A 72,089-nucleotide genomic window follows, 5' to 3' on the forward strand; every position below is an offset into this window, starting at 1 on the left:
GTACCTGACACACAAAAACACCTTTCGATATATCGACATCCTTTCAGATCTTATTTACGCTTATAACCATAGTTACCACAAGACTATTAAACGAACCCCGGCTTCTGTTACGTCCGACAACTCCCTTGAGGTGTGGAGAACGGTCAATGACGAGCACTTTAAGAGAAAACCGTCAAAGTTTTCATTTAATGTGGGTGATCGCGTGCGGGTGTCCAAAATAAAGGGAGTGTTTGAGAAGGGATATGAACAGACCTTCACAGATGAAATTTTCACTGTCAAAGAGCGGACCGCGGCTCTGAGACCCTATTACAAACTGCAGGACTACGCAGGCAACAACATTAAGGGTTCCTTCTATGCCGAAGAGCTACAGAAGATAAACCCAGATGTTGAGAACGTCTACCGCATCCAAACGATTTTAGCAGCCAGGGGTCGTGGCAAAAACAGCTTTTGGTAAAGTGGCGTGGCTGGAGCGATAAATTCAATAGTTGAGTGAAGGCTTCTGAGGTCCGAGACATATAGAGGTGGTGAAAAATGAACCCCAATGGTTTCTATGTGATGCTGGCTAGTAATTCATCCTCAAAGATGTTTCCAAAGAACACTAACGCGTGCTTCACAGAGCATCTGGCAAAGGCGATTGACCTGGACGGGGGCTGGGAAGTGGGCCTGGTCGAACTACACTATCCGAATACACTAAACACTTTTGATGAAGACGAAGTTTTTCTGTTCGTCAGCGAGGAGCTCAAGACTATCTGGACCTGTACCTTACCGAGAGGGTACTACGGCAACATCGAGCAGCTCTTGCATGAAATGAAACGGGCTGCTGAAAAATCCAAGTTAACGGCTGTAAGTCTTAAATACAACCCCATTAGCCGGTCGGTAAGGATTGTTAGTGATAAACGGTTTGTTATGCAAGTGCGTGACCACCTAGCGCGGATGTTGGGTTTTAATTCGGGTGTCGCCGGTGTAAAATCACCGCACCCCGTCGATATGACTGGCGGATTTAACACCATGTATATATACACCGATATCATAGAACACCAGTTAATAGGCGACGTCTACGTACCGCTTTTGTGTTGTGTGCCCTTCAGAGGCGTGGATGGTGAATTCGTCACAGTATTGTACGACAAACCCCATTACGTGCTGGTGAGCATCGACCATTTTAACAACATCACTATTGAAATAAAGACGGATCAAAACGAACACGTGTCATTTGCATTTGGATAGGTCATCGTCAAGCTGCATTTCAGACCTGTGAAAGCGACAAACATCTAAAAGGATGACGGTCATCAAGAGCTACGGGGATCCTTCTTTGTATACACACTACTACAAACAACAGGCTGGTTATGGATTACCAGGATTTTCAGGGCTACCGGTTCAGTACGGCGCTGGTATCGGGGGGTATTTTCAGAGCGCTATTTAGAAAAGCCGTGCCTTTTCTGAAACGCGGGTTTGAAATAGCTAAGCCGCACATGGCATCGGCAGCTAAAAACATCACCAAAGACGTGGTCAGCAACGTTACAAGCGCGGTCATGTCTAAGGTGGCTGCACATCAGCAGGAAGGTTCAGGTCTAGCATACATCCGCAGGGGTGTCAGGAGAAAAAGACAGACGTCATCATCACACCGTCGGGGGCCGCCGAAACCTGATAAAAGAATGGCTAAGCGCAGACAGGCAACTCATAAAAGCTTCAGGTCGACCAAGAAGAGCGTGACACACCGCAATCAACGAGACACGAAACGAGACATATTTTAAACATGGCTTTTGTTCATGTCTGCAGAATGAGCCAAGTCGGAGCTGGACATATTTAAATTAGCACCTACCCAAACAAGCATCGAGAAAAGCTTGTACATAGAAGTTCCACCCCTCACAGCCCTAACAGAAAACGCACCTCTGGAGTTCTACGTCGCAGGCAACGGAGAAGATTATTTAGATTTAAACAACACCCTGCTCTATTTGACCTGTAAAATAATGGAAGAAGACGGTCGGGACATTGATGCGGCAGCCCTTGTGAGCCTGGTGAAGTACCCCATCGCAGCCATCTTCAGCCAGGTTGACATCACCGTAGGAGACCGATTGATCAGCCAGAGCAACAACTGCTATCCTTACAGAGCCTTTATAGAGTCGGTCCTGAACTACAGTGAAGAGACGCTGAAGACGCAGTATTCAACAGGGCTCTTTGACAAAGACACAGCCGGGGAACACGAGTCCACAATTTTGGATGGTCCCAATCAGGGGTTCAGAAAAAGAGCATCATACACGACGCAAAGCCGAAAACTAGAGCTCCTGGATCACATTCACGCCGACCTGTTTTTTCAGGACAAACTACTACTGAATGGCGTAGACCTGAAAATAAAACTCACACGAAACAGAGATGCTTTCTGCTTAATGAACAACGCCGGAGAATACAAACTGAGCGTACTCTCTGCATCTTTGTTTGTGAAAAGAGTCAGAGTGTCACCCGGGGTCAGACTGGGACACGCCGAAGCACTCCTGACGGCCAACGCTAAATACCCCATAGACCGCGTACAGATGAAAGTCTTCAGCCTGCCTGCCGGGAGCCGTGTGTGTAACCAAGAAAACCTCTTTCTCGGACAGTTACCCAAAGTGGTCATTTTGGGGTTTGTGGACAACGCGGCATTCAGCGGCAGTTTTACCCAAAACCCCTTCAATTTTAAACACTACAACGTTAACTTTCTGGCTCTCTACGTGGACGGTGAACAAATCCCCACTAAACCGCTTCAACCAGACTTCCAGAATGGACATTGCGTCCGTTAATATTTGAATCTGGTGAAAACAGCCGGGAAGCGTCTGAAAGACAAACCACTTCTGGTGGACCGCGAGGAGTACGCGCGAGGTTACACATTGTTCGCTTTCAACCTCAGCCCCGACGACGAGTGCACAGGACATTATTCACTTATCAAAACGGGTAATCTGAGAGCTGAAATACGCTTCGCGCTACCGCTACCCACTACAGTTAACATGGTTGTGTACACGCTGTTCGACAACGTGATAGAGCTAGATATGAGACGTCAAGTCATTTACGACTTCAGCTAAAAAGCACTGGAGGCCACACAACCTGCACATAAAGATGAACACCAAACAGCTGGAAGACATTCTAACCCAGGACCGCTACACCCGAGACAGTTTTCTAGGCGTGTTCCCCAGTGATGCCCTACCACGTGAGAGACTGGCGTGGCCTCCTCTGAGTTTAATAGTTAATACTCACCCACACGACCGCCCCGGTGAACACTGGCTGGCTATTTACTTACCCGACGACGAGGGCGCAGAATTTTTCGACTCCTACGGATTTTCACCCGAAGCCTTTTTTTTTCCCAAGAATATTATTGATTTCTTAAACAGAAATGCTAATTCCATATTTTACAACAACAGACAATTGCAAGATTCTTTTGCGGTGACCTGCGGTCTACATCGTGTCTTTTTTCTATACCATTGTAGCGGCAATGCTTGTTAATAAGACAGAATTAAGCGTTGGTATGCTCCTAAAAGAGGCCCCATCTCACCCTCCATCTCTGTGGTGCAGCCACAGAGAAAGAATTCATGCAAGCTGATTTAAGAGTGTTTTCTTGTGATAAGAAACAAGCTCCCAGACGGGGATGCAATTAGCTGAGCCTGGCTATCATGATCAATGGTCATCTATTAGCGCCTATCAGTCTAGGGAGTGCCGAATGGACATCTGGACTGCATTCCTAAGTGTCAAGAGTAAGTGACCTATATCTCACCTTGACCAACCAATCAGGGACTGGCAGGGCGTGGTAATACCACGTGGGTCTCCAATGCCCGCCAAACTCTCAACCAATCAGCACACATCTGGGTCTTGATCAAAAAGGGAGCGCAAGCTCAGTTCTGGGCTCTCCTTGGCCATTTTCGCGCATCCTCAGAGACAATCACGTGACAACTGCTGTTGTCTGCAAAAGGACTTGGACTTTGTTCAAAGTGCGAGGCCGAGGAACCCGTACGTACTCAGAATTCTACCAACGTGAATGCTCCGCTTGATCAACGGCAGCCTACAGTTGGACCCTCGTCGACAACCTGAATAGCTTATTCAGAAGCAGCGCTGGACCGGGAACGAACCAGTTTCTTCCCAGGCAAAAGAGTGACTTGTGAGGACTCGCGGTCACACTCTGTGCATAGAGACTTTCTACTAGCCAGCCGGACTGCTGGTAGATCCCCTCGGAGCAACGACTGCCCTGCGCGCCGCAGTCAGATTCCTCCGCCCGTCCTACTCCGAGCTGCACCTCGACTGGTTGGCCGGTAGCCAGAGGACGCCGTCACAACGCCCATTGGACAACCGCTGCAACAGAGGCTGCAACAGAGCCTGTCAGCTGGTTTGGTGTTCGTGCCGGGAAATTCCAAATCCAAACACAGTGGATAAGTAAACCCCATGTTCTACATTGCGTCTCGAGAATTCAATTGTACCTCAAGTTGTTATCAATTTAATTCATGAGTAATGTATTTACTTCCGAGTTTAGATTAACAGTGGGTAATAACACTGATTAGCGATTTGGTAACCGAACGATATATATTGACATATATTCTCTGTTGTGTATCTCTTTGTGATTGCATCTCTTCGAGATTATATACCTTGTATATTGATAACCCTCACCGTAAGGTCTGCCGCTCGTATCCAGGCAGACTAGTATATGTTTGTTGCACAGTTATATTAATAAATGTATCCCGTGTATTGAACCCGTGTGTGCGTTGTTAGTTGTTCTGACGATTGATTTTCTAAAAGCCCCAACGAACAACCTCGTGATTACTGCTACAATTAATAATTGTCTCAGTAAACCCATCAAAACCACTACACCATAGATGTAAAGGTTTATCTTTTAGAAACATTTTAGAACTTTATTCTACGAATGCAATCCAGAATGACCCCATGGTGGAAATGTTTCTGAAAAACCGACGCCGTGTGAGACGGAGACCCTGATACCCTTTTAAGCCATTTGAAAATACGAATGTTCAATTACGCGGGTGTTTACGACAATTTAAAACATGTCATAAATGTTAATCGACCGTCTAAAATAAAAATGAAATCAAACCATTTCGATGTCTGTGTGGTTATTATTTAGAAAGAACACAAAACATGAATTAAAATCAATACAATATTTTTATTATACATTCGCTGTTATAGCGCTCAAGCTTTTTTTAATGTTATGTTTAATGTTACATCCAAGCCATTTTCTTACAAAAATTTTTAACTATATTGCTCACGCTTTTTAATATACATTTCAAGTCATTTATCACAAACACACATACCCAGAGAAAAAATGTTACAAAGACAACCATGTGGGTCTAGGTATTAATGATCGTCTCCTTTCAGCGGTTATCTAAGAGACCGGGTCGACCATCGACAACTCTACTGGTTGTTTTAAAGTTTTGACCGACGCTGCACACCCCAGCGGGGCAGCCTTGAGTTTTTCAAGTAGCTCTCGGTTACCAGCGTTGGCTAGCAAGGTGCCCGGCACGTTGGTTTCTGCCATAGCCTCCATGAACACATCCCAACCTTTTGGCTTCTTACCGACCGCAACTGCTTGCTGCTGCGTGAGAGCCCTGACAAGACCAATCATGTGAGAGCCCTCAACGGGTGCCCCCTTGTACACAAATTCCCCTTTTTCATTCCAGGCTATTAATGGTTCATTGCGGGCCATGGTCTTTAACAATATCTTGGCATTTCTCCGGAACCGCTGAGACACACTGTCCAAAATATACCCAAAGTCAGTGTCGCTCAATGTCGGCGGTTGTGCTAACGTGAGTGATAGCTCGGCGGGTGCATTTTCATGTAGTACAACAGTTAAAGTCCCCTTTTCGGAAGTCTCCTGGCGTATTAATGTCAAATACCGTTGTAACACCTAACTGTACAATTTCACTTTTTCATATTCGGCCAGATGCGAGTTCTGAAGAATGTCTCGCATTTCATCATCCAACCGACGGGTTGTTATTTTTTCGAACCCAGACCGCTCTCGGAGTCGATCGAGCTGTTTCTGAGGTACCAGGTACATTTTTTCAGCGTGCTCCAATATTGACGTTGTAGAAGCCCCGTAATCAATGGTACTGCAATACTCAACAGGGTCCCGATAAAACCGCCGGACTGGTTCACCAAGAGTCTCTTTCTTTTAAGAGAAAGACCCTTTCGACTCAAAGTCTTTATAATCTTACGCTTTCTCTTCAGGGTCCCAAACTGCTTAGCAGATAACGGTATGTTCCCTTTCAAGGTATTCAAGGCAATTTCAGCTATGGCCTGTATAAGATCATTTGTAGCCCTGCAGAGAATAGTTTTCTGCTGCTTGGGGGCGGCTTTCACCAGAAAATTTAAGAGAGTCAGGTTTCTCAGAACGCGTGAAGACATGATGACGCCCCGAACTTGTTTTTTCGACTGAGTCTGTGGTTGCGAGATCACCAACTTTTAGATTTTTTAAATACATAAGCCATGGGTTCATCTGGGGGGAAAAGACCTGTTCACAAACGATAGTCATCTGGGGTGTCGGCATTTAAATCCACCAACAAGTAACCGAAAGGTTTTTTAGTAGCGTCATCGAACGCTTCCAAAAAAAAAATGGCTTTACCGGGGTACATCTGCCGGGACATGGTTGTAATCTGTAGTTTATCTCTAGGGTTTTTAAACAGCACCATGTAGTTTGTATTTAACGCGATGGTTCTACTTTTCCGGCCTTGACAAAACACATTTTGGACGATATACATGATGCTGAGGTTTCGGTGGTGTACGTATTTGGTAAAAGCTTTTTCTATCTCATTATTTTCACACGCAGACTCCATCAAATCATCAACTACAATCAAATTTACTCTACCCTGCGGCAGTAGCTGGTCGTCGGAAAACGACGTTGGTAGTCCTTCTATAAACTGAATGTATGGAAATTTCACAAGCAACTCAGCGTATAGAGGTCGCCAGCAGCTGTAACACCAGACTGTGTTTTCGGGTTTAAGAGTCATAACGGTATCACCGTTCTCCAAGAGCTGTTTTATAAAATAACTTTTACCGCAATTCGAGGGTCCGGACAACATGCATGAAAAAGGGTGTTTTAACCTGACATCCATCGTGTTAATATCCGTAGGGCAACGATGTCAAATTTTCTTGCAGCACCCGCTTGTCGTACACCACCTTCTGGGTTTTCTTTAAGGTCCGGGTCTCACTGCGCCAATCCTTTTTAACACGCACGATCATCGGCTGTTGAATAGAAATGTGTTTAAATTCCCGGCACTCTGCATAAGGGTTAACGCCATAGTCAAAAACCAAGTCCCGCAGACTCTTAAAGTTAACTTTTTCACAATTGTTCACATTGAGCGTAATGCCTTTTACCTTTAAACAGGCTTTCCCTCCAGACAGTTTGTACCCGTACGACTTGGGTCCTGTTGATACAAACTCGGTGATGTGTTGTCCAGCAGCTATTTCGCTGGTCAGCTCACCCAAGTAGTCACCCAGTTCCGGATTCCACTCACCCTCCCGGCTCACAAAGATAACCGAATCTGTCTCGTGGTACAGACAGTGGCCTTGCAAAGCATTTAGCAGATTGTATAACTCCAAGCGGGCATAGGCGGTTGTAAAGCTAGCGATGAAAATGTTAGTGTTTGAATGGCCTGTATAGTGGTGTTTAGTGTTTCCACGTAACACAGGCTGTGTTTTCATTGATAAACTCGCAGGCTGACACCTCATGATATGGCGTAAATAAGTACCTGAACAATTCATCGGGGTTTCTCACAATGGTGGTCTGTGGTAAATTGTCTCTTTGTCCATACTTCCCCCACAAACTGTTCAAGGCAATTTTTGAAAGCTGTCTTTTGGCCGGATTCTTTTTAATGTTGCCGGGGTCCAGCCGTCACCCGCTTTTTCATAATATTCGCTGATATATCTTTGTTGTTTCGCGACATCTGTACACCCCTCTGGAAACCCCGAAGCTTCCTGTTTCCCTTTCAGATGCAGTTTGATGTAGTCGGTAAAAATATCGTGTGAGGCCTTTTCGAAATGCCAAATTTCGTAAATTTTACACACTCAATACCCCAGATCTAAGGCCATCTGTAATTCAGGGGTGCACCAGACACCAGTCAAGGCGCGATCTTCATCACCGTGCTCACAGGGGGTGGTCTGTTTTGTTTCAGCACACGTACGACACAGTGTGAAAAACAGTTTTTTGTCAATTTTGGTTGGAAGAACTGGAAAGTATAAACGTCTGCGTGGGTAAACTTTCACCTTCGCTAAACCGAAATACCGTTTTAAATCTCCAAAGTTGTTATAAATGATTCGGGGGTGCCCCAGTGGGTATTTTTTAGTTTTGTTCACAAACGGATACAGACTGGTGAAATCATAGCTGTGTAATGCAAACAAATAGCATTTGTTCTCCCCCGAAAAAGTGACTCCCGCGGTTGCAGAGGCTCTGGTAACTGCGCAGCTGTTAAAAATTTACCCAAGTCTCCATTTTCAACAAGCATGTCTCTGAACTCGTGCTCCCACAAAACACGCACGTTAAAACCTCTCATTTTGAGAAAATTAATTTTAACCATCGTACAACCAGCCAAAAGTAGTGTTTGTCAGCGGATTAAAATCGTTTTCACAATAACAAACGCTACAACCATGAAAAAAGCAACCGTTGAGCTCAAAGGCTGTCGGCACTCCGTCAATTACAGCATAACCATCCAGAAAATATGGGCCAACCTTGAACTCACTGGCCGTGGTTAACGGGTGTTGGATTTTAACGGGCTCTGTGTGTTCGATGTACATAAGCCACTTTAACTAACCCCGCCACACACACCGCACGTCTCCAAAACATCACAAATTATCTCTAATACGTGATTTTAAAACGTTAAGACCAATCCGTTAAAGTATGAAGAACAACACCCCATCATTTGTTGCCTATTAATACCTTAAAGACTTTTACGCTTGCGATGTGTGGAAATTTATCTCAAACTTTCGAAAAAGCTGTCGCGAATGTGTTATTAAAAATAAACTGTGTCTTATTACATTATTTTAAAAACTTTAAGACCAAACCCGTGTGTTTAAAATTTCTTTTCTGGGCAAACACATCATTTGTGTTTGCGTTGTGTGTTAATACTTTTAAAGTTTAAAACTTATAAACTGATATGTGAATACTTTTCGCTCTCGATAAAACAAGGGGGGGGGGGGTCATCACAACATTGGTTGTGATGCGTTTTAAAGCATCACAACCAATTGAAAAATGTCTTGTGTTATGTAGGCGTGGTTACACCATTGGCGCATATTCTTAAACGCTCCGGACTGACAGGGTCGCAGCGCGTCCTTGGCGCTGTCAGACACCGCCCCTTGTTAGGAGCTGCGGAGATGGCTTCTTTGTGTGGAGAAACAACGGGGTCTGCTACTCTACAAAGTGAAGAGGTAGGCGGCTAAAATATTTTTTCTGATCGTGGAATTGTTGTATCGGTGCTTAGCGTATGTCATTTTAATACTTGGTCTTCTTTTTAGCAAAACCCGACCCCACCCTCTGCACCCTGTGACAGCGGCGGGGGTGTGAGTTCAGCTGGGGTACCAGATGTTGAAGAACTGCCGGGTGCTAGCGATGATACCACGCTACAAATGGTAAATATTAACAAAAAACCTTAGCTCAAAAGTTTTTTAAGCCTTTCTTTTCTTTTTCCTTTAATAGAATAAAGAGGATGTGGACGGGTCAATCTTCAGCCTACCAGCACAACTGAATGTTTCGTGTCTATGCTTGTGTGTTCGGCCAAATGTTAATAAAGCTGATGCCCAACAAGGTTTAGCTAACGATGTCCCTAATGAGCCCAATGTTATGCCCCAGATTGTGAAAGCATTAGTTTATTGCATCTTCAAACACTGTTTAAAGGGGGTCCTGGTTGATGACTGCCCGGCCTGTTTGATTGACCATCCTGGGCAGCGGGGTCACACATGCCTGTCTGTCGGCTACACAGATGGGTTTGAAGATGTGATGTTTGCCGCTTTAGAAATTTATAAGTCTCTCAGTTTAGCCAGAATTTTATCGACTGTTCTGTACACTGCCAGGTGTCTGGGTTCGTACACCATTAGAAATGACACTGAGCGGTGCATAAAACAGTTGCTGAAAAATATAATTGAGGACCGCACCCCATACGAGCATGTACACACCATACTTGAACGGCTGGATGAAAAATTAGTAGATGTGACTTTTGATGCGTTGCAAAAGAAACACTATTCTTATTTTTACAGACGCAAAAAAAAAGATCTATGTAAAATGTGAATACAGATTTCACTCTGTTTTACAGACCCGGGTGTGCCATCGTCCGAAGAATGAAGAATTTCGAATGTATACGTCTGAATTCTTACTAAGAGTGCTTTACACACTTCTCTCTACAAAGCTTGATATGCAAAACAAAGAGTCGAATGCTAATATCCTTAAATTTGTTAAAGAGATAGATGTGTATGTCAAGAACTTGAGTGAAATTATTGCAGATCTGATGTTTTCAGATCAGAAATTGAAGCCTGGGGTGTAGGGGAAGCCTACAGTGTGTATTCCAAAATACAGTGTGTTTTGCACAGAACCTGTGGTAACACCATCCCGCTGATTACGCAGGCAAATGTTTTTGCTCTGGTAGATCGGATCGCCTAGTGTGGTTCGCATGGCTTTAGACATGGGGAGCGGAAGGGGGTTATGAATGCTTTTTCAGATGCCTCAAAGTTTCTCAGCAATGTTGGGGTGGTGGTTACATGTACCGAACTAATTGTCCGCACCAACATTTAATTGTTGAATGCAAATTGGAGCCGGTAACGCGTGTGTGCTGCGTTGTTTTAGTGTTTGAAACACCTACTGTTGAAATAAAGCGGTTCACATTTCACATGGTGTTTGTCCTGCGAGTTCTTTCCGTGAGACTTTATGCAGTCAGTGTGTGTGTGCTTACAACCCTGCTGCTTTTGAGACACGGCTTGTGCAGCGTATAAGCAGCCTGGCCGGACAACCACTCGGCCACCCGGCCGTGGCTGGCGCCGCTCACAACACGGGATCTCGCAGCTCACACCAGACTCTCCGTGCCGCTGTAACTACCCGATTCCCTAGGTTTATAATAGAGTGCACTCAACCCCGCTGCAGACATGGTCCCCTTCCAAACCAATACACACTTTCACATACCTAAAGCGAGGGATGCACCGCCTTTGGGCTTTGGGACCCTGAGGCTCCGGACCGACTGGCCGGGGGGGAAGGCGGGAGTTCCGACCCTTAACAACACACCATTGGCTCCTGAGGGGGCGGGACATGCACAAATAACAACACGCCATTGGCTGACAAGGGGGCGGGACAGCCAACCACCGCTGACTGCCATTGGCTGGAAAAGGGGGCGTGGTACCTGCCAAAAGTTTGACGAAAGGTGTCGCTTTATACTACTCAGAACACATGTAAGACTTACACACAACTTTTAATATGCTGTAGTGAATTTGCAGGTATCCTGGGGAGGGAAGAGAACTGATATTAAGGAAATACATATTTAAAGGGGATGTAAGTATTAAATGTGTTTTGTCACATCTGGGTGTTAACTGCATAACATTTTAGCATTATTTTTTGTGTTTTGACTCTATACTTGTGTTTATCAGGAGACAGCAGAAATATTGATGTTTACATTTATATTCACATTCCCAGTGATATTGACTTAGGTACTCCACTATTTACTTGTAGTTTGACTGGTGTCAAAAGTTGAAAATCTCTGCAAACATCAAGATGGCTAAGGACGTGGAAAGAAACTCAATCACATTTAGAGAAGGTAATGTTTAGATCGGATTAATTCAAAGTGTGTCTCTGGGTGCGTTTGATCTACCAACGTTGTGTTTAACTGAAGGACACCCTGACTGAGTGTGCCATAGAAACTGACATTTTTTGTATTTTTTCTACATTCACAGATTTTTGGCTAAAGTTAAAAAAAAGATCGTTGTCATTTTCTTGCCAGCTGGCAGTAATTCTTTTGCACTGATAAGAAAGATGAGCATTTTATCTTTCGCAATGTGTGGATTTCTTGAAAAACAAGTTGTGCCAAAAGCGAAATTAAAAGTTCATTTAAACATAATGCAGAAGCATATTGTCTGTAACAATAAACAGTGGGCGAAGACAGGAAGTAAGGCACTGCTGGGATTTGAACCCAGGATCTCCTGTTTACTAGACAGGCGTTTTAACCAACTAAGCCATAGCGCCAGCAAAGCACTGCCCTTTTTCAGCCAGTTGGACACACTGCTCTGTTATATCTTCGTTCGGTGTGCGGTGAGCCTGCTCACTGAGCAAGTTGAGAAAGGATGTGAAATGGCTTTTATCTGCCAATTTCATTACCAAGGAGCTCAATATGCTTTTGATTATCTACAGGGTGTGTAGTGCAACACAGGCGATGGACTGCTGGGATTTGGAGCCAGGATTTCCCGTTAACTAGACAGGTGCTTTAACCAACTAAGCCACGGCGCCGGCAGAATTCTCCTCTTTTACTGCCCCTTGGACACACCGCTCAGAGACACCTGCATTCAGTAAGCTGAGTCGGCTGTCTGAGCATGTTGCCTCCTTTACATTCTGGCCCCGACACTAAGAGAAACGTACAGAAATGGCTTTTATCGGGCACTTTTCATGTCCAATGCACTTGACATCTCCCACGGGCGACAGAGTTCATTTACGACACTTCCTTTCTTTCTTTCTTCTTTCTGTACTCTTTGATGAAAAAAAAACGAGTAATCATGTAAGGGAAAATGTATTTTTTCATGGAGAAAACGTGCACCAGGAAATGTTGTGTTTAGAAGAAGTGAGTTAACATGAAAAGTGACCTAATTTACCAGAGCAAATGCTCACCTAGCAAGGTCTGCTTTACTACTAGAGAGACGTAGAGTGAAAGATGTGATAATTTCAAGCCGTTGTGGAACAAAACGCTATTTTCTTTTAATTATAAATGAATTAGAAATTCAGAGCGACACATAAAGGCTTTGTCTGCTTAAAAGTGATGATTTTTAAAAACTGATAAAAATTTGGAAAACACGTTTCTCACGTAGAAATTTAAGATGGGGGTGGGGTATTACTAGTAGTGGCGCTGAACTCACCATGGTGCAATTCATTTACGTGACGGACTAGTGGTTTAATGGATAACGCATCTGATTTCGGTTTATTAGATTGTCGATTCGACTTCTACCGGGGTTGTGTGATTTAAATCAGGCTCCTCAGAAATAGAAGTCCGTTATGTAAATAGACCGCACCTGAAAGCAAACGTTGGGTCTGGTTTCCTTTCTTTCCTGCATGAAATAGCAAATCGTTACAAAAAACACCAGCTAATGTCCAATAGCGTTAGTCATTTAAGCAAACATGACTATACTGTAGGTCTTGGTACATGGGAGTGGATTTCAACCACAATTAAAAAAGGACAAATTGTAATTACAGGCTTCAGACACTTTTTCATACAAAAGTGACCAAACACTCCCTTACTTTCAGGTTTGCTTGAACCTGTAACAGAAACGAGGTCTGAAACTTCCATTCTCTGATATCACTGTCTCTAAAGCCAGTGATGTTTCACGGATGTGCAGTGTGCCTTTTCTCTTGTCATGTTCATGATGATTCGCTGAATAAGCTCCTGACTGGGTGTTCTGTACTGCGCTGTTACTTTGTTCAATTACCTATGTGGTGTACAGATAAAACCAGACTGCATGGTGTAATTTCCGGGTTCAGCACCAGCAGCACCTGCAGCACCTGCAAACTCATCAGCTGACCTCAACGTGATTTGAACATGCAACCTTCTGATCTGGAGTCAGATGCGCTTCTGTTGCGCCACAAGGTCCACTGATGTCATTTTACAAAGCCTGAACCTGGAAAGAGATTGGAAGCCGAGAAGTTATGGTGTTTTTTTAATACTTGCCTACTCTTTCAATTTTTCCGTCAAGTCTTTTATTTGGTAGTACTTTCAATTGATGTTAATCCTTGTCCCGATGCACGTTCTGGGCCATGGTGCATCTTGAATAATGTTCTTATAGGCTTCAGTTTGGAAAAGTGCGCTCTTCAGAAGCTACCAAAACCGCTAATGGTTACATAACACTTAATGCAAAAGCAACGTTCGGGTTTGAAAAAAAATATTACTTGCTATGAATACAAACACTGTTACAGGAGGCGTGTTAGGGATATTTTAGCTTAGATCATCAATTCATCTTACATTTCTTCTCCATCTATATCAACAGCGTAATCGCTACTGAGTGCTAAAGGCAGGTCCTGGCAATACAATCTTCTTTAGAAAACATTTTTAAAACTATTTCCACTACCATACGTAAAGTAAAAGATAGTGATTGCACGCAACGAATAAAATCTCTTTTCCAGGGACGTTGTAGTTAGATGCAAATTACAATCGAAAATGTATCAGCTTTAACATTTTCTTTTGGATTCACAGGACAGTCAGCATGAGTCATCAAAGAGCCTGTAGTGGCAAGAAGTTTAAAAGCGCACTAGTGATCTGTCTTTGGTCAAAGGAATTGCTGGAGCAGTAGGACGCAGAGCAATATCTAGCAGCTGTAGACGATGTTTGGGGAAGAGATAATTCTGTTTTCAGCACAGGGAGTGAGAATGAGCTCAGTCCGGCTCCCAGCAGAATCCATTCTGGTTTGGTTACTGTTAGACTGTGCGTCTGAGGCTCTTTGGATCACAAAAAATAAGTTCACAATACGATAAAAAACACAGAAAGCACAAACGTAATAATATAATGATACAAAATCAATACCAAATCATAAAGCCAATTAAGTACCTATCCTTTGAAAACAGTGACATTTGTATCTACTTTTGAATTACAAATCAGACAGCGTAGTCCCTTAATTCAAAGATCAGATCTTGGCCAAAACAAGACAACCAGATGTTAGCTGAATTCGGAACAAGAGCCTCTGCTTCATCGTTTATTGAGCTTTTGATCAACGTCTGAGTGAAAAAGAGTCGCTATTTTAACTATTTGATTAAAGTTCACAAAAGCACCTTTCTTCGAGCTGGGGTCGAAACAGCGACTTAAGGATTCCTAACTGTTTCTAATACAGTCAGCCGCACTACCAACTGAGCTATCGAAGGGGTTTAAAGCACTCCTCTCTGGCACATATTGCCCAATGTAGTGAAACATTCCGGGTACTTAAATTCCAGTTCGACATCAAGTTTCCAACTCGTTTCCTTAGACTTGTTTACCTTGAATTTAAGCCACAAACCAGGATTCTACTGTATAATCTTCCAGGGATGTTACAAAATGTTTGATGGGGCATCAATCATTACAGGCGGAAATTCACTCCTTTTTTTTTCTCGAGGCATCATATTAAATGATCCATTTCATTTGGATCAAGAAGAGGATCACCATGAGAAATAGAACAAACTGTTTGATTCCGTCTTTATTGGGAGCTGTATCACAGCTAATGCATGTAAAGCCTTCAGTATGCGATAGTGAGAGCTCAGTTATGCCAGGGAGTGGGAGTGAAGAGAACTGAACTGAAATTTAGCAAATTCATATTTAAATAGAGAGTAAATCATCAAAGTGTTCTGTCACTTAAAACTTATTATAACACTACCAGGAGTGGGGATTGAACCCACGTGGACATTTGTCCATTGGATCTTAAGTCCAACGCCTTAACCACTCGACCATCCTGGTCTACAACGATATGCTCTTCAGTTGTTTAGCATTTAAATATGATTCAACAATTAAAAAATATTAAACCACAAAACCTCTTAGAGTTGCGAGAATACTTCCTTTGTGTATAAAATACATTGTGAATGCTTTCTTTACTTTTGGTACATAATGTTTTTATGACATTTTTTTGACCGAGCACGAATATTCTTTTGTCCATATCTTCCCAATGGAAGCACAGAACGCCGTCAAACCAAATGCATTTTAAAGACCAAGACTTGTGGATATTTCCACAGCCTCTACATCAAACTATCAGTGGGCTAATTATCTTTTTTTAAACCTCCGGTTTTTCATCAATGCATAATTACGCACTTACTGGAACCCGGAGGACCGCTGTGTACAGACGTTCACAACGTGAGAAACACTGTTCAATATGGCTTCGTGCGAAAAACCTGTATATGACCACAGGAAGCAGAACAGTGCAGTCTCCAATTACCCAGACTGTAAGCACAGAAATAAAGCTTTGTTTGATTTCTGAAACCCTTCCTTTACGCCCTGTTTTAATTCAGTTAAGGGTCAACTATATTGACAATACTACTGACAGCAGGAAGATTAAAATATTCTTTACTCAGCAGCTTATTAAAAACAGCTCCCATGATGTTCAAACCGATTTTTTACACAGAACACTGACACAGCTTTTCGTTCTGAATCTCTTTTTCTTGTGCTTTTATTTAATATGGCACAATGCACTGGGATAGGGGTATTCTGTTCACAAACCAATAGCATTTAAATCACAGCACCTACAATGCTGCAAGTAAGTGTTTTGCACACTAAGCAGGTCTTCTGACTTTTCCCAGCTTTGTGTTGGGTTGTGGAACCTTTATTTTTTATGATTTTCTGTAGATAACACTACAGGTATACACTGGGATAGGTGGGTCTTTTTCATGGCTCAATAGTAATTCAAATACAACAGCCACACTGCTGAAACCATATATTTTACACACCAGACAGGCCCCCTAACCTCATACAACCTTGCTGTGGCTGTGACCCCTTTCTTTATTTTTTTATGATTTTCTGAAGGTAACACTACAGGTAAGACATTGAGATAGGTGGGTCTGCTTCATGGCTCAATAGCAATTCAAATACAACAGCCACACTGCTGAAACCATATGTTTTACACACCAGACAGGCCCCCTAACCTCATACAACCTTGCTGTGGCTGCGGCCCCTTTATTTATTTTGTAATTATTTTTTCAATATGGCACCATTAGACAGCCGGTACATGGGGATAGGGGGGTGGTATTCACGAGTCAATAGCTCTTCAAGCACAACAGCCACAGTGCTGCAACCAAGTGTTTTACACACCAGACAAGCCCCCTAACCTTATACAATCTTGCTGTGGCTGTGTCCCTTTTCTTTATTTTTTTATGATGTTTTCAATATGGCACCATTAGACAGGCGGTACATGGTGATAGGAGGGTGCTATTCACGAGTCAATAGCTCTTCAAGCACAACAGCCACAGTGCTGCAACCAGGTGTTTTACACATCAGACAGCATCCCTAACCTTATACAAGCTTGCTTTGAGTTGTGGAACATTTCTTTATTTTTTAATGATTTTTTTTACTGTAATCAAGTGTTGTGCTCATTAATAATAATAATAATAATAATTGCTTACACTTATATAGTGCTTTTCTGGACACTCCACTCAAAGCGCTTTACAGGTAATGGGGACTCCCCTCCACCACCACCAATGTGCAGCATCCACCTGGATGATGCGACAGCAGCCATAGTGCACCAGAATACTCACCACTATCAGTGAGGAAGAGAGAAGAGAAATGTAGCCAATTCAAAGATGGGGATTATTAGGAGGCCATGATTGGTAAGGGCCAATGGGGAAATTTGGCCAGGACACCGGGGTTACACCCCTACTCTTTTCAAGAAACGCCATGGGATTTTTAATGACCACAGAGAGTCAGGACCTCAGTTTTACATCTCATTCGAAGGAAGGCGCCTGTTTACAGTATAGTGTCCCCATCACTATACTGGGGCATTAGGACGCACATGGACCGCAGGGTGAGTGCCCCCTGCTGGCCCCACTAGCACCTCTTCCCGCAGGAACCTTAGTTTTTCCCAGGAGGTATACCATCCAGGTACTGACCAGGCGCACACCTGCTTAGCTTCAGTGGGTTGCCAGTTGTGAGTTGCAGGGTGATATGGCTGCTGGCCATAATCAGCAGCCTTCAGTACTGAAGCAGGTGTGAGCCTGGTCAGTACCTGGATGGGAGACCTCCTGGGAAAAACTAAGGTTGCTGCTGGAAGAGGTGCTAGTGGGGCCAGCACCACCATTAGGCAGGCCTCCTGACCTTTCACAGTCATGCTTTGTTGTGTGAAACTTTAATTATCTTTTTAGGATTTTTTGAACATGGCAACTTCCACCGAGATGGGTGGGGGGTGTCGGGGTGCTCTTCAATAGCTTTTTCATCTATACACACAAACGAATGTAACCACTCAGAACAAGAAACTCAGGGGCTGACTGCTGAGGATAGGGATCCAATGCGGTGCCCTTGGTAGGGTTGGCGCGAGACACAGGCGTAGTCGGAGTAAACAGGCATGGGTCCGAGTCCGGGAAGGCGTATTTCAAAGAAAACTCAGTCTTCACTCAGGTTGGGAGATTGTCAACAGAGATCTTTAATACAATCAGCTGAAGGGGAGCATATCACAGAGAAAGGGTTTCCCCTAGCACTCAAGACATGCTCACTAGACTGAAGTTATACTTTCCTTTTTTATACATTAAAAGTAGGCAATACTTTAACATATCAAAGGAACATACAGGGAAAGGGGCAGTGTCAGAAGTCAAACAAACAGGACAGGGGGGTGCCATTTGGCATCCTAAAATCTGTTTCAATTTTCTCTGGTTGAATGGGTGTGAGGAATCACAGGCTTTAGTTTGCACCTAAGACAGTGGTCTTTCCCACGCATAGTCACTGTCCTGACCTTTTGACTCGGTCTTCCACACGTAGCACAGGCGTAGGCACAGAATCGACAGGCGAAGGCGAAGGCGTAGTCGAGGGACTGGCAGGGGTCGGAGTCCGGGAAGGCGTAGAAGTTGCGTCGGTGTGGATTCAGAAGGCAGAGGTGTAAACGAAGAGACAGGCTGGGGTCAGGATCCGAGAAAGCGTAAAACAGGCGAAGGTACAAAATCGAGTGGCTAAAGCGGTAGTCGGAAAAGCGGGGTCGAGGTCCAGGGGAGAAGTCATTGTAAGGCAAAGGTGTAGTTAGTACGTAAGCTCCGGGAGAGAATCTCAATCGTGAGCAATGACCGGGGGGCAGATGAGGGTTTAAGCAGAGGACTGATTGACACGTGCACGTTTGGTACGGGGAGAGCTCGTAGGAATGCGGGAGCGCTTGCCTGCGTGAGGGAGATTCGTGACAAAACCAACAGAATCAACCTGAACTCACAGAAAAACAAGAATGCCCCCGAGACACCTGCACCCCCCCGGACCACTCTGGTATCAACACCCCCAAACCCATCCATACCAGCTAACAAGACTCAGAATCGGTGCAACCCTCCAACCTGGACCAAGAGCAGGATGGGACAAGAACCTGCACCACACTACGCACCCCTCATCCAGACCAGCAGGACAGCCAGACCACAGACAGCACCATCATGTAACCCCCCTGTTCATTCCAACAGAAAAGCCGAACTGACCCCCACCAGCATGGCGACGCTGCAGCTCTGGTCACACCAGCAGGCCCAATGGGCTCAGAGCTGGGGGACATACAGATGCAGCCATTCAAAATGCGTGGGCGATACCGCATTATTTTCCGGTACGCTGTACGCAGTCTACCGCAAGTTACGGGTAAATACTGCGAGTTACCGGTAAATACCACTAGTTACCGTAAATTCTCCTATAATATGACAAGCAAAATAATAGTATCCGGAATTTCGGCAAGCTGGAGCTAATAAAGCTCAACCTCTCATGTTTGAGCTGTGGCCATCAAAGTCTTTAACGAAGATATTACTAATAGTATTAATAATGAATGACCTTGGACAAGCTGTAAGTGTAAACTCAAAGTATTGCCCTGGTCAACATTCTTTTTTTCATTGACCGTCTTTGCAATCACGCATTTGTTTCCAATCATGTAAAGTACAGTAATTTTTGAGAATCGATTCACCATGCCTTTCACATGCTCATAAAAGAGATTGATTTAGGAACATAAACATATTACTGTATGAAAACTGTACTGTATACAGTATGTATATGCATATTTAATGTCTTAACTGTGCCCGTTTAAGTATTGAATATTCAAATCTAATTTTACCACTGAAGGGAAATCTTAGTAGCTGAGCATAAAAAGAATAGGAGCATACTGCAACGCGTGTGAAGGCCATAAACAATATTAATTTTGGAAGATAAACATACAGTATATGGCTGGTCTCGGTACTTTAAAGAAAACATACACGAAACATGGTTTCATTATGACCAGAATCGGTCTTGAGATATTTTTAACTTGATTTACAGTATTTGAGAGGTATGTCTTAACACCGATACTACAGTACGTAAATACTGCTCACGTATATGTTTCTAGGTTTATATTACGCATTTCATACGGTCAAATTACTTTTGAGCAACTAATAAGAAGTGCGAAACGGTATGCCCAGGGCGTTTTAGTTTCGTTTTACTGGGACTCTGCTTTAACAATGTCGCCGTGGATTAATTAGAGATATCAAGTACATACAAGTCATTTTTTAAATGTTGTAGTTCGTCTTGTAAAAATGTTACGAGTACATCATCTATCAACAATTACACAGGTTCTGTTTCCATATTGCGGATTTTGGTTACGTAATATTATTTTCTAAATTTCACGTTGTGAATATATGATTTGGGCAAACAGAGCCGCAAAGAAGTACACTATGGGTTGTTTTTTTTTTGCAGTTTTATCTAGAACAAGCGATGCTTAAACCTTTGTCTGATTCTTGTGAAACTATCCACATGACAGTTGCAGTACCTAGGAGTTGACTTCAGTGATGTCACTGATGGGATGTTTCTAAAAATCCATCCTCTGTAAAACGTCTTCTCTAGTTGTCCTGCATATGTATTCGTTAATGAAGCTGTGTGTTCTGAGCCTGGATCTCTACATTTCTGTATGAACCAGCTTAGAGGGCTAAAGACAGCTTGTGTTTAAATTGAGTGTAAGGCAATTTATGCTTCTAAAGTCATGGTCAGCATTTATTATTGTACTGTGCTGTAAACTTGTTCTGTGCCTAGTCACATTATTTTATAGCGTTTTTATAGCGTTATCAAATCCGGTGGCGCTGTGTGTTAGTTTCCTGACTCCCATGTCACATGGTCTGTGATTGAAACCTGTGAAACCGGTTTAATTCGTCACAGCCAGCACTCAGGCAGAGAGGGGGTTGTACTCTTAAAGTAGAAGAAGGCGAGATTTCCAGCGAAAGACACCTCCCCCTAATAATACACCCTCATACGATTCAAATTGTATTGCAGCATTGTAATTACACATTGTAATTGTATTACACATTGTACACATGCTTAAAAGAGAAGAGAGAAAACGCAAGCCTTCTTCAGGTGTGAGGGTCTTCTGCTCAGAATGAAACGCTAAAATGTAATGTAGGCTCTGAATGGGTTCAATTATGATTTGGGCTTGATTAAGGTCGCTGCCTTTCATCTAAAACCCTACTTGAATCCTTCTAAACTAAAAATCAGTGTTAGTGAGTTCTAAATAAAGAGGTATCCAGGTAACAGTGAAACGGGCGGACAGTCTGGGGAGATCGCCCGTTTTCCATGTAAATAGTTCCCTGGTTCCGCACCCCTTGGTGTTTCTCTCGCTCTCTCTCGGGTCACCTGATCATTAGCTCGAAAGATTTCAGTGCTTTGTGTATATTCTAATGGTAGTGGGGGCAGGGTGTGTGGGAACAGGTTTGGTTGAAATTGCATTGGAGATCTATGTTCTTCACACCTGAAACATTTTCTCTGAAAGCATTTTCTTCGCAGTTTAACCGATCTTGTTACAGCATGTTACAGTTTACTATTATTAACCATATTAATTTTAAGTGCTTAATGCCATTTTTTGACCAGGCACGAATATTCTTAAGTCCATATCTTCGCAAGGGAATCAGTGCGAATTGCAATACTAATTAAATTAAAACGACTAACTACTAACTAATACTAGCTAATTAAAACAAACCAGAAACGTGTTGTTCTGTCTAATGACATTACAAGTGGAAAGATTACAGATTTTAATCGTCTTTAATTTTGTTACGTTATACATTTTAGAAACGTTTCATCCATACAAACACCACAAAACTATTTTCGATTGTATTTCTGAATATTATGTTACACTTAGTTCACTGTTTTAAATACATCTAATTAAGAAAGTTAGGTGTTAGCATAAACTATTAGCAATCAATAATATTAAATTTAGCACTGTAATAAGCTGTTGCACTTTCCCCCGCATCTTGTAAAAATATATTTTCATTGTTCAAATATACATTAAGTCTGACTATCATGTAATAAGTTAAATACAAAACTAAAGAAAAAATAGGGTTAAATATAATTCAAAATATTTTGCTAACAATGTTTACTGTTAATGAATAATAAAATGTATTAACTAAGGAGTAGGATGGCACAGTTGTTAGTATGTTTTTTGTTTTGTTTCTTTTTCATAAATACAACAGTAGTACCTGATGTCTCAGTGGCTTTCAAAATTAAATTATGCATGCAAACCTGTGAACTAGAAAGATAACTAAGATATCCATCCATTTATAATGGTGGCAAAGTGGTTAGCATTGCTATCTTGCAGCACTGGGGTCCTAGGTTCAATTCCTGCCATCCTGTGTGTGTGGGGTTTACATGTTCTCTCTGGGTTACATGTTTTTTCTCCATATGTGTGATATGACTCCCTCTCGCACTCCAAAACATACTGGTAAGTTAATTGGTTTATGGGAAAACTGGCCCTGGTGTGTGTGTTTGTGTCTGTCTGTCCTGTGATGGACTGGCGCTATGTCCAGGGTGTATTCTGCCTTGTGTCCGTTGCTTACTGGGATAGGCTCCAAATCCTCTGTACTGGATAAAGAGATTAGAAATGGATGGAAGTAAAGGCACTGTGTGGATGGAACTATACACAGTGTTAGAAACCCACTATGAAATGGCAGAATCTCACTGAGAATAAAATATCTTATAGTGCTGGGTTAAGGAAACAGCCTTTCCACCTCTCTTGCACATCAGTATCCATACCTAGTTATTTAAACAAATTGCCTCTAATTATAAACATCTTAATATGCTGGCTCTGTGGATCCGCATCAGCTATGTTTGCCCATTCCTTCAATTCATGTGCATCCAACACACAGTTCAATGCCAGCAAGTACACATAATCTAAAATACAATCCTTATTTCAGTATCTATGTAAACATATAGTCTGTTAACTTCATCTTCATCAAAAGTATGCCTAACCCCATTAGGAAGTGTTCCTGTTATAAGTGTATTCCTCAGCTTTCCCCAAATTATCTTCCTCTTGCCAACATCTCTAGTCTTTTATCCTGCAATAACTCAGCCAACACTTAAATCTCCATAAGCTGCTTGTGTTAATTTCTTTAACTCACAAATATCATGTGTAGATACTGGCCATGTAATACTCTGCATTGTGGAATAATAGTTTATTTTAAAGGGAACTAGAGAAACTAAGAACTAGAGAAATCAAGAAAGGCTTTTTTTCTAGAATTAATAAATGCACATCCTGTTCACTGGGGAAATTAAATCCACACTGAGCAATCTTCGATATGTTCAGAATATGACAGCAAGAATCCTATCAGGAATGCATTATACCTGTTTTCAAGTCCTTGCACTGGTTACCTATCAGATTTCGAGTCAACTTCAAAATCCTTATCCTCCTTATATACTGTCCTACAACTGTTATTATTGATGACCGAATTATTGTACTTGACATGACTTCATTCAGCCTTTCCTGAACGTCTATGACAGGCAGAGAGAGTGCTGTTTCTGGTGCGATCTTTTGCAGCTGACATTTCACTGTTTTAAACGAACAACAAATTAGATTGCTCATAAATCAGTTATTCTATATAAACACAGTGTAATTGCCCTCCGAAAATCCTCTTTTCTTGTTCGTTTTAGAGACCTTGATCGAAACTGATTTTAGATGTCAGAAAGGATTTATTTTCTCTGTATTTCCTACATTGCTTTGTCGAGATTTTAACTTTATATCTAACTTTATATCTAGGCTCAGATTTCAACTATAAATCGTACAGTAATTAATAGCAGTAAATACTGATGTTTTGCGCCCTCTTACCACAAAAATATATGTTTTGTAGTTGGGATTAACTTTATTTCGTACGCGTAGCTACTCCGATTCGGATATCGAACAGTTAAAGATGGCGGCAAATCAGACACCCAGAGAGAGGGGGGGGCGTCTTCTCGCCTCCATAACTAAAATGCCAAATAGGAGTGGCTTAAGCGACATACACAGTCGTGTAACTGACAGTTTGAGGTAGCCTATCGTGTAAATTTCGCTTTGTTGTTGATAGGTTAAGCTTTCGAAACTCTGCCCCAAAGTCATGTGACTGATTTTTCGCCCTGTTTCGTTGGTTAAACGCAATGATCACAAGCACCACCATGGTAACTGGGATGTGTAGTTTTTAATTCCATTTGAATTATAACTGTACGTACTGTCTTCATATTTGGCCAGGGCTTTAAAGAGAAGGCGCGCAAAAAAATTTCGGTGCCGTCGTCTCCATTTTAAAGGTACCCCCGTGCTGGAAGAATTTGACCTCGGAACGTTTGCCCAGCGTAGTTATAGTGGACATAAAAACAAGAGTTCGCTGGCATTATATCCTAGAAGACACAGACCGGCGCCAGACCGGTAAATGCTTGATGAACTAGGGATTGGACAGTTTCCAAGTGCTTGTACAATCGATGGAAATGTTCAAATAAACGTGCAAAAGAAATAAACAAAATAATCATTTATTTCTTTATCATATTGGCTAGCTAATGTCCTCTCTTTGCTAGTTAGTGGCTGTGTTTCTGCGTTGGGTAGCAATGGGTGACTGTTCTCAGGCGGAAGATGTAAACAGCTTAATTTTTGTGTTAAATAATTTTAAAAAATTAAAATTCATTCTATACAGCAATCACATATTTGGGTACCGTTTCATAAAACTTTAATGCTTAAAATGTTTAGGGAGAAATGGAAGACTGGTGTGTATTTTTTCTTTAAACTATCAAGAGCAGCCATACACAGTACAGTTTATGTACATACAGTAATGTTTATGTTCCTAAATTAATATCGTTTATGACCTTCAGATGCGTTATGCTCCTCTTCTTTTTATGCTCAGCTACTAAAATTTCCCTTTAGTGGTAAAATTCCATATAAATATTCAAAACTAAGCGGATTGAAACGTGCACAGTAAAGACATTAAATGATTAAATCTTTTCACTACCAACCAATGCACCACGAGTGCCCCTGTCGGTCATTTTGGCCAGCCAATCACTTACCGCGGTGCCCTGCGGGTTGGTTACTGTACCGTGGGTTTTTAACGCTCATTTTTAACCGGGGTAAAGTTAGCTTGAAGTTCGAAAACGATTTTGGCACGCCTGTAGCGCTTTCACGAAATCTCTTAGAGTTACAAAAACACTTGCTTTGTGTATAAAATACATTGTGGATGATTTCTCAGCCTTTACTTTCTCGGTTTTATGACATTTTTTTGACCAAGCACGAATATTCTTTTGTCCATATCTCCGCAATGGAAGCACAGAACGCCTTCAAACCAAAAGCATTTTAAAGACCACGACTTGTGGATATTTCCACAGCCTTTACATCAAACTATCGGTGAGCTAATTATCTTTTTTTAAACCTCCGGTTTTTCATCGATGCGTAATTACGCACGAACTGGAACCCGGGGGACCGCTGTGTGCACACGTTCACAAAGCGAGAAATACTGTTCAATACGGCTTCATGCGAAAAACCCGTATATGACCATAGGAAGCAGAACAGCGCGGTCTCCAATTACCCAGACTGTAAGCACGGGAATGTTTGATTTCTGAAACTCTTCCTTTACGTCCTGTTTTCATTCAGGTAAGGGTCAACTATATTCACAATACTACTGACAGCAGGAAGATTAAAATATTCTTTACTCAGCAGCTTATTAAAAACAGCTCCCATGATGTTCATACCGACTTTTTACACAGAACACTGACACAGCTTTGCATTCTGAATCTCTTTTTCTCATGCTTTTATTTAATATGGCACAATGCACTGGGATAGGGGTATTCTGTTCACAAACCAATAGCATTTAAACCACAGCACCCACAATGCTGCAAGTGTTTTGCACACTAAGCAGGTCCTCTGACTATTCCCAGCTTTGTTTTGGGTTATGGAACCTTTCTTTTTTTATGATTTTCTGAAGATAACACTACAGGTGACACACTGGGGTAGGTGGGTCTTCTTCATGGCTCAATAGCATTTCAAATACAGCACCCACACTGCTGAAACCAAGTGTTTTACACACCAGACAGGCCCCCGAACCTCATACAACCTTGCTGTGGCTGTGGCCCCTTTCTCTATTTTGTAATGATTTTCTGAAGATAACACTACAGGTAATATAGTGCCATAGGTGGGTAGTCTTCATGGCTCAATAGCATTTCAAATACAACAACCACACTGCTGAAACCAAGTGTTTTACACACCACACAGGTCCCCTAAACTTATACAACCTTTCTGTGGTTGTGGCCCCTTTATTTATTTTTTTAATAAGAATTTTAGTTTTTCAATATGGCACCATTAGACAGGCGGTACATGGGGATTGGGGGATGCTATTCATGAGTCAATAGCTCTTCAAGCACAACAGCCACAGTGCTGCAACCAGGTGTTTTACACCAGACATTTCCCCTAACCTTATACAACCTCGCTTTGAGTTGTGGAACATTTCTTTATTTTTTAATGTTTTTTTTTACTGTAATCAAGTGTTGTGCTCACTAGGCAGGCCTCCTGACCTTTCACAGTCATGCTTTGTTGTGTGCAACTTTAATTATCTTTTTAGGATTTTTTGAATATGGCAACTTCCACCGAGACGGGTGGGGGGTGTGGGGGTGCTCTTCAATAGCTTTTTCATCTATACACACAAACGGATGTAGCCAAGACACTCAGAACCTGTCACGCAGGGGCTGACTGCTGAGGATAGGGATCCAATGCGGTGCCCTTGGTAGGGTTGGCGCGAGACGCAGGCGTAGTCGGAGTAAACAGGCAGGGGCCTGAGTCCAGGAAGGCGTAGTACAGGCGTAGGCACAGAATCGACAGGCGAAGGCGTAGTCGAGGGACTGGCAGGGGTCGGAGTCCGGGAAGGCGTAGAAGTTGCGTCGGTAGGCAGGATCCGAGAAAGCATAAAACAGGTGAAGGTACAAAATCGAGTGGCTAAAGCGGTTGTCGGAAAAGCGGGGTCGAGGTCCAGGGGAGAAGTCATAGTAAGGCAAAGGCGTAGTTAGTAGGTAAGCTCCGGGAGAAAATCTCAATCATGAGCAATGACCGGGGGACAAATGAGGGTTTAAGTAGAGGACTGATTGACATGTGCACGTTTGGTATGGGGAGAGCTCGAGGGAATGCGGGAGCGCTTGCCTGCGTGAGGGAGATTCATGACAGAACCAACAGAATCAACCTGAACTCATAGAAAAACAAGAATGCCCCCGAGACACCTGAATCCCCCTCCTGGACCACTCTGGTATCAACACCCCCAAACCCATCCATACCAGCTAACAAGACTCAGAATCGGTGCAACCCTCCAACCTGGACCAAGAGCAGAATGGGACAAGAACCTGCACCACACTACGTACACAGGTTTGTATTTTTGGCTGAAGATGAAAATATCTAACATAGATTGTTTTGGTTCTAGCAAACAATAAAAATAGTTGTTAAAATCCAAACACACATAATGAGATCACTCTCTGTCAGTATGTGTAACATTCTGGGTCTGGGCTCCTCTGTATTTGGGCTAAAGAGAGTTCAACAACATTATTAAATGCACTGACATCATAATCTGACAAGATCCATTGTTTAGGGGAGACTTGACCACCCACTGTCCCCCTGGTATCGTGAAGCTCATTGTCCTTTAGCTTTCCAAAACCAGAATCACTTGGGACTCCGGGGGGATCGGTGTATGCAAAATATGAATTCCTTATGCAAGAAATTGTATATGGTCAATATAGCGATCATATCTTATCAGCAGATGGTAATCTCCAAGGAACAAGTAATAGGTTTATTCCACGCTGAAAAATGATCAAATGATTGATGAACCCAAGTGATTTGAAAGAAATGTTAAACAACTCAAAGCGAGGTTGTATAAGGTTAGGGGAGCTGTCTGGTGTGTAAAACACCTGGTTGCAGCACTGTGGCTGTTGTGCTTGAAGAGCTATTGACTCGTGAAGAGCACGATGTACTATCCCCATGTACCGCCTGTCTAATGGTGCCATATTGAAAAACTCATAAAAAAAATAAAGAAAGGGGCCACAACCACAGCAAGGTTGTATAAGGTTCTGGGGGCTGTCTGGTGTGTAAAACACTTGGTTTCAGCAGTGTGGCTGTTGTATTTGAAATGCTATTGAGCCATGAAGTCGACCCACCTGTCCCAGTGTATTACCTGTAGTGTAATCTTCAGAAAATCATAAAAAATTAAAGAAAGGGGCCACAGCCACAGCAAGGTTGTACGAGGTTCGGGGGCCTGTCTGGTGTGTAAAACACTTGGTTTCAGCAGAGTGGGTGCTGTATTTGAAATGCTATTGAGCCATGAAGACGACCCACCTGTCCCAGTGTATTACCTGTAGTGTAATCTTCAGAAAATCATAAAAAATTAAAGAAAGGGGCCACAGCCACAGCAAGGTTGTATGAGGTTTGGGGGCCTGTCTGGTGTGAAAAACACTTGGTTTCAGCAGTGTGGGTGCTGTATTTGAAATGCTATTGAGCCATGAAGACGACCCACCTGTCCCAGTGTATTACCTGTAGTGTTATCTTCAGAAACTCATTACAAAATAAAGAAAGGGGCCACAGCCACAGCAAGGTTGTACGAGGTCCGGGGGCCTGTCTGCTGTGTAAAACACTTGGTTTCAGCAGAGTGGGTGCTGTATTTGAAATGCTATTGAGCCATGAAGACGACCCACCCGTCCCAGTGTATTACCTGTAGTGTTATCTTCAGAAACTCATTACAAAATAAAGAAAGGGGCCACAGCCACAGCAAGGTTGTACGAGGTCCGGGGGCCTGTCTGGTGTGTAAAACACTTGGTTTCAGCAGAGTGGGTGCTGTATTTGAAATGCTATTGAGCCATGAAGACGACCCACCCATCCCAGTGTGTTACCTGTAGTGTTATCTTCAGAAAATCATAAAAAAATAAAGGTTCCATAACCCAAAACAGAGCTGGGAATAGTCAGATGACCTGCTTAGTGTGCAAAACACTTACCTGCAGCATTGTGGGTGCTGTGGTTCAAATGCTATTGGTTTGTGAACAGAATACCCCTATCCCAGTGCATTGTGCCACATTAAATAAAAGCAAGAGAAAAAGAGATTCAGAACACAAAGCTGTGTCAGTGTTCTGTGTAAAAAATCGGTTTGAACATCATGGGAGCTGTTTTTAATAAGCTGCTGAGTAAAGAATATTTTAATCTTCCTGCTGTCAGTAGTATTTTCAATATAGTTGACCCTTACCTGAATGAAAACAGGGCGTAAAGGAAGGGTTTCAGAAATCAAACAAAGCTTTATTCCCGTGCTTACAGTCTGGGTAATGGGAGACTGCGCTGTTCTGCTTCCTATGGTCATATACGGGTTTTTCGCATGAAGCCGTATTGAACAGTATTTCTCGCTTTGTGAACTTGTGCACACAGCGGTCCCCCGGGTTCCAGTTCGTGCGTAATTACGCATCGATGAAAAACCGGAGGTTTTAAAAAAGATAATTAGCTCACTGATAGTTTGATGTAAAGGGTGTGGAAATATCCACAAGTCGTGGTCTTTAAAATGCATTTGGTTTGACGGCGTTCTGTGCTTCCATCGCGAAGATATGGACAAAAGCATATTCGTGCTTGGTCAAAAAAATGTCATAAAAACGACAAAGTAAAGGCTGAGAAAGCATCCACAATGTATTTTATACACAAAACAAGCATTCTCGCAACTCTAAGAGGTTTCGTGAAAGCGCTACAGGCGTGCCAAAATCGTTTTCGAACTTCGAGCTAACTTTACCCCGGTGAGCACACTATGGGGGATTTCCGGTTATGTGAAATACCAGCAGTTTAATAAATAACACATCTGATTTTGGATCATAAGATTGTAGGTTCGACTTCTACCTGGCTCGTGTAAATTTTATTCAAGCTCCTCAGTAATAGATGTCTATTATGTAATGAACCGCACCTGAAAGCAAACATTGGGTCTGTTTCCTTTGTTTTTCAGCATGAAATAGCAAATCGTTACAAAAAGTACCTGCTAATGTCCAATAGCGTTTTTTTTTTTTCAAATTACATTTTCAGGCTTCAGACATTTTTTAATAAAACAAAAGTGTCCGGAAACTCCCTAACTTTTAGGTTTGCTTGAACCTGTATTAAAATAAGTTATTTGAAACTTCCGGGATTCCATTCTCTGATGTAGCTGTCTCTAAAGACGGATGTGATGTTTCGCAGATGTGAACTGTGCCTTCTCTCTTGTGTTTAAGGGTATTCGCTGTGTGAGATCCTAACTGTATGTCCAGTAGGGCTCTATTTTGTTTAGATTATCTATGTGGTGTACAGATAGAACTCAACTACATGGTGTGAATTCTGTGTTTAGGACGAGCAGAACCTGAAAAACGAAAAGCAGACCTCAATGTAATTTGAACATGCAGCCTTCTGATCTGGAGTCAGATATGCTACCTTTGCGCCATGGCTATCAGCACCTTTGAATTTCCCAAAGGAGACAAATCAACTTCACAAAAAAAAATCTCCTGTGAAGAGCGCCGCTCTTCCGAAGAGAGTCTCTTCATCCCAGACCACATTTTATTCTTCCTGCACAGCTCTTGTGCAGGTGTTGTTCTCAATTACAGATCCAGGAACACTGATTTTTTTTCCCTATTTTTTTAACTTAAGTACCCCATGGTGCAACCGTAGCACGTCTGACTCTAAATCCCCAAGTTAATTTTCAAAGTATATCGGAGTCAACTGATACTGATCAGGTTCTGCTGCTACTGAACCCGCAGTCTTCACCTTAAAGCTCAATTCCCCAAGCCTTTTGACCTTATATGTCCATCCCTTCTCGTCAAAACTCATATTTTCACAGAGTACCCTTCAGAAATCGCAGTATAGAATGAAAAAACTCCAGTAGATCTCGGCCGCTGTTGGTGATTTTCCTTTAAAAATAAATGAATCTCTGGAAATTTTACGGAGTATCACTTTCACTGAGACCGAGAAGTGTTAAGCTGTACATGAGTCTTTGTGGTTCGGTTGTTAACCAAAAGGGTGGTGGTTTGAGCCCTCCCAGGGACACTATGAGCCTTTTAATGTACACACCCGTCTCACTTTATCTCCATGGCCGGTCTTGTACCGCAATCAAATACAGAGCCCGCAGGGGGCAGTAAGCTTGCATATATAGCTCACTGTGTATATAATGAAGAAGTAGAGGTTAGTTTCTCATCTGCGCATTACAGAGCCTTACGCAACTCGTACTGTACCAACAGCTAGGGTTTGATCCCTGCACGGGCTATTAGTTGAAAAGCCATTGTAAATGACGTGTAAGAGATTTATAGATACTGTAGATCAGTGGTTCTCAAACTGTGGTACGCGTACCGGTAGTGGTACGTGGAGTGCCACCAGGTGGTACGCCAAATGACCCTGGAACTGTGTAGTGTGCACTGAAAAATCGGGATGGGTTTTCATATTTTGTATTTTAATACGTGTCAAATACGCAGCCTACGTACTACGATACAGTATGCGCTAATACTTCAGTGGACACAAGAGATACTCTGTAATTCTATACCACTCTATAGGAATGCGTGCTACGGATGCAAGTGACCAATTGTATTTAAAAAAAGCTACTGCATCTCCAGCAAATAGGGAGAACGAAGAATGTGCGTGATTTTGGAACTATGCCAACGTTCTAAACACAGCAATGCATAGAAATATGTGCTACGAACACCGGTAATCTTGTGAGCACACGAAAGCGTGATAACAGAAAAATATTTAAGAACTGTTCGAATTTGAGAAAAATACACCGAGCGTCTCTGTGTTTCGCTCCCATGCGCATGAAATAAAAACTTTAAATAAAAACAGAAACGCGGAAAAATGCAAGCTTTCGGATTGCTTAAGCAGGTAAGCTACACTATTTTTGAAGAACCTTATTTACTGTTGGCAAAAGAGCTGACACGTATTATGTGTGGAGAAAAAGCTGCTAAACAGCTCGACCTGCTGCCCCCCTCCCCCTGAAAGACACAATCATTCATAGAATTATTGAAATGAAGGATTATATCAAAAGTACACTGATAGAGCGCGTTAAGATGAGCAGATGTTTTTCACTGCAATTAGATGAGTCTGTAGTCGATTTGGCCAATTTGCTCGTTTACGTTAGATACGAGTTTGAGGGTATGTCCCATGAAGACTTTCTGTTCTGTAAACCGCTACCAACAGGAACTACAGGAGAGCACATATTTCAGCTTCTGAATGAATTTATCGAAGAGAATGGCCTCGACTTGATAAAATGCGTCTGAGTTTGTACAGACAGTGCTAGAGCAATGACAAGCCGACATAACGGTGCAGTTGCACGAATTAGAGAGGTTGCTCCAGAAATTAATGTACGCATTACAACATCCACCGCGAGACCTTTGCCGTCAAGAAAATGCCTGACGATTTAATATCTATTAGACTCTGTTGTGAATTGTATCAAGGCTTGAAAAATTAATTCACATCTCCTTTGCTCAACTAAATAGGCTCACCCCTCTCACTGAAATGGTGCTTTTTTATTAGTTGTTGTTAATGTTTTTTTTCTGTAAAATACTTTGAGAAGCCACCTTTAAAGGCGCTATATCAAATAAAGTTCATTATTATAATATTTATTATATGTATGTGTGAGTATGTGCACGTACACTCATGTTGGTCATTGAGAATTTCTGGGGTTCCTATGAGATGATGACTTGTAGGTGGTACTTGGATGCTTTGGTTGGATTAGGGGTGGTACTTGGTCCAAAAAGTTTGAGAACCACTGCTGTAGATACTTTATTGATCCCATGAGGGAAATTAATAAAGCTTATCCAGCTGGCTTTTATGTTTCACACTAAATTGCGATCTTGAAACCAAAATAATTAGAAATATGGAACACAACCGTTGTTCTCCAAGAAGGAAAGCTGTTTAACGCTGACGTCACTCCTTTTTATTTAACCCAGATTGTGAAGACAACTCCACCCTATCAAAGGTAAATGTTGCACAAAAGTTGGAAAGCACACTCTGAATCCATCTGTACTGTATATTTGATTCCGCGATCCGTTCAAGGCTGCTTGGTGCTTTTGCAAGCAAGTCATTTCAGGGAAGAAACTCACTTTAGAGAACTACTGGTGCATTTTCACTCATTGAATTTGATCTTTGTACTCTCTTTTCATTCTCAGCTATAATATTTCAAAATTACAGTTCGGATTTGTTGGAAAACTTCACAGGCATTATTAAGTTAGGACTGTACAATTGTATTTTAATATCTTGGTATATTTACCTTCATTTTAATATGGATTTAACCATAAATGTTGTACTTTTGTTGTACATTTTAACTGAGGACGCACGACGACTATTATACCTTGTGATACAGATGCAGCCATTCAAAATGAGCGGTAAAAACTCGTGGTACAGTAACCAACCCGCAGGGCACCATAGGGCACCGCAGGGCAAGTGATTGGCTGGCCAAAATGACCGACAGGGGCACTCGTGGTGCATTGGTTGGTAGTGAAAAGATTTAATCATTTAATGTCTTTACTGTGCACATTTCAATCTGCTTAGTTTTGAATATTTATATGGAATTTTACCACTAAAGGGAAATTTTAGTAGCTGAGCATAAAAAGAAGAGGCGCATAACGCATCTGAAGGTCATAAACAATATTAATTTAGGAACATAAACATTACTGTATGTACATAAACTGTACTGTGTATGGCTGCTCTTGATAGTTTAAAGAAAAAATACACACCAGTCTTCCATTTCTCCCTAAACATCTTAAGCATGAAAGTTTTATGAAACGGTACCCAAATATGTGATTGCTGTATAGAATGAATTTTAATTTTTAAAAATTATTTAACACGAAAATTAAGCTGTTTACATCTTCCGCCTGAGAACAGTCACCCATTGCTACCCAACGCAGAAACACAGCCACTAACTAGCAAAGAGAGGACATTAGCTAGCCAATATGATAAAGAAATAAATGATTATTTTGTTTATTTCTTTTGCACGTTTATTTGAACATTTCCATCGATTGTACAAGCACTTGGAAACTGTCCAATCCCTAGTTCATCAAGCATTTACCGGTCTGGCGCCGGTCTGTGTCTTCTAGGATATAATGCCAGCGAACTCTTGTTTTTATGTCCACTATAACTACGCTGGGCAAACGTTCCGAGGTCAAATTCTTCCAGCACGGGGGTACCTTTAAAATGGAGACGACGGCACCGAAATTTTTTGGCGCGCCTTCTCTTTAAAGCCCTGGCCAAATATGAAGACAGTACGTACAGTTATAATTCAAATGGAATTAAAAACTACACATCCCAGTTACCATGGTGGTGCTTGTGATCATTGCGTTTAACCAACGAAACAGGGCGAAAAATCAGTCACATGACTTTGGGGCAGAGTTTCGAAAGCTTAACCTATCAGCAACAAAGCGAAATTTACACGATAGGCTACCTCAAACTGTCAGTTACACGACTGTGTATGTCGCTTAAGCCACTCCTATTTGGCATTTTAGTTATGGAGGCGAGAAGACGCCCCCCCCCCCCTCTCTGGGTATCTGATTTGCCGCCATCTTTAACTGTTCGGTGTCCGAATCGGAGTAGCTACGCGTACGAAATAAAGTTAATCCCAACTACAAAACATATATTTTTGTGGTAAGAGGGTGCAAAACATCAGTATTTACTGCTATTAATTACTGTACGATTAATAGTTGAAATCTGAGCCTAGATATAAAGTTAGGTATAAAGTTAAAATCTCGACAAAGCAATGTAGGAAATACAGAGAAAATAAATCCTTTCTGACATCTAAAATCAGTTTGGATCAAGGTCTCTAAAACGAACAAGAAAAAGAGGATTTTCGGAGGACAATTACACTGTGTTTATATAGAATAACTGATTTATGAGCAATCTAATTTCTTGTTCGTTTAAAACAGTGAAATGTCAGCTGCAAAAGATCGCACCAGAAACAGCACTCTCTCTGCCTGTCATAGACGTTCAGGAAAGGCTGAATGAAGTCATGTCAAGTACAATAATTCGGTCATCAATTATTGGACAGTATATAAGGAGGATAAGGATTTTGAAGTTGACTCGAAATCTGATAGGTAACCAGTGCAAGGACTTGAAAACAGGTGTAATGCATCCCTGATAGGATTCTTGCTGTCATATTCTGAACATATTGAAGATTGCTCAGTGTGGATTTAATTTCCCCAGTGAACAGGATGTGCATTTATTAATTCTAGAAAAAAAGCCTTTCTTGATTTCTCTAGTTCTTAGTTTCTCTAGTTCCATTTAAAATAAACTATTATTCCACAATGCAGAGTATTACATGGCCAGTATTTACAAATGATATTTGTGATTTAAAGAAATTAACACAAGCAGCTTTTGGAGATTTAAGTGTTGGCTGAGTTATTGCAGGATAAAAGACTAGAGATGTTGGCAAGAAGAAGATAATTTGGGGAAAGCTGAGGAATACACTTATAACAAGAAGACTTCCTAATGGGGTTAGGCATACTTTTAATGAAGATGATGAAGTTAACAGACTATATGTTTACATAGATACTGAAATAAGGATTGTATTTTAGATTATGTGTAGTTGCTGGCATTGAACTGTGTGTTGGATGTACATGAATTGAAGGAATGGGCAAACATAGCTGATGCGGATCCACAGAGCCAGCATTTTAAGATGTTTATAATTAGAGGCAATTTGTTTAAATAACTAGGTATGGATACTGATGTGCAAGAGAGGTGGAAAGGCTGTTTCCTTAAACCAGCACTATAAAATATTTTATTCTCAGTGAGATGCTGCCATTTCATAGTGGGTTTCTAACACTGTGTATAGTTCCATCCATACAGTGCCTTTACTTCCATTTCTAATCTCTTTATCCAGTACAGAGGATTTGGAGCCTATCCCAGTAAGCAACGGACACAAGGCAGAATACACTCTGGACATAGCGCCAGTCCATCACAGGACAGACAGACACAAACACACACACACCAGGGCCAGTTTTCCCATAAACCAATTAACTTACCAGTATGTTTTGGAGTGCGAGAGGGAGTCATATCACACATATGGAGAAAAACCATGTAACCCAGAGAGAACATGTAAACCCCACACACACAGGATGGCAGGAATTGAACCTAGGACCCCAGTGCTGCATGAAAGCAATGCTAACCACTTCGCCACCATTATAAATGGATGGATATCTTAGTTATCTTTCTAGTTCACAGGTTTGCATGCATAATTTAATTTTGAAAGCCACTGAGACATCAGGTACTACTGTTGTATTTATGAAAAAGAAACAAAACAAAAAACATACTAACAACTGTGCCATCCTACTCCTTAGTTAATACATTTTATTATTCATTAACAGTAAACATTGTTAGCAAAATATTTTGAATTATATTTAACCCTATTTTTTCTTTAGTTTTGTATTTAACTTATTATATGATAGCCAGACTTAATGTATATTTGAACAATGAAAATATATTTTTACAAGATTTTACATTAAGCACTTAAAATTAATATGGTTAACAATAGTAAACTGTAACATGCTGTAACAAGATCAGTTAAACTGCGAAGAAAATGCTTTCAGAGAAAATGTTTCAGGTGTGAAGAACATAGATCTCCAATGCAATTTCAACCAAACCTGTTCCCACACACCCTGCCCCCACTACCATTAGAATATACACAAGGCACTGAAATCTTTCGAGCTAATGATCAGGTGACCCAAGAGAGAGCGAGAGAAACACCAAGGGGTGCGGAACCAGGGAACTATTTACATGGAAAACGGGCGATCTCCCCAGACTGTCCGCCCGTTTCACTGTTACCTGGATACCTCTTTATTTAGAACTCACTAACACTGATTTTTAGTTTAGAAGGATTCAAGTAGGGTTTTAGATGAAAGGCAGCGACCTTAATCAAGCCCAAATCATAACTGAACCCATTCAGAGCCTACATTACATTTTAGCGTTTCATTCTGACCAGAAGACCCTCAGACCTGAAGAAGGGGGAGGTGTCTTTCGCTGGAAATCTCGCCTGCTTCTACTTTACGAGTACAACTCCCTCTCTGCCGGAGTGCTGGCTGTGACGAATTATACCGGTTTCACAGGTTTCAATCACAGACCATGTGACATGGGAGTCAGGAAACTAACACACAGCGCCACCGGATTTGATAATGCTATAAAAACGCTATAAAATAATGCGACTAGGCACAGAACAAGTTTACAGCACAGTACAATAATAAATGCTGACCATGACTTTAGAAGCATAAATTGCCTTACACTCAATTTAAACACAAGCTGTCTTTAGCCCTCTAAGCTGGTTCATACAGAAATGTAGAGATCCAGGCTCAGAACACACAGCTTCATTAGCAAATACATATGCATAAAACATACATAAAACTAGAGAAGACGTTTTACAGAGGATGGATTTTTAGAAACATCCCATCAGTGGCATCACTGAAATCAACTCCTAGGTACTGTAACTGTCATGTGGATAGTTTCACAAGAATCAGACAAAGGTTTAAGCATCGCTTGTTCTAGATAAAACTGCAAAAAAAAAACAACAACCCATAATGTACTTCTTTGCGGGTCTGTTTGCCCAAATCATATATTCACAATGTGAAATCTAGAAAATAATATCACGTAACCAAAATCCGCAATATGGAAACAGAACCTGTGTAATTGTTGATAGATGATGTACTCGTAACATTTTTTCAAGACGAACTACAACATTTAAAAAATGACTTGTATGTACTTGATATCTCTAATCAATCCACGGGTCCCAGCACAAAACGAAAGTAAAACGCATACCGTTTTGCGCTTCTTATTAGTTGCTCAAAAGTAATTTGACCGTATGAAATGCATAATATAAACCTAGAAACATATACGTGAGCAGTACTTAAGCACTGTAGTATCGGTGTTAAGACATACCTCTCAAATACTGTAAATCAAGTTAAAAATATCTCAAGACCGATTCTGGTCATAATGAAACCATGTTTCCTGTATGTTTTCTTTAAAGTACTGAGACCAACCATATACTGTATGTTTATGTTCCAAAATTAATATCGTTTATGGCCTTCACACGCGTTGCAGTATGCTCCTATTCTTTTTATGCTCAGCTACTAAGATTTCCCTTCAGTGATAAAATTAGATATGAATATTCAATACGTAAACGGGCACAGTTAAGACATTAAATATACATATACATACTGTATACAGTACAGTTTTCATACAGTAATATGTTTATGTTCCTAAATCAATCTCTTTTATGAGCATGTGAAAGGCATGGTGAATCGATTCTCAAAAATTACTGTACTTTGCATGATTGGAAACAAATGCGTGATTGCGAAATGCTGTGGTGTTACTTTTACAAAGACGGTCAATGAAAAAAAGAATGTTGACCAGGGCAATACTTTGAGTTTACACTTACAGCTTGTCCAAGGTCATTCATTATTAGTACTATTAGTAATATCTTCGTTAAAGACTTTGATGGCCACAGCTCAAACATGAGAGGTTGAGCTTTATTAGCTCCACCTTGCGGAAATTCCGGATACTATTATTTTGCTTGTCGTATTATAGGAGAATTTACGGTAACTCGCGGTATTTACCGGTAGCTTGCGGTAGACTGCGTACAGCGTACCGCAAAATAATGCGGTATCGCCCACACATTTTGAATGGCTGCATCTGTACATGCAAGACATCTGTAAACGAAGATGTAATTACAGTCAAATTGGCAATTAACAGAAAACCACAATTGTATAATATTATTTCTCTATGTCGATGATCAGTTGAAGGATTTGAAGAAACAGCAGCGATAGCAGGTGATTTTGGTTTTGAACCCATCTTTACACCTCAATAATCCATTTGTCCTCGAAAAAAGAAAAGACAGGCATGTTTTGAGTCTCATAATGATCATCTTCTCGATCCAAAGAAACATATAAATTTGATTCCTTCCGTAGTATTTTGGATTTTCTTACGAAGATCTCATGAAGTATTGCCAGGATCTATATTTAGCTTTCGGTAGCGATAACACTGCTGATATTGATTGAGTAGAAATCTATGATGTATTGACAACTTTATCTGAAGCGAGAAGTCCTAGAACGCTGCCTATGAAGTGTTAGGATTCATACCAAGATATACTTTTTGTTTTCAACCCAAAATGCTGCTATTGCATTACACATTATATGAACATTACCAGTTTTGGTAGCTTCTCTGCATGATTTTTCAAAACTGAAACTAATTACAAAATTATTTAAGATCAACCATGACAAAAAATTATAAATCAGGACTAATATTAATATCAACTGATGTTACTACAGAAAAAAAATATTTAACTGAAATATTAATAAGACTATGCAAGCCTAAAAAGTAGAACAATTAAATTTATATAACTTTTTTTTTTTGAGAAATGGGCTCACACACCGGAAGACACTAACGTTTCTCTTCGTTAGAGTATGTGAATAACAGTTTAACCCAAAATGTTTGGAGTCCAGAGGGAGGACTTGCTCGCTGAATGATCTCTCAAGAAATCCCTGGTGAGATTCAACAGGTGTTTTCTTCAACAGCCACTAAAAGTCTGATGACCTTCTCTGGATTTCCTGAATATGACGTTCAATTAGTTCAAATCATTTGGTAGTTAACAGAACGAAATGCTTTGGAGGTACATTTAAAACAGCAGAGCAAGACTGTAGCACTTCGTGTGTGACTGAATTTAATTGTGTAAACCTGGCTCTCTATGAACAGGAGCAAAGAGTTTTCACTCAACAGAAGATTGCGATGAGAGCACAATAACATAAGACATCTGGAGATGCCAGGGAGTGAACTCAGGACTTCATACATGAAAAGCACGCACTTTACCACTAAGCTACATCCCCTACGGCACAGATGTGTGATCAGGTAACACATCTCCTGAAACTTTCATTCGAGGTAGGAAGCGTGCTCTTAAACACCAAAACACTCAAAAAGGAAGAAGCAGATCTCTGTACACAAGACGGTAGTGCGATATTAGAATTTCTGAGTTCTTGACGGATTCAAGCTCCTTCTCAGAGGTCTTTGCTCCCCAAATAACTTTGTATCTGAGGAAGAGCACCACGGAAAAAACCCAACTCAACAAGAGAGCGCGTTGGTTGCTCTTGCTCTTAATGCAAGGAGCTGTTTTTTTTTTTCCTCGCAATAAGCATTATTAACCAGAAACAGCAGCACAGGTAGGTCGCATTTGTGATTATGTCACTTCTCTGCTTCAGCAAGGTCAATAAAAGACTCTGAAAGTAGTAAAGCAAAACTGAACTCAAAATCATATTAGGAATTCTGAGTGATATCTCCATACAGGTAATCCAATAAGAACTTTGAAATATTTGAATATCATCTCTCTGTATATTGCGCTGCTTTTTACCCAGAGTAAAACTATTGGATTGAAAGAATGCTAACCGCTGGGTTAAAATGTATAGTTGTTATTTGGAGAAATCTGTAAACTCGTGATCTTATATGTTTTAAAAGACAGCACAGGAAAAAACACACACACACACAGGTACTAATACACGAGGATACATTTATTAATACATAGAATATGCATATAAACCTAACAGATCTTATCGAGAGGGTTATCAGAATACAAAAGGTATATATTCAGTCAGTTACAAAGAGTTACATATATCAAGAGGACATACGTTCAGTATATAATTCATTTAGACCGTTTCGTAAATGCACTTGGTTATAACTTCTACATTGGATACTCAAAACAAGTACATAACTCTTAGGAATTAAATTGATATTAACTGGTTGGAATAACAATTGAATTCTCGAGTTGTAATGCATTGAAGTTGAATACTCATCCAATCTCTGGGGATTCAGATCTCCTGCGGGCACAAAGAAAATGTTGTAGGCTGTTGCTATCCAATCCGCGCTCTCTGGCTAGGTGCCAGACTGTGCTGTGCAGCTTGCGACGGTGCGCTGCTGATGCTCACTGACCGGCTAGTTAGTGTTGGCTTTAACTAGCAAAGTTTGTGCACAGGAGAAAAGATGACTGTGGATCCCAGCAAGTCAGGAAAAGGACCGGTTTGTTCCCGATGAAGAGCTAGTTCTGAATAGTGATTCAGCTGTCCACAGTTCTGACCTGTTCACGAGGCCTGCTGCTGGTGCTAACCTCGGGTGGATCCTCTGGTTACTCTCTGCCAACCTCCGCTCTAGACTCTTAGAACAAAGGAAAGTTCTGGCACTCGGACACACTGGCCGTTCGGTTGGTGTCCAGGCTGAGTCTCAGGATGGTCAGGAGGCGCGCTGCGAGAATGTCCTGCCCTTGGGAGCCTTCTGCTCCTGGGCCGTCCTGCCCTGGAATTCTCCTTTGAATTCCCTTTAGAAAAGTCCACAGAACCCTCCCCAGAATCTTCCTGAATCTCTCAGGCTCTCTGTGTTGCCTGTTTTTACCTGGAGGAACTTCAGCTCATTGATTGGCTGAAAGTTCCATGGGCATCAGAGTCCCATGTGGGTTACTTGGCCCTACCAGTCCCTGATTGGTTGATCAAGGTGAGATATGAGTCACATACTCCTGACACTTAGGAATGCAGTCCAGATGTCCATCTGGCACTCCCTAGACAGATAGGCGCCAATGGATGACCATTGATCATGATAGCCAGGCTTAGCTAAGTGCATCCCCCTTTGGGAGCTGTCCTAGGAAACATTATCAAAGGAAACCTTAAATCAGCCTGCATGAATAGTTTCTCTGTGGCTGCACCACAGAGATGAACAGAGCGATGAGGCCTAATTTGGGAAAGCTCAGAAACACTTAATTCTGCCTTATTAATAAGCCTCGCCGCTACACCGAGCTAATTGATAAAGCCCACCCAGTGGATACTCTAGCAGAACGTCAAAGAACATTCACCTTTGTACCCAAAGAAACCACAGGAACAACATCAGGAAGCACAATCAATTGCCCTTTTAAATCTTTCCTGTAAGGTATGCTATGTGAATTCATGAAGTTAATCCTCTGATCTCTTTTGAGCACAAACAAAGTATTTCTGATGGAGCGCTATGTTCAAAGATTTAATAAGCTTTACCCCTGCCAACGATTCGGCGTGAAGAATTAAAAGTTTCACAGACAAAAGCAGCTCAACACCACAGCCAATATTACAGTAAATGTACTTGCCGGTATACTATCATGTGCACTGCCAGAAAAGTGATCTCGGCAGACGTTGTTCCCTACATAAAGCTGAACGTGCCAAAGAGAATTTCTGTAGAGAAAACAAAATATTTTTTCTGCCTTGATGTTAAGCTGACAGCCTGTCTTTTAGAAAGTCTATCTCTAAACACCTACGCAGCCTAACAAAAAGCACTTTTACTGATCGTATTGCAGGTCTTAAAACATTAACATTTGGCAGCAGTGGGATTCAAACCCACACCCCCAGAGAGACTGGAGCCTAAATCCAGCGCCTTAGACCGCTCGGCCACGCTACCTTCCCATGCTTAGCTTCCTCACATTGCTGGCTTGGGAAATGCCGGGGGCTTCAGCTCTTGTCGTTGGATCTAATGATATCATGTGGAAGTGATTGCACCTTTATCTTCCGAGATGCTTTCAATAGCACAAACGCTACTTTCACCGGCACAACCAGCAATAACGAAGGAGGTGGGTTTCATCCTTTGTGCTGTTTATAGGGGTGCAACTCTACAGTGATCTACTGACTTGAAGAGCAAAAATCAAAATCCTCTGCTACTACAGTTGCTTTTTTCATAGTTTCTTCAAATCCTTCATTTGAACGTAGATTTTGAAGGATATTGATGATAATACCACATAAATTGTGGTTTTCTTATGATTGCCAATTTTTTTTCAAATACCAGCCTTTTTTACAGTTCCTTGCGTGTTTCACAAGGTATAATAGCCCTCCTCGCATCCTCAGCTAACATATTTTAAAATTACAATAGATTATACAGCATGCATGTTTACATTTATATTAAAATTAAAGTAAATATACAAGAATACATACAGTGCTAACCCAATAATTCTTGTCAGGTTCTCCAACAAATCTGCGTTGTTATATTAACATGTTTCAGCTGAGGGTGCAACAGGAGTATAAATTAATTTTCCCGCCAGCCATTCAAAGACCAAATTCCATGAGTGAACATTATTTTCTCAGAAGTTGCCGGCATTGGACTTTGCCGGTGGTGTTGAATTATGTCCACAACTGTTGTAGTAGTTCCTTCTTGAAATTCGACACATGCAAAGCATTCGTAATATCATAGGTGTTAAAGTTTGCTGAGTCTATTCGAGTCATGGTGTGTATCCCTGCCTATCACTGGAAGACGGGTAGCTTTTTTACACTCAGATTCCAATCTTCAATGCTTTGTGTGAGAGCTTACATAACTTTCAGTTTCTCACATTTTCTGACGACTGTTCCAAAGGGGCACCCTGTCAATTCCGAATACTTTTCAAAAATCTGCCTACATGTTTGATTATTGTCATTTCATTTCGAAAAAGTTCAATATTGATCATAATTAAAGAAAATAATGATCACGAACAAAAAAGGGATAAAGATGCGAGTCGATCTTTAATCACAGCTGGGTGACACGGGCTTCTGTTCTGATATGGTTGTACGAGAAACAGGAGGAATCGCCAATCTCCTATAGAACATGAGTTGAATCAGGAGTGAGACATTTCGTATACTCGTGCATATGTCAACGCCTGACCTACATCGTAAAACTAACATTAAGTTGTCAGAGATGTTCATTTATATACAAACAAGAGACCAAGTAATAATTCTACATTAGTTCAGGTGGGTAAACCTGAACTAACTAATAAACCTATTAATAATTCTACATTAACGTGTCCTACACTGATCAGACTAATTGACATGGTCTAATTCTGAGCCTGTGCAGTTCATGCTAATTACAACGACAGTTCTGAACCCTCATCACCGACCTGAGCACAAGTTCAGCTGTTCTCCAGTTTTGTTACGCATGGTTTTTCATTGCAATTGAGTTCAGAGCTGGAGCTGATCTCCAGACAGTACAGTGTTTTGGGTAAGTTGTCGAAATTCGCATGAGGCTGCAGACAACTTACCCAAAGTGTTTTCTATAGCTTTCAGGTGCAGTTCATTTATATAAAAGAATGTAAGTGGTATAAACACAACAAGCCAGACGGCAGGCCAACCTATAATTTTCTGACGCGAGGCCTGACGCGTTATTCATTACGCCACTGACCCTGCTATTGCAGTACTAAAAAAAACACATTTTCTACATTTATGTCTGTTTAAAAATCACTCTAAAAAAGACAAAGGGTTTGTGTGTCGCGCTAAAAATCCTTCGGCTGAGACGTAAAACCGAGGTTCTGACTCTCTGTGATCATTCAGGAGAATGGTGGTGGTGGAGGGGAATCCCCATTACCTGTAAAGCGCATTGAGTGGAGTATCCAGAACAGTGCTATATAAGTGTAAGTGATGATGATTATTATTATTATTATTATAATGTAAAATGCAATCAAAAATAAAAAAATATCAAACTTTGATTCAAAATAGATTAATGTAAAAACTGATAAAGCTAATGCTTTTTTCAGGGCTATATCTACTTTTTTTTTTTAAAGCGAAGTCTGTCGCGATTGTGGAAGTTAGAGAATGTGTACCAGCGGGTGCCTTCATATAGCGAGCGCCAGTCTCACCTGTAGCTGCGAGAAGGTTAAAAGCACACAAGTGATCTGTCTTTCGTCAAAGCAATTGCCGGAGCAGTAAGACGCAGAGCACCATCTAGCAGCTGTAGGCGATGTTCGGGGAAGAATTAATTCTGTTTTTAGCACAGGGAGTGAGAATGAGCTCAGTCCGGCTCCCAGCAGAATCCATCCTGGTTTGGTTACTGTCAGACTGTGTGTCTGATGCTCTTGGGATCGCAACTTGAAAAAAAGAACAAAAACAATTGCTCACATCGTGTGAATTCCACGAGAGGAAGGGAAGATATCACTTTAAAGATTGTGTTTCTGCAACATTTCGTGCACAATACGCCATATTTTACAAGAAAACAATGAGCCCTTTACACGCAGCCTGGGGTATTTTCCACTTTTATATTTTTGCCACTTTAATGATAATGATAATGTTTCTTTATTAGCCCTATACAATTTCTTGCATTAGGAATTTGTCTTTTCGCATACCTCAGCTTTTCTCCATGGAGACACAGATGGGGAGAGAAGCTTGGGGTCAGAGCAAAAGTCTGCCATTGTACGGCACCCCTGGAGCAGTTAGGGTTAAGGGCCATGCTCAGGGGCCCAACGGAGTAGGATTCCTCTGCCGGCCACAGGATTTGAACCAGCAACCTTCCAGTCACAAGCGCAGATCCTGAGCCACAGAGCCACCACTCCGCCCCTGTGCCCCTTTATATCGAACCTGTTATACTCCCAAAAGTGAACAGTAGCTTGTACTTTAAAAAATGTACAATTCACCGCTGGTATAAACAGATGTGTGCCTTGTTTGCCTTTGTAAGCATTTGTTTAAAAAATAAGTTCACAATATGTTAAAAACACAAAAAGCACAAACTTAATAATACAACGATACAAAATCAAAACCAAATCTTAAAGCCAATTAAGTACCTATCCTTTAAAAACAGAGAACACCATTATATCTACAATACAAACATGACATTTGTATCAACTTTTGAATTACTGTACAAAGCAGACAGAGTAGTCCCTGAATTCAAAGATCAGATCTTGGCCAAAACAAGACAATCAGACGTGAGCTGAATTCGGAACAAGAGCCTCTGCTTCGTCGTTTACTGAGCTTTTGATCAACGTCTGGGTGAATAAGATTGGCTATTTTAACTGTTTGATTGAAGTACACAAAAAGCACCTTTTTTCGAGCCGGAGTCGAACCAGTGACCTAAGGATTCCCCACTGTTTCTATTACAGTCCTCTGCTCTAATAACTTATCTATCGAACTGATAGCAAGTGTGACTCTCTGGCACGTACTGCTGAATGTAGTGAAATGTTCCGGGTGATTTCAATTCCAGTTCGACATCAAGTTTCCATTTACTTTCTTTAGTCTTGTTTACCTTGAATTTAAACAACGAACCAGGATTCTACTGTATAAACTTCCGGGGATATTACAAAATGATGGGGCATCAATCATTCCAGGTGGAAATTGACTCCTTTTTTTTCTCGAGGGATCATATTAAACATTTCATTAGGATCGAGAGGAGGATCACTATGAGACACAAAACAAACAGTTTCTTTCTGTCTTTATTAGAAAGTAGCGTTTGTGCTACATTAATATATTTTCGGAAATATAGAAGTTGTAAATTTTAAAATTTATATTTGAATCGAAATGTGGTTTTGAGTTAAATATTAGCGTGTTCATGTAATTAGTTTGTTTGTCATTACTATATATATATTGCCATGTTACTAGAATTTGTAACTGAAGTTGATTAGTTGTGTTTTATATGATGATTAGCCATTTGTTGATTACAATATTGTATATAATGTATAATTTGAACTATATATTTTTCAGGTGTGAATAATTGTATATTTTCAGAATAAATTTCTAAAACAAATCATTGGCTTTATTTATTAGTTTCTACACCTATAAAATCTGTCTTTGTTGTATAACAGACCTTTAACTATATATATATGTGTAATAGTCCTCTAAATTTATCCGTATAATAGAATTCCAGCCATTTACGTATAATGAACATATAACCATAGACATATAATTGACGTATAACGATAGACTTATATTAGAATTTCATTCTAGAGCAGTTACGGAGCACATTTATACATCTAAGGTATGCGTTTAATAGTTGTATATTCTACATCTTTCGCCCACTGGGATGTGCCGATTTTAATTTAACAAGATGCACATTTTCTAATGCAGCCTTCATTACAAGACAGTTTATTTCTTGAAAGCATGTTATGTAAAAAAGAGAAAAACTAAAATAAATGGATGACAATATTTCAAAGCTGAAGATTTTACTTTTGAAAAATTGACGTTTTATGTATGCAGATGCATTCGCTGGTTTTAGAACTTTGCTGTGCTTCCTGAGTCGTTTTCAGTGTTATAAACTGGGTGTGGAAGTAGCGATCACTTTGTAGAGCAGTTGATAGACTGGAGCTGTTCAGACTACTCTTGTTATTTCTCAAATGCTTCCATCATTTTTCTTTCACGCTAGGACGCGAGTGTATAGATGTGTTTGGTTTTCGTTTCACTGATTCTCATTGAAGATTTGGGAATTAACGACGAAAGAATTAGTTGCCTCGAAAAGCAGAAGGTTTAGTTCACAACGATCTTGAAGACAAGCCCATGTAGAGTAGCGTGTGATGATTTGTACTATGAAAGACCAAGAGCTCAAAGTGACGTCTGGGTTTACCGTTTAGACTTTTCATCTCGGGTGCACTTTTAGAAAGTAAAGATAGAGCAGGTGTGTTGAATCTATGACAGTGGCGCAACAGAAGCGTGCTGGGTCCATAACCCAGAGGTTGATAGTTTGAAGCCATCTTCTGCTATGTGATTGCGACAAAACTGAAGTCATGCTTATTGGTACCCCCCATCAACTTTGTAAAGCCAGTACTGTAACCCTATGGCTCTCTACTTGAGCTTCAATCAAAATTGAAAAACCTTGGGGTTATATCCGATTCTGGCTTAACATTTGACCCACATATTCAGCATACTGTCAAAAACATATTTTTTTCACCTTAGAAATATCGCAAGACTACGCCCTATGCTATCATTAACTGTGGCTGAAAAGCTGATCAACATATTTGTATTCTCTCGAATTGACTACTGCAATGCTCTACTCGCTGGGGTATCTAAATCTACTCTGAACAAACTGCAGTATGTCCAAAATTCAGCAGCCAGAATCCTGACCAGGTCTAGTGCATGTGTTCACATTACTCCTATCCTGGAGTCCTTGGACTGGCTTCCGGTCAAATTCCGCGTAGATTTTAAAATCCTCATGCTCACCTATAAGGCTCTACTCACCCTACTCACCACCTCGCAACCTCCGCTCTTCAAATTCTGCCCTCCTTACTGTCCCACAAGCCCGTCTACGTTGTATAGGTGACAGGGCCTTCTCCTGTTTTGCCCCCAAGCTCTGGAACTCTTTGCCCAAGGATATTAGAGAGTCACCTTCTCTAAACTCCTTCAAATCCAGACTCAAAACCTTATTCTTCAGAAAAGCCTTTACTTAACTGGTTCCATTCTCCACCCCTCTGCTCTACTTAGTACCACCTTCCACAGTCTCCTCTATTGTTATTGTTGTATTGTTGTAATTGTAATTGTGTCTTATCTTGTGTATTCTTCTTATTTATTGTTGTTTTCTTATTTATTGTTATTGTCATCCTGTAATGCGCTTTGCGAAGCCACTTTTAAATTCGCTATATAAAATAAAGTTTATTATTATATTATTATTATTATGTATATTTCACTTTTTTATATCAACAGTATCCCAGTTAATTTTTTAGCCTCGAAAAGATGTTCAGACACAATAATAATAATAATAATAATAATAATAATAATAATAATAATAATTGCTTACACTTATATAGCGCTTTTCTGGACATTCCACTCAAAGCGCTTTACAGGTAATGGGGTCTCCCCTCCACCAGGACCAATGTGGATTCCTTTCCCTGATCCTGCTGGTGGAACTCAAGAGATCCAGGGATCCAGTCACTGTCTGGGATCTTTGCCCATCAGTCAAACACACAAAATCACAGGTAATAATAATAATAAACGTTATTTTATATAGCGCTTTTTAAGGTGGCTTCTCAAAGCTCTTGACAGAATGACAACAACAATAAATAAGAAGAATACACAAGATAAAACACAATTACAATATATAGAGGAGACCATTGATGGTGGTACTAAGAAAAGCAGAGTGGTGAAGAATGGAACCAGTTAAGTAAAAGCTTTTCTAAAGAAGAGGGTTTTGAGTCTGGATTCGAAGGAGTTTAGAGAAGGTGACTCTCTGATATCCTTGGGGAGAGAGTTCCAGAGCTTGGGGGCATAACAGGAGAAGGCCCTGTCACCCATAAAGTGAAGATGGGCTTGGAGGACAGTTAGGAGACCAGAATTAGAAGAGTGAAGGTTGCGAGGTGGGGAGTAGGGCGATAATAGTTCAGACAGGTACTGAGGTGCCAAGCCATGCAGAGCCTTATACAATAGGTGAGCATGAGGATTTTAAAGTCCACACAGAATTTGACAGGAAGCCACTGCAGGGACTCCAGGATAGGAGTAATGGGATCATTTGCACTAGACCTGGTCAGGATTCTGGCTGCTGAATTTTGGACTCCTTTTATTTCTCGAGGGATCATAAACATTTCATTAGTATCGAGAGGAGGATCACCATGAGACACAAAACAAACAGTTTCTTTCGGTCTTTATTAGAAAGTAGCGTTTGTGCTACATTAATAATATTTTCGTGGAAATAAAGAAGTTGTAAATTTTAAAAATTTATATTTGAATCGAAATGTGGTTTTGAGTTAAATATTAGTGTGTTCATGTAATTAGTTAGTAATTAATTAGTTTGTGTTTGTCATTACTATATATATTGCCATGTTACTAGAATTTGTAACTGAAGTTTACTAGTTGTGTTTTTTATGATGATTAGATATTTCAATACAATATTGTATATAATGTATATTGTATTATGTACAATTATATTGTATATAATGTATAATTTGAACTACATATTGTTCAGGTGTGAATAATTGTATATTTTAAGAATACATTTCTAAAACAAATCATTGGCTTTATTTACTAGTTTCTACACCTATAAAAATCTTTCTTTGATGTATAATAGACATCAAAGAAAGATGTCTATTATACATCAAAGATGAGCAGTGTGTGTCGTGTTCACAGCTGATAACTAGAAGATGTCTGGAAGAGGCAAAGGCAGAAAGGGACTCGGGAAAGGAGGCGCTAAGCGTCACCATAAGGTTCTCCGTGACAACATCCAGGGAATCACCAAGCCCGCCATCCGCCACCTGGCTCGCCGTGGGGGAGTGAAGCGTATCTCTGGGCTGATCTACGAGGAGACCCGCGGGGTGCTGAAGGTGTTCCTGGAGAACGTCATCCGCGACGCCGTCACCTACACCGAGCATGCCAAGAGGAAGACCGTCACCGCCATGGACGTGGTGTACGCGCTGAAGCGCCAGGGCCGCACCCTGTACGGCTTCGGAGGCTAAACAGGAGCGGAGCTTCACTACCGGACCCCGACGTATAAACCCAAGTGACCCAGTGACATTTGTCACTGCTGAGGTTGCTTTATGGGTCTATTTTCTATACTGTGCTGATCAATTGGAAATCAAATTGCAAAAAAGACCCGTTCCCACACCTAAGGTCAAATATTAGGAATCAAAACTGCTCGAGTGTATGGAAGCACACAGCTTTATCAAGATTTCCAAGTGCAAGATCTTTTTATTCATAAAATACCCTATTTATGTTGTATGAGCAATATTAATATTAATACAGAATCTTTTTTCACCAAATAAATGGGCTTCCTGACTTCAGAAAGCCTTCTAGACAAATACTAAAAGAGCAAAAATTCAATTTGGTAAATGAAATGAAAACACATTCCCTACCAAACCTTGAGTACATGTAATTCAGGATGATAATACAAAACCATTTATAATTTAACAAATAAAACCTGTCAACTGGTAATCACCACTTATCATAAAAAAATAAGTAGCAATACACAGTAGGGGACTCTTGGGTGCAAGTTAAATCCATGCAAGAAGGGGGTGTAGTGTTATATTTCCAAATCAGATATGCAAATGAGAGATCTGGCCCAGCCAATCTCAAAGCTCCCTTGGTCTGGAATGGAGCTGCTCCCCTCTTCTAGTTATTCACACTGGAGTTAGGTTACATATTAGCACATTTCATCTAACAGTTGCTGCAGAAACAAAAACGTAAACAAATGACCTGGAATGTGACCACACCTATTAGAATGTAGTTCAACAGATAACTTGTAAACCTTGTCATAAGATTTTTTTTTGTTCTACAAAATATACTTTATTCCACAAAAAAAACATCTCAAAAGGAACATCTCACACATATTAACACTCCATGTAATAAAAAACAACGGCGGAACGGAGATTGATTGTCCGTTAACAATCTTTGCAAGTGGGGGCGGATTTGCGCAATTAAGAGAGTCCTTCCAAACCTACCACTTGCTATTGTCCTTTAATCCCTGTATAGGGCCCAAAGTCCATTCCAGCACTCCCTCGCCGTGGGGAAACCCCATTTGGCGACGTGATGCTTCGTCCTCCTCCTGAGGTCCGCCAGGATCCTCTCCTCCAGCTCCCTCGCCCCCCACTTTATGTTGTGCCGGATGAGAGTGTTCCTCGCCTTCCACAGTCCTTGTTTTGAGAGGGACAGTAGCAGCCCCCACAGGTCCTGTGTCCCCTTGTCCAGTCCGGTGGGTGCCAGCACCCAGCAGAATGTACTGGTAACTGAGCACCGCATCCTTTCCCAGGAGTTGCATAATGTTGTCCATTCTGCCCCACACCGCCTTGGCGAAGAGGCAGCTCCAGAACACGTGCTCCTGAGTCTCCTCGACAAAACACGTGTCCCGGGGGCAATGCGGATTCCTGGTTAGCGAGTGTCTGTAGAGGACCTCTCTGGTAGCCAGTCTCTTGTGCACAGCCATCCAGTTGAGGTCCTTCAGTTGGTTGTCAAGTTCTTTGGGCTGTGTCCTTTCCCAGACTTGTCTGGGAACCTGCAGCCTTTCGTCAGCGACCAAATGCCCCCTCACCTCTTTGTACAGGGCTCTGTGGTTGGTGCAGAGCTCTGGCTGTCTCGTGGCCTTGTACCTCCTGCTCCACTTGACAGCGTGGGTGTAGAACTTCGGTCGCCTCTCTGCCTTGGGCCCAGTGTTTGACCACTGGACCAAGTGCCTCATCGGGACGGAGAGCCACAGCCTGACAAAGTACTGGTACTTGTGGCCAATGGGCTCCTGCAGCGCCCGACAGAGGTTGCAGTAGAAGATGCAGTCGAGTTTCAGGGGGAAATGTGGGACATCTCGAACCCCTTCCTCGACCGGCTGACACATCCGGTTTCTCGTGATGTACTCGTAATTGCCGCCCCAGACGAAGCAGAAGATCATCCCTTGCAGCGCTCGTCTGAGTCTGGCCGGCAGCGGGTACACCACCGCCAGGTAAACCAAAGCCGGCAGGATGTCTGCTTTCAACACCATCACTTTCCCTGTGTAGGACAGCGACCGCGTTTTCCACAGACCCAGCTTCGCATTCACCTTGGCGATCCTCTTGGTCCAGTTATTGGTCTCATTGTCCTGGCTCTGGAAGGAAACCCCCAGTATTCTGAGCATCGCCTGCCTCCACCTCCGTCTGCTTTTCTGAAAAGAGCTCCGTGTAGAAAGCGGTGGCCGCTTCTACCTTGTCGCTCTCGTCCAGCACTTCCTCTCCATCTCCCCATCTCAGGCCGTGGATCACCCTCTTTTTTTGGGCTCCTCGGACCTGATTGAGTTTGCGGAGCCTCTCCTTCAGGTCCCGTGCCCGGGCTGAATTGAAGGCTCCTCCCCCGTTAGCCGAGCTGTACTCCTCCTCTAGTTGTCTCTGGAGTCGTGCAGCTTCCTTCCTCTCCCTGGCCGCCTTCCGTCTGCAGTACGTCTGCGCCAGGGTTCAGGTCCTGTCTTTCACCGACTCCCACCATTCCACCAGGGAGCTGTAGCCGTCTCTCAGATCGACCCAGCTCGCGTAGTCTTTACGGAACAGTGCCTTGAAGTCGTCTTCCTCCAGTATCTCCCGGTTCAGCTTCCAGTACCCACGACCGAATGCCGGCAGGTTGGTGTTAGCCACCACTGTCAAGCGCTCGTGGCTGGAATACCACTCCGGGGACACCGTCGCCGACTCCAGGGAGCAGGTCGTGTGCAGAAAGATGTAGTCCAGGCGGCTGCACACTCCCCGGGAGTTTTTCCATGTTGTTCCGGCGTCGTTAGGGCGGCACCATCTGAAACCGTCTACCAGGGAGAACTGCTTAAGTAGCGATTCCAGCTCTGCCGAGCTAGCGTCGCTCCCCTTCTCTCGGTCGACGTTGAAGTCCCCGCCAAGCACCACCTGTCTGTTGGTGGTGCAGCAGCTGGCCAGGTCAGCAAACACTTCCTTCAGGATAGAGGGTTCTGTCAGAGCATAGACGTTAATTGCTCTCAACTTCTGCCCCCTCCAGTCGATGTCTGCGACCAGGATCCGGCCCTGCACCACCGGGAAGGAGGAAACCAGATTCATCTCTGGGTCTCCGAGGAGGATTCCCACTCCAGAAGAGTGGACCCCTCCTACGCTCCAGCATGATTCTCCCTTCGTCCATTCCCTGGTGAATGTCAGCTTGTCGCTTTCATCCTTCAGGTGGACCTCCTGTAAGAAACAAACTGAGAAAGACTTTGAGGCCAGATCATGAAAGACTCCCCGTCTTTTCAACGGGTCTATTAGCCCTCTCACGTTAGTTGTTAGAAAGGTAAGTTTCACAATCATGATTAAACAAGTGAAAGTTGAACCTCCTCTCTTTGTGCTTACAGTGGAAAACTTGGGAGTCTACATCTGGGCACTGTTTAGCCTAGATGTAACTCCTCTCGTTCGGGTCCTGGGGGGAATATGCTGGGCTCCCTCCAGGTCTCGCTGGGGACTGAAAGGTAAACATGCTGGACAGGTCCAGCTCTACCATCAGTCCCGGCTCCAGGGCGGCTTCAAAGTAATCCTCGTCTTCCTTGAGGATACTCTCCACCACCGCTTTGGGAAGGCTTTTTTCTTCCCTTTCTCTAGGAGTTTCGGGGACCTCCAGTTGCTCCTGGGCCTCGGGGGAGGGGGTTCCGACTTCCTGCGCTGCCTCTTCGTGTTGTTCATGGGCCTCGGGGGAGGGGGTTCCGACTTCATGGGCTGCCTCCTCCTGTTGTCCGTTGGACTCGGGGGGGAGGGTTTCCATTTCCTGGGCTGCCTCCTCCGGTTGTTCCTGGGCCTCAGGGGAAGAAAGTTCCGTTTCCTCTAGGACGAGGAAACGGTTCTCCCTTACCACTCTTTTCTTTTGTCCTTCCGAAGGTGGATCCGCCCTGCATCTCTTCTCCCGCTTTCTCTTTCCCTTCTTGCTGGGAGTTATTAGGGCCCTTTCTCCGGTCAGCCATTTTGTCCGTCGTCCTGGCAGCCATCTTGTGGCACTGGTGCAGCTGGGGGTGTGGCCTCGGAAGTTTCGGTTCTCTGCGGGGGAGGTGCGGGTTCTTTGTTCTCACCTCTCTCCCTTTGTCTTGAGACCGGTTTCTGCCGGCCGGCTTCCACCACCTGCACAAACGAAGGTTTGTTTACCTTGCATTGGTGAAGGAGGTGTCCCTCGGCGCCTCATCCATTGCACTTTTTGGCTGTCCGGCAGGTTTTTGCCAGGTGCCCCTCTTTGTTACAGTTGTGACATCTGACGATGTCACACGTGTTCTCCTTGTGGCATCCTGGGGTAGTAAAGGTACCCCCTGTCGGATCCGAAGTTGAAGCAGGCCGGGGGGTGCTGGAAACCGTCGATGCCCTCTGGGTCCTCTTTCAGGAGGACTCGGTACTGGCGTTTGCCATACCAGACACCGCAACTGTCCCTGATCTCCGTCGGTTTGCCCACCACAGTTACATACCTCCCTAGGTACGCTGTTACCAGTTCCATTGGTTTGTAGGGGTTGTATGTGAGGACTGTGATGGTCCTCTGGTTTGTCTTCCTCATAGGCTCCGGCCTGAAATCAGAGAAACCGGGGTGCTTACCTTTTTCTCTGATCATTTTCGTTGCCTTTTCATATGAGGCGTCCGTGGCCATGTAGGCCTCCATGTATCTCTCTGCCTTGTTGTCTTGCAGGCAGTAGAGATCTCCGGCCACCAACTGCAGGATCCCTCTCAGGAAGGTAATGAAAAAGGATTTCACAGTTGGCATCGTCTCTGTTTTCTTGGTCCAGTGGAACCAGATCAGTGTCTTCTTGTCTGCCATCTGGAAAGGAGAAAAAAGAAAAAAGGAGAGAAAGAGAGAGAGCAAGGTCCTGTGGAGAGGGGGGTTTAGCTGCTAAAGGAGCAGGGAGGGAGCCCTGGCCTTTGTCCTTGTGGGCAAAGCCCAGCTAGGTGCAGGCGCAGGAGGAGAGAGAGAGGGAGCGGATAATGCTTCCGAGTCTCGAGGAAGAAAGCAAGCACTGCGGGCAGGCCACGAGTACCTACTCCCAGCCAAGAGGCCAAGGAGGCGGAGCAAGAGAAAGGGGGAGGGGAGAGGAGAGAGCAGAGAGAGAGAACGTTACTGCCGGATCCCACCCAGCTCAGCTGCTGCTTGGCCTTAACCCCCTAGGCTCAACCTAGGGCGATACCAGCTCAAGCACTCTTCAGGATCTTCGATCGCCTTCTAGAACTTTGGAAAGACAGGAACTGCGGGCATGCCACTTGAACTTGATCTTAGCCAAAAGGCAGATAAAATTGGATTCCAGCTCACTGGCCCTGCAAAACTTAGTTCAAGACTTTAAACTCTCAGACACATTTAGATGTATATATCCCACAACAGCAGGATATACATGGTCAGGGAGGAATAGCAGCTCCAGAATTGACTATTGCTTTGTCTCAGAGAGAGTGAAAGTTGTTGGGGTCACTCTTCAGCCTGACTTCTTCTCAGATCACCAAGCTTTAGGGTGTAGAGTGGAACTCCAGGGCGGGACTGTCTTTGGCCCAGGCCTCTGGAAACTCAACACAAAGCTGCTAGAGAACGAGGGGGTAGTATCCCGCTACAAGGAGAAACTATCACAGTGGCTGTCCTTGCAGTGTCTGTATGGGTCAGTAGGAGAGTGGTGGGAGGAGGTGAAGGTGAGGACAAGGGCCTTTTTCATGGCTGATGGAAGGAAGGCTGCCAGACGGAGAGGAGTGTTAGCCAGGAAACAGAGGCAGCTGCAGCGTCTCTACACGATGCTGCACAGTGGCTTCGATGTGCTCGAGGATATCACCCTTTTAAAAAAGGACATCCGGAGCATAGCGGAAGAAAGTAGTCGAGGAGTGCTGTTAAGAAGCTGAGTGCAGTTCTTGGAAGAAAATGAGAAGTGTACTCACTTCTTTTTCAGGAAAGTGGTAGGTTCCAAGTCTGTCATGGAAAGTGTAGTTGATGAGGAGGGAAGAGAGAGTACAGAGCTGAGTGCTATCCTCTCCTGCATTGAGGCCTTCTTGTCACGGACGTCCAAGGGGCCTAACCGTGGGTAGCAGGAGAGCGGAAAAAGACCCATATGCGTAGCGGCGAGACGGGAAAAAGGCCCGGGCTCATTAGTGCAAAGAGTTCAGGAATGCCGTATAGAAACCTGTGCCCTCAGGGAGCGGACGTGGGGCGCCCTGGTGCTAGGCGGGTCTCAGGACATCCAAACGTCAGTGCTGAGCGAGGACAGAGTGCAAGACCCGGAAATATTTAGCCCAAGGGAAAGAGAGGGACAGGAAGGACAGCAGACCAGAAACTAGGGACAGGACAGAGAAGGACCGCCCTCTGGCTGCAGAGGGCGTGACACTTCTACACAAGACTGTACAGTTCTACAGAGGTAAAGGATGAAGAAATTCATTTTTTTACCTCAAAGCTAGAAAACGTTTTGAGTGAAGAAGATGGGGAAGTATTTGAGGAGGATTTGACAGTAGAAGAACTGAGAGGCTATGGAGAGCTTACAGAAGGGGAAAACTCCGGGTGCTGACAGGCTCCCTAAAGGGGCGTCTGCTTTACTACTTGCACGAATGAAGGCAAGAAAAAGCCAATCGACGTGAACGAACGGCGCTTTACAGAGGAGTACTGCCTGACTGGATCGTTGATGAACGACAGAGGCCACTCCGACCTCTTCTCGGTTTTCTTCAATGACTTACTAAGCATCTTCTTCACATTCGCCCATGCAGGGGAAGCCAGTTACACCAAAGCAAACGCAGGAAAGTGCATTTCAAGCAGAGACCAGGAGGGACTTGTTTACACCGAGAGTGGTCGGAGAATGGAACAATGCGCCCAGCCCTGTTGCTGGAGCCGATTCTTGATGAGATCTTGGGCTCACTAAGAGGCCCCCGCTGGATGCTAATCTTTCTGTTGTTCTTGCAGGTCCTGCGCTGCTTTTGAGCCGACAGAGCTCGTCCTGGTCTGTCGGCACAGCCCAATTGCAAATGATCGGCTCCACGTACAGAAGGAACGTGCGTTTGGTACAAGAGTGCACGAAGGCACCGGAAATACATTGGGAACAAACGACCGGTCGCTCAAGACCTCTGTGAAGTACAGGAGCGTGCAAAACGATGCTGTTTCCACCCGGTCTCGAACCGAGGACCTTTCGCGTGTTAGGCGAACGTGATAGCCGCTACACTACGGAAACCTGCAGGGACCGTTGCTGGTGTCTCGCTTGCGTTTCGGGCTGAGAAAGGGACGCGTCACTTTAGGCAGGGGGCGCTGGAGAGAAGAACAAAGGGCGCGATGAAACAAAATGCCGAAACCTGGGATCAAACCAGGGACCTTTAGATCTTCAGTCTAACGCTCTCCCAACTGAGCTATTTCGGCGGTGCGCAGAGCCCACAGCCACCTGCTCCAGCCTTCCTGTGTTGCGGCATGAGCGCACCAAGAGTAGCGGGAGAGTGTTGCAGGAACGTCACTCAAAAGGAAAGCCACCCAGGTGCGCCCTCTGAGCTCTGTCCAGCGCATCTTCCTCGCATGGACTCCTGCCTGCGACGGGCAGGAAACAATTAGCAAGAACAGAACAACACCCCATGGGTGTCTCATGACCACACCTTAGGTTGTGACACGTGCAGGTGTGAGGGGTTGCCGGGCTACTTTGGAGCAGAGCTTGGGCAGAGGGGGGGCGGGAAAGCAGACAAAGAGGTGACACCTCAAGGTCTGCACGATCACAGCTCTCCTCCGCCCCAGGCTTCCGCTCGATAAGCTACTGGACACACCCGCCCCTCCTCACACAGACCGTGGAAAAGCCCCCGAGAGGGAGGGCTCTCTCTTCCTCCCAGGAGCTCTTGGACACAACGCACAGACAGGGCGCGGGGAGCCGCCGCCTGCAAACACGGCTCCAGGCAGGACTCCACTCCGCAGGAGCCGCAGAGCAGAGGAGATGGGGGCAGCTTAGCTCCTGTGCAGAGACCTGAGCTGTTGTTGCTGCGGACGCTGTCTTTTCTGCACTCGGGGTAGGAGTGAATGTTGAGTTGCCCTTAGAAATGAAGCAGAGCACTTCAACGGCACGGGTGTGTGTGTGTGTGCGTGCGCCCTGGTGATTCTGGGAGACAGATCGAACCTGGGCTAAAAGAGAGGGGGCTTAGCCCTCTTCCATTTGCTAGTTCAAAGTTGTACAACCCATTTGTATCTGCTAGGCGGCACAGTCGTCGTCCACAAAGAAGGCTTTGAAAAGCGTCAAAGGCAAGTCATTCCGAGTTGGTCGTTTGTGTTTTCCGTTCAGACGCGAAATGCTGAAATGATCTCTCGGCTCCTCGGTTGTCATTTCTGCTCCGTAAAGGAATCACAGCACTCGTCGCCTTCCAGCACGCTGGGTCGGGACACGATGCCGGGGGTCGGAGCGTGCGAAGTCTTCCTCGTTAGTATAGTGGCAAGTATCCCCGCCTGTCACGCGGGAGACCGGGGTTCGATTCCCCGACGGGGAGTAGCTTTTCTTTCACCTCCTTAGACAAAGGACTGCCTTTCACTTCTCTGTTTTCTTTCACAGCGTCGTGCACCTTTTCATTGCTCTCGCTTTCAGAGCCTCCGCACGGCACACGACTCGACTTCAGGAAGCACATTGAAGTGAAAGCAGGAAGCGCTGCAACATGCACTGTGCAGATCCCGCCACACTAAGAGGTGAGTGGGTCTGTTCGATGCACAAAGAACGCTTTGATAAGCGTCAAAGGCAAGTCATTCCGAGTTGGTCGTCTGTGTTTTCCGTTCAGACGCGAAATGCTGAAATGATCTCTCGGCTCCTCGGTTGTCATTTCTGCTCCGTAAAGGAATCAGAGCACGCGTCGGCTTCCAGCACGGTGGGTCGGAACACGATGCCGGGGGTCGGAGAGAGCGATGTCTTCCTCGTTAGTATAGGACCTGTCACCTGTCCCCACCTGTCACGCGGGAGACCGGGGTACATCAGGACGCGCATTGAAGTGAAAGCAGGATGCGCTGCGACATGCACTGTGCAGATCCCGCCACACTAAGAGGTGAGTGGGTCTGTTCGATCACAGCGCTAGGCGAATCCCCAATCCCCTTTTGTGCGTGGCGACAAAAGGGGTGTGTTTCCACCTGGGACCTTTTGCGTGTGAGGCGAACGTGATAACCACTACACTACGGAAACGGTGGTAAGACGTGCCCAGCGGCCCAGCGCTGAGCTTCGCCAATGCGATTCAGCTGCTTCCAGTGCCTTTATTGGAGTGCGCTGATGGACCGTGCTCTCTCTCCAGAGACCAGCACGCCTGTCATGGACGGAGCAGGAAAGGCGGCGCCACATTTTACAGCCCTCTCCACGCAATCGACGAAATCGGGCTACTGAAGTGGAGAAAATCGCCTCTCCAGAAAGTGCAAATATCATCTTGGAGAGTATAAATCCTATTGCCGAAGGTCAGCCCTGTCTACCAGAGTAGCCCTCCCACAGTGATGATCAGCTCGTCTCACACGCGAGAAGTTTCGGTTGGAAACAAGCGCCCCCTCTTCTCGCACGTTTTGCACGTTTGAGTGGTTTTAATGCAGCTCCTTCGTACACGGTGCTGATCTTTTGGAAAGCAGGAGGCAAAACCGACACGTTCTCATACCGGGAGTCGAACCCGTGTCGCCTGGGTGAAAACCAGGAATCCTAACCCCTACACCATATGGCAGCGAACAACCACGTTGTTCTCGGCATCATGCAAGCAAACTACATAAATATGAGAAAACACGCAAGAGAGTTGTCACTCAGAGTGTCGAAGGGTCGATGTATACTGGGGCTCAGTTGAAATGCAACGTCAGGACTTTTCCGAATTATGTCACACAAAGATAATTTACTACTTGCACGAATGAAGGCAAAAAAAGCCAATCGATGTGAACGAACGGCGCTTTGCAGAGGAGTACTGCCTGACTGGATCGTTGATGAACGACAGAGGCCACTCCGACCTCTTCTCGGTTTTCTTCAATGACTTACTAAGGATCTTCTTCACATTCGCCCATGCAGGGGAAGCCAGTTACACCAAAGCAAACGCAGGGAAGTGCATTTCAAGCAGAGACCAGGAGGGACTTGTTTACACCGAGAGTGGTGGGAGAATGGAACAATGCGCCCAGCCCTGTTGCTGGAGCCGATTCTTGATGAGATCTTGGGCTCACTAAGAGGCCCCCACTGGATGCTAATCTTTCTGTTGTTCTTGCAGGTCCTGCGCTGCTTTTAAGCCGACAGAGCTCGTCCTGGTCTGTCGGCACAGCCAAAATGCAAATGATCGGCTCCACGTACAGAAGGAACGTGCGTTTGGTACAAGAGTGCACGAAGGCACCGGAAATACATTGGGAACAAATGACCGGTCGCTCAAGACCTCTGTGAAGTACAGGAGCGTGCAAAACGAGGCTGTTTCCGCCCGGTCTCGAACTGGGAAATGCTGCTGGTGTCTCACTTGCGTTTCGGGCTGAGAAAGTGACGCGTCACTTTAAGTAGGGGGAGCTGGAGAGAGGAACAAAGGGCGCGATGAAACAAAATGCCGAAACCCGGGATCAAACCAGGGACCTTTAGATCTTCAGTCTAACGCTCTCCCAAATGAGCTATTTCGGCGGTGCGCAGAGCCCACGGCCACCTGCTCCAGCCTTCCTGTGTTGCGGCATGAGCGCACCAAGAGGAGCGGGAGAGTGTTGCAGGAACGTCACTCAGAAGGAAAGCCACCCAGCTGCGCCCTCTGAGCTCTGTCCAGTGCATCTTCCTCGCATGGACTCCTGCCTGCGACGGGCAGGAAACAATTAACAAGAACAGAACAACACCCCATGGGTGTCTCATGACCACAGCTTAGGTTGTGACAAATGCAGGTGTGAGGGGTTGCCGGGCTACTTTGGAGCAGAGCTTGGGCAGAGGGGGGGCGGGAAAGCAGACAAAGAGGTGACACCTCAAGGTCTGCACGATCACAGCTCTCCGCCGCCCCAGGCTTCCGCTCGATAAGCTACTGGACACACCCGCCCCTCCTCACACAGACCGTGGAAAAGCCCCCGAGTGGGAGGGCTCTCTCTTCCTCCCAGGAGCTCTTGGACACGACGCACAGACAGAGCGCGGGGAGCCGCCGCCTGCAAACACGGCTCCAGGCAGGACTCCACTCCGCAGGACCCGCAGAGCAGAGGAGATGGGGGCAGCTTAGATCCAGTGCAGAGACCTGATCTGTTGTTGCTGTGTACGCTGTCCTTTCTGTTCTTGGGGTAGGACATCAGGAAGCACATTGAAGCGCTGCGACATGCACTGTACAGATCCCGCCACTACTGGGCCCGATTTCCCCTGATCGAAACTGGGCGGAAACAGGCCCGTTTCGTTTGTTGCCACGCACACTGTTTGGGGATTCGCCTAGCGCTGTGATCGAACAGACCCACTCACCTCTTAGTGTGGCAGGATCTGCACAGTGGATGTCGCAGCGCATCCTGCTTTCACTTCAATGCATGTCCTGATGTACCCTGGTCTCCCGCGTGACAGGTGGGGATATTTGCCACTATACTAACGAGGAAGACATCGCTCTCTGCTTAGTGTGTAAAACACTTACTTGCAGCATTGTGGGTGCTGTGGTTTAAATGCTATTGGTTTGTGAACAGAATACCCCTATCCAAGTACATTGTGCCACATTAAATAAACACACGAGAAAAAGAGATTCAGAACGCAAAGCTGTGTCAGTGTTCTGTGTAAAAAATCGGTTTGAACATCATGGGAGCTGTTTTTAATAAGCTGCTGAGTAAAGAATATTTTAATCTTCCTGCTGTCAGTAGTATTGTGAATATAGTTGACTCTTACCCGAATGAAAACAGAACGTAAAGGAAGGGTTTCAGAATTCAGACAAAGCTTTATTCCCGTGCTTACAGTCTGAGTAATTGGAGACTGCGCTATTCTGTTGCCTATGGTCATATACGGGTTTTTCGCATGAAGCCATATTGAACAGTATTTCTCGCGTTGAGAACTTGTGCACACAGCGGTCCCCCGGGTTCCAGTTAGTGCGTAATTACGCATCGATGAAAAACCGGAGGTTTAAAAAAAGATAATTAGCTCACTGATACTTTGATGTAGAGGCTGTGGAAATATCCACATGTCGTGGTCTTTTAAATGCATTTGGTTTGAAGGCGTTCTGTGCTTCCGTTGCGAAGATATGGACAAAAGAATATTCGTGCTTGGTCAAACAAATGTCATATAAACGAAAAAGTACAGGCTGAGAAAGCATTCACAATGTATTTTATACACAAAGCAAGTATTCTCGCGATTCTAAGAGGTTTCGTGTAAACGCTACAGGCGTGCCAAAATCGTTTTCGAACTTCAAGCTAACTTTTCCCCGGTCTGGTACCATAGGTCACGTAGCTTAAAATCCCAGTCATGTTTTTTTTCCTATCTTGTGGTACATAACGTACCATTTCGGACTATCACAAAGGGCTTGATTTCGTTAAATGCATGTATTAATTTCCTTTCTGGAAAACTTGTATTTCAAGAAATTCACACAGCTTGCGAGAAATGAAATTCAATTCTTGATTATCAGTGCAGAAGAAATATTGCCAGCTGGCAAAAAAATATATATTTTTTAACCGGAAAGTTGTGAGGTGAGACAGGGACCCACCATTCCGTCTGTGTGGCTCGTTTGGTTGTTAACTGAAAGGTTGGTGGTTCGAGTCCACCCAGGGACGGGTTTCTTTTGCGATGTAAATATTGTCTTCGCAAAGGTCGATTGGATTTCTAAGCGAAACCTTAACCATTTCAATATTTGCAGGAAATGCGAGTGCTTAACACGTGTCTGAATCACTGGGAAATGTCCGATTACTGTATTCCCAACATCGCTACTCCCCAGGAAACCAAATTCACCCAAGAAAAAGTCGAGTCGTCATTTATACCCCCGTTGCATCCTCTGCTGAAATATTTTAAAAATACAATGCAGATTTGTTTAAGAACTTGCAAGCTTTGTTACATTAGCACCGTGCATTTGGACTTCGATATTTTGACACATTTACCTTAATTTTAAACATAAATATTGTACAATCTATTGTAATTTTGTTGTACTATTAAAATATGTTAGCTGAGGATGCAAAGGGGTGAAAGGGGAAGGTCAGAGGTGTAGTAACACCAAGGTTAGGATTGGTGGAGGTGATAAGGATGTTGATGTTTTTTCTCTGTAGAGAATTTTGAGTTTTTTATCCTTCTCTGAAGTGAGAAACTGGAAGAGTTGGGAGTTGAGGGATCTGATGAGGTTAGTTATGAAAGGAAGTTGATGTGGAGCTGTTAGCCGTAAAAACTCCTTAATGTCTTTGATGTTGTCATCAGCGATAAACTGCATTCAGCAAAGATAAAAAGAAAATTATCTTTGCTTACTGCCCTGTCTTTCTCACACCTGAAGAAGGCTCCACAGCCGAAACATTGTGATTCTTTTCTTCTCTTTTCAGCAGGAATAGTCCTTTACTTGTTCCTTTGCAGCCTACGCATGCTGACGCAGCTACCCACCCGATAGCTAACATTCCTATAATCACAACTATGAATGTCCACTTTGGGTATTTTTTCCATGATTATTTATTATCTGTCATTGAAGCATATTTTATGTCATACTGAAGTGTCCTAATCACTGAAAAAATATTTTTTTAATTTAGAAAGTAAGAAAATGATAAATCACTAGGAATTGCATTTAGCCTGTTCTGATCTAGATTTTCTATATACTTTAACATGCCATGTTCACAATGTCACAACTCATAAATGAAACAGTGAAGTGTTGTAATTACAAATGTACATAGTGTCGGGACATTGAGATGTTTTGGTAATGAGGAAGGAGGGACATACAATGTTCACAGGGTCAAATTTATAAAACGCTACAGTAAAATTTCTTGTATTTCGGGATTATGAGAGCCTGTTACATTGGGTCTCACACCTCAGTGTCAGAATTTTGAGACATTTTTATAACCAGAGGTAGGTTCATAGCAATAAGCAGAAAGTGCGATCATCCTTTGCTCATCCTCGGTTAATCATATATTCTCATATGCCATGTTCTGAATGTCCCATTTAAAACTGCTATATTAAAATTAAGACTTTTTTATGATCAGAAGGCAAGGTTGTGGTAAATATGCATAAAGTGCAAGTGAACTTATGTTTTGCCTTTGTCTTGTTATTGTGAGTTTTGAAAATTAGTTTTCGATTTTCTGAAATGCGTTTCACACAAAAATGCAATTTGGATAGTCACTACTTATATATTCCCCTTAACTGAGGATATGTACAGTAATCCATCCCGATTAGTACTTTTAAAAATTACTGTAGAGAGAGCCATCAGAAAGGGAATGAAAACTTGCATTAAACAAAATCAAGCTGCATGTAATCATCCATAGTGATTCATTTTGTAAGACAAGACAGGAAGAAAGACACTGGTGGGATTTGAACGCAGAATCTCCTGTTTAATAGGAAAACACTTTAACCAAATCAGCCAAGATGCTGTCAGAGTATTAACATCATGTCTGCGTCAGTGATTACAGCTGACTATCGCTGGAGGACAGTTCACTGTGAACAAGTCAGCCTGCATAATGAGGGGGAAGAGACTGACCTCTGTGATGCACTATAGAGTTACATTAACCTTCTATCCAACTGTTCTATGCTGAATTCTACCCTAGTGGTAAATATTGGTTTCCGTGCGTGTAATATTCCTTTTTTTGTCAAATTTTATCAAGCACAAATTTTGCTGTTGAAAATAAGCCTTGTGGTTGGGCTCCTTGTGTGTTGTGATCCTTTTACCCCAGTGTCACCAAAATTGATACATTGTGCTTTGGCAATTCTTCAGGCTATATTGTTTAGAGGAGCTCAGTTGAATTAGTTTATATAAAGTATTTCTTTTCCCTTTAATCCTTTAAAACATATTACATTTTCAAAACATTGTATCTTTCTTCCTACTATTTGTAGCGGCAATGCTTATTAATAAGACAGAATTAAGTGTTGCTGTGCTTTCCCAAATGAGGCCCCATCTCTCTCTTCAAGCTATTCAGGCAGGGTGATTTAAAGATGTTTTCTTTTGATAGGGGACAGCTCCCAAATGGGGATGCATTTAGCTAAGCCTAGCTATCATGATCAGTGGGCATCCATTGGGGCCTATCTGTCTAGGGAGTGCCAGATGGACATCTGGACTGCATTCCTAAGTGTCAGGAGTAAGTGACTCATATCTCACCTTGATCAACCAATCAGGGACTGGTAGGGCCGAGTAACCCACGTGGGTCTCTGATGCCCATGAAACTTTCATCCAATGAACGAGCTGAAGTTCCTCCAGGTAAAAACAGGCAACACAGAGCTCCAAGACTATTCTAAAGGGAATTCAAAGGAGAATTCCAGGAGTGTGAGACAATTCCAGGGCGGGACGGCCCAGGAGCAGAAAGGCTGCCAAGGGCAGGACATTCTCGCAGCGCGCCTCCTGACCATCCTGAGACTCAGCCCGGACAACCATGGAACGGCCAGTGTGTCCGAGTGCCAGAACTTTCCTTTGTTCTAAGAGTCTAGAGCGGAGGTTGCCAGAGAGTAACCAGAGGATCCACCCGAGCAGGCCTCGTGAACAGGTCGGAACTGTTGACAGCTGAATCACTATTCAGAACTAGCTCTTCATCAGGAACGAACCGGTCCACTTCCTGACTTGCTGGGACTCACAGTCATCTTTTCTCCTGTGTTGCTAGTTAAAGCCAACACTAACTAGCTGGTCAGTGAGCATCAGCAGCGCACCGTCACAAGCCGCACAGCACAGCCTGGCACCGAGCCAGAGAGCGCGGATTGGACAGCAACAGCCAGCAACTGTTTCTTTGTGCCCGCAGGAGATCTGAATCCCCAGAGATTGGATGAGTATTCAACTTCAATGCATTACAGCTCGAGAATTCAATTGTTATCCCAAACAGTTGATATCAATTTAATTCCTAAGAGTTATGTACTTGTTTTGAGTATCTAATGTAGACGTTGTAACCAAGTTCAATTACGAAATGGTCTAAATGAATGATATACTGAACGTATGTCCTCTTGATATATGTAACTCTTGGTAACTGACTGAATATATACCCTTTGTATTCTGATAACCCTCTCGATAAGATCTGTTAGGTTTATATGCATATTCCATATATTAAGAAATGTATCCTCGTGTATTAGTACCTGTGTGTGTGCATTGTTTGAGTTATATCGCATGGTTGGATTCTAAAGCCATTAAAAGAATCATTTTGTGATTTACTGCTACAATTAATAATTGTCCCAGTAAATGCCCAAACCCTACAGAACTGGTGCCTTCAGAGAGCACACTACATAGTGATGACATCTTTCTGTATGATCAGGACAGGAGCTGCAGGTCCACTGTGTTGTGGCTGCAGTACAATTTTAGCTTATTATTATAATACTTTTTAACAGCGACAGATTCTTAAGATCACAAGGTGTTTACGATATTATTTCAGTATTAAGCTGTTACTACATTCGGAACTGTCCCATAGGATTCAGTGTTCCATTAGTTTGGCACTAAACTGCTTAGTCTATTGCAGGAATTGTACTTAGTCCTGTCCTGTAGTGTCATCTAGAGAGCAGCAGCTGTTTCCTTGGGCTCATTGCAATTGGGAACATTGTGATTATTGAGCAGGGGACTAAAGTCAGCAGACGAGCGCGTTGCAAATCGGTAGTAATCTGGCGTACAGAGCTGCATGCTAATCTCTGGATCATCTCCAGTTAATGCGATGCTGTTCTTACCTTGCAATTGACCCAATCTGACTACTGGCACCAACCCTGTTATTACAAAGAAACTTCTTGTGTACCTACCGTGATACATAAGTTTGGTGGAGAGGTTTGGCAGCCCATATTCAGTCAAAGATGTGTGTGCAGATCACTGTGATATATAGGCATCAACAAACTGACAAATACAATATTAAATGTTTAACTGATAAAGCCCAAATGGACCAAACCTGTATAAATTAGTGGTGGAAAGGAGTCTTTATATATAGCAAAAGGTCTCTGATCCTTTGGTAAGAACGATGGGTATATAACCCATTGTCCTCAATATTAGAAATGAATCCTTGAGCATTGCCGTTGTACCAACGATCCTCAAAAGTGCTGCCATTACCACTGTTCCATAAAATCCTAACATTACCTGTCTTGCATAAAATGTAGAACATGCCATCACATTTCAGTTGCTTCTCAGTAGCAGTTTGATCTATTATCAACCTGCTCCCCACATCATAACCTTCGCTCTTCTAATTCTAGTCTCCTAACTGTCCCCCAAGCCTGTCTACACTGTATGGGTGACAGGGCCTTCTGCTGTTATGCCCCCAAGCTCTGGAACTCTCTCCCCAAGGATACCAGAGTCACCTTCCCTAAACTCCTTCAAATTCAGACTCAACACCTTCTTCTGTAGAAGAGCCTTTACTGAACTGGTTCTATTCTTTACCCCTCTGCTTCTACTTTTCTCCTCAATCTATTGGAATTGTTTTATCCTGTGTATTCTAATTGTAATTTTGTCAAGTGCTTTGAGAAGCCACCTTCGGAACCATTATATAAAATAGTTTATTCTAAATCCTTGAAACTTTAATAGGGCACTGCAGTAGGGCTAAAAATTGACAGCCTTAGTGGGCCATCATGATTTGTGCAAATTATAGGTAGTCACAAAGGAAGACTAGGATTCACTTGAAATCCATGACACGGGACACTGAAACAGTGGAGAGGCTTTGTGTAGTAAGCATTCAGTCTCAATCTACACCATCTGTGCTGCTGGTAGAGGTAGTTGTGAACACCTGTCTTCCGGATCAAGTACTGGGATCTCCAGTCTCAATCCTAATACTTATGACTGTCCACTACCACTGCTGTGAAACCAACACCCATAACATAAGACCTCCGAGATTCTAACTGTACCATTATTCACACACCAGTATTGTTCCTCTGCTAAGGAAGGAAGGCCTACTTTACACCAAGCCCCTGTTGACAATTCCTTCCTTGTGTTTATTTTAGTCAGTTTGTGCAGCCCAGAATAGGACATCAGATCTCACTCTTACTGGGCACTACAGTAGCAACTCACTCCATAAGCACTACCCCTCTCGGAAACGGGAGGATTTCCAGTATATTGAACACCTCTGTCTCTCCCACAGTAAAAAAAAAAGTCACAATGACCTGTCCAAGGAATAGTGCGGCCATCTTCCCCCAGTACAATGCTTTATAACTCCAGCCATTTTCAGTCCTCATTGGCAGCAATACAGGAAGCATTCTTGAAAGTGGAACCCCCACAAATACAGTACTTTAATTTATTAATGGGTCTCACTTCCCTTGAATTCCTCCACCCCATTCAAACCTGTAAACCATAAAGAAACAAGGGCAGGCAGAAGGGTCTTTCACAGCTTTATTGAAATGTTGCCATTACAAGGCGACTGGAGGCAGGAGAGTCACAAGGGCCAGGCTGGAGCCTTCATTCAGGCACCTGGGGAGGAAGAAGGAGAACAATCCAGCTGAACTGCAGGACACCCACCCCTACAGGAGCTCCTCCTGCCAGACCCTACCTGTCCACTGGCCAACATCTCCAAAGTCCTCTGCTCCCTCCACATCCTCTCTGGTGCTCTCAGCATCTTCACTGGAGCTCTGAGGGTCTCCCTCCTCATCCTCAGTCCAGTCAGCTCCCACATCCAGAGGAGCTTCTACTGGTGCCACAGCCACCCGACTGCTGGTCACCAGGCTCCTAGTACCTGTGGACAAGTAACACCCAGGAGTGAGGGATCTGCTATACCCAGAGACCCACAGTCTACTCATCTACACAGTCCCTTTGTCCAGCACGGGATCATTCCTCAGTTGTCCAAGCATGGTTGTCTCCTGGGCAGAGATGCATCCACAAGGGATAGAGAACCAGACCCACCTTCATTCTGACTGCCAGCACACCTGGACTCACAGCAGGCACAGACCTCATGGTCACCATACAGCTCCTCCCACCTGGAGGAGAGGAGGACAGGTGAGGCCTCCACCTGGCATGTCCCAGAGCACCCTCAGCAGGTTCCTTGCAGAAGTACCTCTTAGCCTCCCTGTTGTAGGTGCAGGACTTGGTCCCTGGTGTTGCTTTAGCAGGAGCCACAGCCATGACAGTGCATGTACAGCTCAGTCACTTCATGCTGCAAGAGGGAAGGTCACAGCATTAAGGGATCAAGGCCAATAGAGGGACAGAGAAGGACCTTCTGCCATCAGTGAAGGCAAGCTGGCAGCTCTAGGCACTACAGCTGCCACAGTCTGGTTCACATCTAGATCATGGATGGAAAAGCAGACAATGGATCAGTAGAGCAAGAAGGCTGAGCAGCCTTTGAGAGCAGTACCTTCCTGGACAGCTTCTTCTGGAAGAGGAAGGCATCAATTGTGAAGCGGAGCACATCCTTCTGCTTGGAGGGGACAAACCTGGACAGGCAGCCATCTGCCGTGCTGTCCACCATGCACCTGGGGACAAGGACAAGGATGAACCCCTGCAGGCTCTCGGGGCTCCTGCCCACCTCTGCTCCCAGAAGGGGCCGTACCCCAAGTTATCGATCACAGGGAAACGGGGCTGCGAGTGCTGGTCCGGTTTCTCGGTTACGTAACACTAGTGGATGTACAGCCTCTGCTCCGCTGTGGCAAAGTAGGCAGTGGCCTGGAAGTACATGGGCTGACCCAGGAAGTACTCATCCTTAGGAGAGAGCCGGACCCAGTGGGCTGGAGAGAGAAAGACAGCATTACACCTGCACACAGCACCCCCTGCTGGCAGGAGGAGCCACTCGCTCAAGGAGCTTACAGTTGGTGGTGAGCAGGACAAAGCTGTGCTTGTTTTTCAGGTCCTTGAAGAAGGTCCTTCTCCTGGCCCACGTGGGGACATAGCCAACCTTGTAGGAGTAGTGGAACCTGCAGGACAGAGGAGATGAAGGGCTTCTGGACACTTTCCCAGCAGCAGCAGAGCCCTGCCTACCTGTTGTAGGAGCACTTGATCGGCACAGAGAAGGGAATGAAGTGATGCACAGGCGCACTGGAGGAGGGCGGGGCATAGCGGAGAGTGTTGGAGTACACCAGGCGGCCCTGGACAACCTGCAAGGTCACAGAGGAAGGGGTATTCCCAGGAAAGGCACTAGCCCTACAGTTCACATCAATACATTGCCTGTAGATGAAGACCCGCTTACCGATCGCTCGGTACCGCACTCGTGAAGCCCGTAGATGAAGTAGAAGTAATGGCGTGTGGTTCGGCTGACGCTGCAGTTGCCCAAGGTCACCTCCGATGGCCGACAGCTGAAGCCGAACAGGAGCCGACTGACCCTCACGTACATCCTGCTGGAGTCGCACCACACAGCCACTGCTCGGGTGCCCCCGATGGCCGGGCGAGCCGGCTGCCGCCCTCGCTGGGGAGGAAACAGGACGCTCTTGATGTAGGCGGGTAAGGGGCGGCTGCCGGCTTCATCTTCTCCTTGTTGAAGTAGGGCGAGTACGCGTCTCTGGACACGGGAAGGCGGTGAAAGTCGGGAGCCAAGGACTGCGAGTCGTTCTCGCTTGTAGACAGGTCTTCGGAGGGCGCATCTGCCAGGTTCAAGTCCTCCAACTGGGCTGCATCTTCAGGAGCCGGGAGGTCGGCCTGGAGCGCCAATTCCCGAGAGTCCCAGCCAGCCGGCCCAGCGGAGACCAGTGCGGGGAGCCCGGCCCCTGCGCACAGGCACAGCACAAAGAGAAACGAGCGCATCGCCAAATTAACGTCCCGCTTAATTGCTACAGGAGTAAAATAAGTAAACCACAAAACCGTGTTGAAGCAAGAAAGCATAAAGTGTGAACGCGGTGACTAGGTTTTTATACTGGCAGGACCTGCTACCGCACACCTGGTCACACTACCGCTCAATCAACACAATCAATTACACACAGAGACCCGGATTGTTCTCAGCGTCTAATTAGAACCTGCTTCCAGTATGAGGCGGGACTCCGTGAAGCCTCCTGAACACTTTCCCGTGTGTATCTGACCTCAGCGGAGGAGTTCCACGCAATTTCGACAGAATTAAATCACCCACACGTGTAAAATTTGCTCAGATTAATTTATTGTTCAATTAGTTTCTAATTTCCGAGGAAAGTGTGTTAAACTCGCTGTCAGACAGAGTACGGAACATGCGACACGTCCGTCCACACTTTCCTTTATCGAGGGGGCTGTTCTATCAACACGTACCGCAATGAAAATAATTTTACTATTTTTCATGTGTAATTGCATGTCATATTAAAATGTGTAATACAAGCATTTCTTTGCTTCCCAGTAAAGAAATACTGATCAGCTTTTGACATGATCTGATAATAATTTGTCTGATTTTCCAGAGATTGCTTTTGCTTCGCAGCACTGAGAACCTATGGAAGCCCGTTTCCGCCAGGGAGTAAAAAAAACGCACTATGGGATCTCAGAATTGTGACTTAGAATCATAGAATTGCGACCTAAAAACTCAGAATTTTGACTTTATCTCTCACATTTGCGACTTCGAAATAGCCCATATTTCATTGTCTGTCCTTTTGTTATTGTAACGGATTCGGGTTCTAGGGTTTGTGCCCTCGCCGCTCCCACCCTACTTCGTGCCTCAAACCCCGTATTGGCTCAAACCCAGGTCTTGCTGGCTAGAACCCGAATCCGTTACAATAACAAAAGGACAGACAATGAAATATGGGCTATTTCGAAGTTGCAAATGTGAGATATAAAGTCAAAATTCTGAGTTTTTAGGTCGCAATTCTATGATTCTAAGTCACAATTCTGAGATCCCATAGTGTTCCCAAGAAAGCTGAATAACGCAAAAGACATATTCCCGATTTTAATTTAGATACACATTTTCTAATGCAGCTTTCATTACAAGACAGTCTATTTCTCTAAAGCGTGTTATGTAAAAAAGAGAAAAATGAAAATATATGCGACCCACTATGCCTTCCTCCAAATCTTTTTCTAGATCTCTTCGTCATACCTTCTCTTCCTCCCTGGGCCACTTGCCCGCTTCTCTCACTAAACC

The 72,089-nt window shown here is 43.5% G+C and overlaps 2 protein-coding genes, 1 long non-coding RNA gene and 5 other non-coding genes across 8 annotated transcripts in view; 3 read left to right on the forward strand and 5 right to left on the reverse strand.

The window, feature by feature from the left end:
- The first annotated feature begins 9,231 nt into the window (after positions 1-9,231).
- Positions 9,232-10,748, forward strand: LOC148667579 (uncharacterized). Its single transcript, XR_015937167.1, has 3 exons — positions 9,232-9,381; positions 9,469-9,582; positions 10,263-10,748. It is a non-coding gene; the product is annotated as an uncharacterized LOC148667579 (long non-coding RNA).
- Positions 10,749-15,525: 4,777 nt separating this feature from the next.
- Positions 15,526-15,608, reverse strand: trnal-uaa (transfer RNA leucine (anticodon UAA)). The gene has a single exon. It is a non-coding gene; the product is annotated as a tRNA-Leu (tRNA).
- Positions 15,609-42,392: 26,784 nt separating this feature from the next.
- trnal-uag (transfer RNA leucine (anticodon UAG)) lies at positions 42,393-42,474 on the reverse strand. The gene has a single exon. It is a non-coding gene; the product is annotated as a tRNA-Leu (tRNA).
- A 7,384-nt stretch (positions 42,475-49,858) lies between these two features.
- Positions 49,859-50,170, forward strand: LOC148667582 (histone H4-like). The gene has a single exon (XM_088633091.1). It carries the CDS (start codon positions 49,859-49,861, stop codon positions 50,168-50,170), a length of 312 nt encoding a protein of 103 aa, XP_088489217.1.
- Positions 50,171-50,476: 306 nt separating this feature from the next.
- On the reverse strand, positions 50,477-50,532 carry LOC148667583 (U7 small nuclear RNA). Its single transcript, XR_015938961.1, has one exon. It is a non-coding gene; the product is annotated as a U7 small nuclear RNA (small nuclear RNA).
- Positions 50,533-57,421: 6,889 nt separating this feature from the next.
- On the reverse strand, positions 57,422-57,494 carry trnaf-gaa (transfer RNA phenylalanine (anticodon GAA)). The gene has a single exon. It is a non-coding gene; the product is annotated as a tRNA-Phe (tRNA).
- Positions 57,495-58,522: 1,028 nt separating this feature from the next.
- trnad-guc (transfer RNA aspartic acid (anticodon GUC)) lies at positions 58,523-58,594 on the forward strand. Its single transcript has one exon. It is a non-coding gene; the product is annotated as a tRNA-Asp (tRNA).
- An 11,660-nt stretch (positions 58,595-70,254) lies between these two features.
- The window catches only part of LOC148667586 (uncharacterized), a 66,200-nt gene continuing 64,365 nt past the window's right edge, over positions 70,255-72,089 (reverse strand). The window contains exon 3 of the mRNA XM_088630989.1: positions 70,255-70,764. Coding sequence (XP_088487115.1) covers positions 70,385-70,764 — 380 coding nt within the window. The 3' untranslated portion in view covers positions 70,255-70,384. The remainder of the gene's footprint in view (positions 70,765-72,089) is intronic.

This window comes from Lepisosteus platostomus, chromosome 5, assembly GCF_059453375.1.
Source record: "Lepisosteus platostomus isolate fLepPlt1 chromosome 5, fLepPlt1.hap1, whole genome shotgun sequence".
Lineage (NCBI taxonomy): Eukaryota > Metazoa > Chordata > Actinopteri > Semionotiformes > Lepisosteidae > Lepisosteus > Lepisosteus platostomus.

Excerpts from the sequence above, each read along its gene's own strand:
- LOC148667582 (XM_088633091.1), top strand. The coding sequence starts at position 49,859 with ATGTCTGGAAGAGGCAAAGGCAGAAAGGGACTCGGGAAAGGAGGCGCT.